The sequence below is a fragment of the Simochromis diagramma genome, unplaced genomic scaffold (assembly GCF_900408965.1).
Source record: "Simochromis diagramma unplaced genomic scaffold, fSimDia1.1 OVJJ01000216.1, whole genome shotgun sequence".
Taxonomy (NCBI): Eukaryota; Metazoa; Chordata; class Actinopteri; order Cichliformes; family Cichlidae; genus Simochromis; species Simochromis diagramma.
Window position 1 is genome coordinate 7,054,460 of NW_024386883.1, and position 71,584 is coordinate 7,126,043.

A 71,584-nucleotide genomic window follows, 5' to 3' on the forward strand; every position below is an offset into this window, starting at 1 on the left:
AGCGGGCCGTCGTTATTACCGTGTTGTTTGGAAAATATGGCACACTTAAAATCAATCCTTTGATTTTTCTGAAAATCGACAGCGCCCCTTATAATCCCGTGTGCCTTATGTATGAATTCTGGTTGTGTTTACTGACCTGGAAACGATTTTATGTGGTACACGGCGCTCAAAAATCTGTCAAATGTTTTAGTACGACTTTGCTAAGCTATGAACCCGCACTGCTTGATGGATTGTCGGAGCATTATGGCTATCGTAGGCAGGAGCCTCGCGGAGTGATACGTACTGTGCTTCAACATAATGTTACCGTATTGTGTGTGTATAACCTCTTTTTAAGTTTTGTGGATATTATACATGGTTATGTTGCCGATATGTCGGCCAATTTCCACTGGAAATGCCTTTTGGTTAAACTGTCAGCAAGGAATTTGCATTTGCACTGTTACATTTTTATATAACTTTAATGATACTAACCCCATGTTTGCCTACTGGTGGTGGTCAGAGGGCCCGGTGGCACCAGTGTCCGGCAGCCTCGCCTCTGTCAGTGCGCCCCAGGGCAGCTGTGGCTACAATGTAGCTTGCCATCACCAGTGTGTGAATGTGTGTGTGAATGGGAGAATGACTGAATGTAGTGTGAAGCGCTTTGGGGTCCTTAGGGACTAGAAAAGCGCTATACAAATGCAGGCCATTTACCATTTAATGCACATAAAAAAGCTGCTGTTTAAGTGAAAATACATTGATGGTTTTTTTTTGCATTAATAAAGTTGTGGAGTTGTAAAGTATTTTGTCTAGTGTCAATTATATCGTCAGTTATATCGTTATTGCAAATTTTCAAATGTATATCGTGATAAATATTTTTGGTCATATCGCCCTGCTCTACTTAGAAGTACCTAACAAGAACACATACAACAACAGTAGCCAAATATCATTCTCAGTTTAACTCTAATTTATTACATTAATAAAAACCTTCCCATTTTTTTCTCTTTAGCTAATATAACTTAATGTTAATAACAGCGACTGAACATTAAGTTAGCCTAAAGTCAGATTACTGATGTCGACATATCAAATTAAACATGTTTAAAAGACTAAAATAATGTGAAACAACTTTTCACTTGTGGAAAGTTTTTCTCTGTTGCCTTTGTTTTGGCATTTCTTTCACTAAAACATCAACAAAAGTGGACACAAGTCTGGCATTTTATGCATGAATAGGTCAGCGATCTTTGTCAAATCTCCTGAGCCAGACAGTAGGAGCAGAGAAGCATCCACTGGCAGCACCACCGTGTATGTATGTTTATGCCTTTTAAAACCAGGCATTTTAAGCAAGAGGAGGATCTGAGTGAGTGAGAAACCAGACGCACTACATCCTCGTATGATGGTATTTTGTCAGTCAGAAGGAAACCGCACTGTAAATCACATGCATTTTATCATCTGTTACACTCTAAATGGGGGCGTTATTTATAAAGCACAAAACAACCTTAGAAGCTAGAGTGAGATCATAACTTCATCACCAAAGTGTTTAGGTAATAAAATAAGATGAGCAGCAAGATTGTTTTTCATAGATTTCTATATATTGGGGCCAGAGCCTTTCGTTTACATACAGTCTATGTTCAGAGTGTTACTGAACAACAGTTGGTAAATCTGAACTCTAACCCATGTTTGAAGAATATTTTGCTTCTGTGGAAGGAACCCTGTTTACGACATTCATCGCAGCTGACATCACAACTGATCTGAACTTTGCCAACGTTGCAGCGTAATTTCTTTTTTAACACAATCCCAGTCTTAAAGTATTTTAAGGCACAAATGGATATCTGGACATTAAGCAGGCATAGTTCTGTATTTGACCACATTACAGCTAAGTATTCATTAAAACCAAACAAAAAGCATGAAATAAAAACTCCTCAGCAACATATCTTGAAGAAGCGCTTATCCAATAATGCACTCTTTCTAGATGCTGACATGCTGTAGGTGTTGCAGGTGGCAAAACTTAATCTAACAGTCTGCGCAGGAAGCCACACAAGTGTTATTAGTTCATTTTTAAGAACAGATTCAAAGTCTTTCCAAAGAACATAGAGTTTCTGTCTGTTAGCTTCAGTCAGGTAAACGTTAACCAAACAGGCTGAGGAAGCAGAGCGTCACAGCAGCTGCTCCCTCAATTTTAAAGGGCCAGGATCACACTTCTTCAAAGAAGGCCATCTGAGACATGTATGCAGAGTTTCTCTGCAAAACAAGAGAAGCGTGAGCAATCATGGAGTAATCAGTAATTCTAAAAATACAAATGCAAACATTTTCAAGTATTTCATATTTGCCACATAAATGCTTTTAGCATTACAAAGTATTTACAACAGTAACTATTTACCAAGTCTGCTGATCCTGTATATCCTTAATTTAACTGAATCATCAGTTTACGGCTGCATATTACATTCTGCTATCTTCAGGGCTAACTCGGTGAAACAGAAATGCCAGAATTCGAAGTGCAACGGTTTGTGTTACATGTTAAGATGCAATTTGAAATCATTTTCTTCTATGTGGTAAAATATTGACATAACAAAAGCAATTCCTTTGAAGATGTTTTCACATCAGTATAGTCAAAGGATTGAATTTAATATGAAAGAAAGCCAGGACGATGGATAACCTTTGAGTACAGTACCAGTCCACTTTAAACCTCATTTGTCATCATTATAACATTTTCTTTAATCTAGACTTTTCTTAAATTCGTGTTAGAGAGATATTGTGGTGCTCTGGTTGTCCTTTGGATAATGAGATCTGAAATTCCAGCAGTGATTCAAGCTCAACAGGACAAACAGTAATTACCAGTGATGCAGTGAGTACACAGGCCAAATAAAAACTGAATTCAACTGAACTGATTGCGGTGGACTGCGTGTTTCTTGTAAACCTAGTTTATGCTGAAAAGTTTTTAAATTAGAACATTTATAAATGTGCTACAAATGAAAACAATCAATGACCTTAGGAGATAATATAAGATAAAAATAAATGATAAACACAATCTGCTTTTTGCATGTTAATGTTAATCTAGAATTTTTGAAATTTTAAGAAATATTACCCAAAAAATTACATTTTGCACTTAAACTGTCCAAAATTTCATTTTGAATGAAAAGGTTATGTTTGGATATCAGATGTTTGTTCACAACCTGATTAACCTCCTAGGACCTGGCATCCACATATGTGGGCATCACGTTTTGGGTTATTTAGACCAAAATACTCAATTTTGCTCTACAAGGGCCTGATATCCACTTATGAGGACATTATACTGCTACTGTTCTATCAAAATTTTTAAACGAATATCCTCATATCTGGCTCTCATTTTTCTTAAAAACAAAAATAAGGTTAAAAAAAAAAAATCTGGTAATTCTTTGTTTTTACATTCATCAGGTCCCAATCAGCACAAATATCAAAGAAATTCAAAATGCATGCTGTGGAAGCGTTTGGGTCTTAGGATCATTAGTGGGCGTGAGCTGCAGTTACTGGTTTGGTTATACTAACACTCTGACACATAACTAAGCATCAATAAAACTAATGACATTACATGAATGGCTCATACGTACGTTGCTGTGAGCTATGTAGACGGGCTCTGGGATGTACCCCCTCGCCTCACTGTGCAGGTTGTAGAGGCTGGCCTGTTGCTGCTGCTGCTCCTCCAGCTTCAGAGACTCGATCTCAGACTTGAGCTCCTTCAGCTGGTCCTGAAGATGTTTGCTCTTCTCCATGTACTCCAGCCTGTATTTATGCATGCCACAGTATCATCAACAAACAGCCAAACTGTCACTCTAAAGTGCCGTTGCAGGGGATTTAAACCCCGGCTTACCTCTCTCTCTCAATCTCCATAGAGAGCCGTTTCATGTCGGAGTCCTTGAAGTCGAGGCGTGCAGGTGGTGACTCACAGGCAAAGTCGGCTGCTTCAGGAGGAGCAGGAGGAGCAGGGGGAGCAGAATAAGCTGCTATGAGCTGGAAGACAAGCACACAGATGTCATTTAAGTATAAATATTCACAAAGGTAAAGCACATTACACTTTTAAAATCTGGGGTCACATGAGGGCAAAAAACCAAAATAATTCACTGAATTATCATTATCAGAACATTCAGTTTTGTGTGTAATACCACTGCTATTTGAAATCCCTCATTTTGAGCAATAACACATAAAAGCATACAGCTTTCTCTATCTAACTTGGTTACTAACAAAGTTCATTTATAGTGAATGATATAAAACACATTAATGTTTTGTGGGGTTTTTCTCGTCAATTATCCACACTAATAAATATAAATCTGCAATACTAATAACACCCACAGATTTCGCACCTCTTCTCTTGCCATTAAAAACATTCTGGGAGACATGAAATCGCTAACTTCAAGAAATAAATGAGGGATGTTATAGAACAATGATAATCCTCCCTAAAAAATAACTTTGAAGATCTCAAATTGATGGTCCATATTAAGCTCATAAAGCAGCTAATCAATGGCCTTTGCAGCGTAATAACACGGAGATCAGAGCTCTTATAATGAAAACAAACTCCTTCAATCTACAAAAGAAATCCAGGCATCACAGAGATCAGAGAAGCAGTAGTGTGATCAACGTACAGGGTAGGTTGTTTTGGTGATCTCCAGCAGCTTCTGCTTGGCTCTCCTCTCAGCATCCTTTGCCTCAGTCAGGTCCTGTTTCAGGTGATCAGCTTCCTTCAACCTGGAATCAAAGATTTAGTCAGTTCAACTAAGAGTAAAGTAAATACATGTTGATTATTATCAGAGCAGTACTTTTTTCTTTTCTTTTTACAACTTATTCTGAAACAAAAGGAACACAAATGAAGCATTATAGGCTTCTTATCAAAGACATGAAGATCATCATGTGTCTCTCGATGACATGACAATTGGGGGGCTTTTATCCTCCTTTCGAAGTGATTTGCAGACCTATTTATGCATAGCACAGTTAGCACATTTATACCTAGTACATTTATATATAGCAGTTTAGGTTTAGGTTGAGTTTAGGTGATTTCAGTAATTAAGTTTAAGTGATCGTGTGCCTTTGAGTTTAACAATGCATGTTTAAACCCAGCCTTAATGTTATAACAGAATCAAGATAATGACAGAGCAACAGACCCAGTTTTTCTAACACATTCATTTTAGAAGTGAACCCCAATGCTGTTGGTGGTTGAATGCTGGGTTTTGAGAGGGAAGAAAACTGGATGGAATCAAAAGCATATCTCGGGTTTCCTACATCTTTTTTTTTTTTACTCATTTTGAAAATAGAATAAGTGGAAAACTATTTTTAAAATTACCACCACATGCCAGCTTCGGCTAAATCTTTGCAGGTTTATGTGAAATATTTTTAGAGGACTTTTATTAATAGTGTTTCATTTATTTAGTTACCAGTTGATAAATGTTATGCACGGACAAAAGTTATAAAGGGATTAAATTTTAACTAATGAAAATATCTCAAATAAAAACTCAAATGATTTCAGACCTCCGCTCAGACTGCTCCACCAGTTTTACAGCCAGCTGCTCCGCCTCCCTCATCTTCTGCTCCATGAGCCTCTTCTCCTCCTTGGTCTTCATGGCTGTGACCTCTAACCTCTGCCTCTCTTGCTCAGCTTCTGCAGCTTTGTGGGCCAACAGCTTCGCTTCCTCCTCAGCAATCTGAGCTTTCTCTGCCAGCAGGTCTGCTGTCTCCTCAGATCGCAGCTGGACAAAATTTATTTAACATTTAATCCAAATTTTTACAAAGTTGCATAAGATAAACTCTGAAAATTCAACAGTTATCTCAGGTAAATGACAATATTCTCACCAGTGCCTCATTAGCCAGTCGTGCCTCATCCTGCAGCTGGAACAGTCTTCTTTCCATTTCTTCTTTTGCCCGTTCCGCTTCCTCCCTCATCTGTTTCTCCCGTGCCAGGATCTGGCGCTCCATCTACATGGCGGCCCATTTAAAGTTTGTTAACCACAATAAAAGATTTATGATGGATCACTGTGAGCATCCTATCTAATGTGATGTTCCAGTGGAGTTGAGACCACAGACCTTCTTGCGGGCCTTTTCCTCTTTGGCTTGAGCTTTCATCTGCTGCACTTCAATTGAGTCCACCTTCCTCCTCCTCATAAACAAATCATGATTCCCAATGCACAACTGCAGGATCTAAGGAGTCAGGTGAAACATAATCAGCACAAACTTACGACATACAACATTTAACCTTTAAGTAGATGACATCACAAACACAGAGGCAAACCAACCAGCTTGTTGACACGCAGCTGAGATGAGTAGAACTTGAAAACATCTTTCTTCTTGTCCAGAGGTTTGATTGTGAACTGGAACAACATGAAAACAAAAAAACAAAACAAAACATGCAGATTAACCGAGAGCACAGTTTACAACAGATCAATATGAAAGAAAATATGACACTGAAAGAAAGCAGTTTCCAATACACAGCTGTAAGGCTGTAATAATATAACAAAAAGGCAGTTCAAAATCAAAACCAAATGTCACACAGGCACGTTTGTTAACATACAACTTAAGATGTACATGAAAAATGTTACAAAAATATAAATAAGAAAAGTTAATTATCTGCATATATTAAATAACAATGCCCCTTAAATAAAATGTTATTTTCTTGCATACCAAAGACTCACATTTGTGCAATCAAGAAAATGCAACGCTTGCATGCAAAAGTATGAAATGGAATAAAATGAGGAAAATGTTATCCCTTTTTCTAGCCAGTGAGTTTCTTTGTAAAAACTGGGAATAATTATAAGGATATATATCTATCTGTCTATATATCTCTATATCTCTCTCATATATATATATATATATATATATATATATATATTAGGGGTGCAACGATATTCGTATCGATATTGAACCGTTCGATACAGTGCTTTCGGTTCGGTACGCATATGTATCGAACAATACAACATTTGTAATTTATTTTATCAACTTTCCTTCTGACGATGCTGTCTGTGTTGAGCGCTCAGTGAATCTGCGTTCGACTACTCCGCCTAGGCTGCACTGTCGACCCTAGGCGGAGCAGTCGAACGCAGATTCACTGAGCGCTCAACACAGACAGCATAGTCAGAAGGAAGAGCGCAGGGCAAGCTAGCGAGACAGAAGTTAAGCTCTCCTTGCAACATGGACCTCATTCAGATCTGGCGTTTGGAATTATTTTGGTTTTCATATGACGTATGACCCTGAAGGTAAGCGAGTCATGGACTAAAGTAAAACAGTATGTTGGATGTGCCATGCAATGCTCAATTACATGGGTGGGAACTAGTGTGTTAGCGCAGTTAGCTCGTTAACGTGTTGGCCGTCTAGCCCCATGCACGGGGTGATCGGCGGTAGCTTGTTAACGGAGATTTGCCGTGTTGTGGCGTTAAGGTCATTTCAACGAGATTAACCTGAAAGCACTAGTGGGAACACAACGAATATGACTGCACATTTACGCCGACATCATCCTAGTGCAAAGACAAAAACAACAAGCATGCTACTAACTTTAGCCGAGTCATTTAGACAGCTGTTAGCACATGATTCTCCTTATGCTGCTGAGAATATAGCCCAGAAGAAGCGGATAGTATAGCTTTTATTTTGGAAAGAGACATTTCTCTGTAATAAACTCTCTTTTCCAAAGATGAGTGATTCCTCAATCAGATACAGGGCTCGCAATATCGCTAGCCCGACGTCCTGGGGCTAGCGATTTTTTCAGTCGGGCTACCAAAATCTATCTCTTCCCTGCCCGTCGGGCTATTGTAGGAAGGAAAAATACATGTCAATGCTTTTGCATTCTTTCAGAAATGTAGCTGGGTAATTATGTCATTGGCATCGGTGAGCCACTGTCAATATGTGACATATTGAAATTGCGTTTGAATTTGCGCTTGTTTTTTTGCTTTCACTTTGCAATCGTGCGAACTGTGTATAGAGAGCGACAGCACTGATCTGTGAGTGATGATAATTTGTGCACCAATTCCTCTGACATCGTCTTATTAATCGTTAGCTTACTATGCAAACATGACAAGTGAAATCTCACGCAGCAAGCTTAAACATGTGAGAGGTTGATCGCGCAGAGAATCGCTGAGCTTATGTGAGTGCCTGTGTAAAAGCAGCAGGATATATATATTTTAGTTCTGCTGAGCCAAATAAGACAGGTCAGGGTGAAGAAGTGACAGCCAAAGAAAAGCTTACCACAAAACGGAGAAGTTATGACAAATCAGACTATAAGGCAAAAAGAAAGTGCAGCTTTATGGTTTCATGGACAAAATAATTTCTGTGGCTTCAATATGACGAGCTAAATAACCAGGGGTGCACATAAGTGGTCCGCAGGTGCGCATTCGCTGTCAAAATAAAAAACACGCACAAGGGTTAAATTTAAAAACTGTACTTTTGAGTTAAAATATATATTTATAATTTTAATAAATGACAAATTAAAAAGGCATGAACATTTTTTTTGTATCGAAAAAATATCGAACCGTGACACCAAAGTATCGAACCGAACCGTGAATTTTGTGTATCGTTGCACCCCTAATAAATATATATATATATAACAACAACAACACCAAAACAGAGCAAGATGCCCTGTGACAGGTTACATTGTTAAGCTGTAACTGAAAAGCTTTTCAGAAGGGTGTCTGGTAGCTGACACACAAAGATAATTTTTGGCCAGGCAGTTCATTGCTGGATAGCCAACTTTATGTTCCTTCCACCATTTGAGGGGGTCAGCATCACAGTCTATGTTCCAAGAAGCTTGCCAGTGATCTTTTCTTTTTAGTCAAATGTGCTACGGCTGCTCATCGAGTATAATTTTAGTGAAACATAAACAACATTGTCTCATCCTGCATCCTTTTTAATGTCTTAAAAACTCAATATATTGTCCAGACTTACACTCAGCTAGTATTTAACGAGTGTTTCCAGGAAATCTGGTATATTTGCACAAACTATGGTTGAAAAGAAAAGGAAAATATTAAAATTAAGTGAATGTCTCTATTAAAAAAAAAAAAAAAAAATCATGATGTGATATTATAGAAATCTGTTCACTACTTTTATTACAAATTATATCAGTAAGGAAGCTGACTAAATATTAACTGATAATTTATGGCAAAGGGGTGGGATTAAATAAGCGTTTACTTCTTCCCACTCCGTTTCAACATGTAAATTAATCAGAACGGTAGCTATATTGAAATGTATTGATTTTATTTTGTATAGTATTTTTTTTCTGTCTTATTTTCTTTTCTAAATGTACCTGTATATTGTTTACATGTTTGAAATAAATTACCAATCAAAGTGTCTGTTAGGACCCAAAACAAATTGCAAGAAGGTTTCTAGTGCAGCAAACCTTGTAACGGAATTCATATAGTAACAGCCAGCAACCCATGGACGTTGCTGGCTGTTACTCACTGTTGATCACGTTCACTGTTACTGAATCTGTACTCACCAACTCTTCCCTAGGCCAGAATGACTCTGGATGACATTAAAATGTTGAAAATACAAATTTGATGGAATAGGACCAAAGATGTGGAATACAATCCAAGCGTGCCCATGAATGCTGCATTTATGTTTTTAATGGATTCTCAGATACACAGACACAGTGATACAAAACAGCCATTTAAAAATACCCACAAGTGTCTCAATTCAGGTGGCAGGAAAGTAATGAGAGGCAAAAAAATTGCAGACAAAATATATCAATCTAAGAGTATTTTAAGCATATTATTTTGGATGTGAGCATTATGCCCAGTTTGTCTGCAGGACAGCCCACTCCTTGCCCTTACCTCCTTTTCACTATAGGAGATATTACGGATGCCGCTCCAAGGAAAGGACTTGTTAGGGGCGAGTTTGCTGCTGGGGCTGTAGATGTGAAGACCCTGGGCATCAACTCCAAGTAGGAGGTTTGTGTCCCTCTTATTTTGCTGCCAATATATGTAGAAACACAAATGTTAACCCAAGAGACAGCAAAGTTAAATGTCAGATTCAAAAATGTGAAATCAAATCATACTAATTCACACTCACAGTAATTTCAAAGTAGCTGACACCATACATCTCAAGATCCTGAGCAATCTTTAGGTATTCCATCTCAGCTTCATCTCTATATGGACGATGTGAAAATAAGAAAGGGGATCACACAATGATACATCGATTACACTTAAACTACATGATCTAGTGCAATCTTTTGCTAAAGGTGTTAATAAGTCTTCACATGCTGGTCTTCAGCAGCCCCTTGGGTCAGCTGTACCTGGCGAGGCCTCTGTGCTCGGCATACCAAGCTGTGATCTTCTCCTCCCACATGTCTGCTGTCATTTGGTACTGCATCACAACCTGGGATAAAGACACAGGATCACAGGGAAAATGTTAATACACTGAATGCACAGATGGTGTCTGACAAACTTGGCCAGAAATGACTGCTAACTAAAGAAAATAATTCTGGGAAGCACCAGTTTTCATAGGTCAAATCTGCACAGAGACCTGTATACTTACTGTTTTTGGCAAAAGCTCATCTTGTGCCAGGAAGCCTGGTTTATGGAAGTTTGGATCATAGTCTCCATACTGAAAGGGAAACAACAGTAAACAAGAAATCAAACATTAATGACACACAGAGGAAAATATTTATTCAGAGTTTGGTTGAATAACATAGGTCATTAGGATCTGTGCAGTAAATAAGTTGCCCTTCATCAAATTTTAGCCCTTTTGTATCTCATGAATGCACTGCTCTTCATCCTGTCCATATAACTAATCTGCATTATATTGATTTTGTTTCATATTTGCACGATGGTCTCCAGCAGCAAATGTACTCCAGGAGTCTAATTATTTTCAGATAAAAGAAGGCTGAGCAACTGCTGGTTTAGTGAGAATTTGACCCTCCAAATTTTCTTACCTTAGCTTGGACGGCATATGATGCCAGCAGAACTGAAGCTTCAGGGGAGCAGAATATCTCTTCATCTAATATCTGTTTTTTTACCTAAACAAGAGTTTGACAACATGTGTGAACATGTACTGAGCTACATAAAAGCTTCTTAGACATGAGGTAAATGCTACACACAGGTTGAGTTAAAAGTCAAAATAAACTAAAGGAAAGAAATTCACCTAAAGGTTTCACCACAAAGTTATCAGAGTACCTGTAAGAAGAAGAGGTGTTGAGTTATTTCTTGAACCAGCTCTTCTTCTACTTTTTCCGGGAAAAATTTAGCAAGGAAATTAAATGTTATGGGAGAGTCCTTAGGAACCTCCTGGTCCAAGACCTTGATGAAAGATGAAAAGAAAAAGTTATTATATTGTGTTTATACAACCATTCAAAAAAAGTTGGGGTATTGGGCAGAATACAGTGATCTGCAGATCCTATAAAGCCATATATGTTTTACAGAAGAACATAGAAAACATCATGTTCCATTCCACGGAAAACAAATTTCTCAACTCATTTTGAATTTCTCTCTTCCAGCATGAAGAAATATTTGCACGCTGAAATACAACGCTGACTGATCTAGCCAATATAAATGTCTTATTTAAGCAACCTGTATAACCTTCCAAATATCCAGGTGACCTCTTTTTCCGGGAAAGCCTTCCATAATTCCATACTTCATAGTAGAGTCCAGGTACTGCCTGGCTGCAGTTCACCAGCTGAAATCATTTGGTACTCCATGGTACAAAAAATACGAAAAAGCTAGAATATTAACTCTGACAAGAACGGGACAACATTCATCTCCCAGAAATCCAGCAGCGGCTCTCTTCCTTTTCCAGATTTTTACAGACCGGTATTAAAAGAATAGTGCATGCTTCACAGTGGTAAACATGACCCTGTCCCAACTTTCCTAAAATGGGACATTTTTGCCGTTCAAAGATTTTATATGCATTTATAGTCTATTGTGAATAACATGTGGCTCTATGAGGTCTGTAAATTATTGCGCCATGTTTTTATTGACATTTTACACTCTTTTTTTTTTTTTTTTTTTTTTTAATTGGGGGTTTATTTGTTTATTTTTGGATCTCAGAGCCAGTCTCCTTAGAAATATCCCTTCACTTACCCGCTTGTCTGGTTTTAGCCAGGCATAGGTATCCTTTACTGTGTACCTAAGTCCAAAAAACCAGGTCTCCCTCAAACCAACAGTTCGACATACCAGGTCAAAGAGGTCTTTACCTTTCCACTTGACCTGAAAAGAAAGGAGTTAGAAAGATATGAGCAAGTGAAAATGCTCAAAGCAAGGGTATTTGCAGCTGGAGCCCTTTAACTGTCCTGTCTCAATATAAAGAAAAATGTAAGAATAATTATTATAAAAATGTTTCAATCCTGGTGTACTGGCAGGGCTCCCTGCAGTGTGTTGTAGTGTAGGTGGGACACATCCCCAAGAATCTAATGTATCCTGTGAAATGTAATCTTTCACAGGACAAAAATGAGCTGTGGTTTAAAAAGATAACATATCAATGTTTGTGGGGGGAAAGCAGCGGTATTATTTCACACAGCAGAGGCCCCACATGAGTATAGCCATTGTTGACTGTCATTTACTTGCTCAATCAATCACAAGATAACGTGTGTCAGGATCTATAACTGCTGCTGATAAACTATCTCCTGGGTAAACCCACACATGAGGTTGCATGACATGCGTCTTAGATTACAGCAGTGCCCTTCACGTTTAAAACCAGTGAAAGGCCTCGTACAATTTTGCCCAATTTAACTTTTGCAAGGTGTGATGCATGGACTTTTCAAGCAATTCTTTACTGTTAATCTGGGGGTTCATTTTAAAGGAGCCAAAGATTATATATAAAAATGTAATCACAGTTAATTATTATACTTCGACATATCATACAGGCTCGCATATATCCATACCTCGCAGCTAAACTCCATTTCAGCATCCATAGTGATAACTTTGACTTTAAAAGTCTTTGGCTGCTTCTTCTTTAATCCCAGGATAGACATTTTGAAGACGTTTCGGTCAAAAAGCTGTGGAAAAAAATTAACACAACAGATTATAGAGCTACAAATTACATTTAACAAGTGATACGATGAACCAACTCATGACTTAAGCAGCACGTTTTTAATGTAATTTACAGTGTTAAGCGCATGGAAGGAACTGCTTCTTGATCATGTTCTCTTTAGCATCCAAACGATAATTTAGTTTTTCCAGCGGCTTTAGAGATACGAAAAAAATTAATCAAAACAACATGCATTAAAAAGTTAGATGGGGCCATTACCGCTTAATAAAGTTTGAAACTTCTGGTGTCCAACAACTCTGAGAAGAGGCAGGGCTTTTGTGTGGGGACAGCAATGCTAGGCTAACATTTACTACAACAAACAGCAGTTAGCTTTCCAGCTATGCCACGAAAACCGAGCAGAAAAAGTTGTAGAAAGAGCGAAACTTTTGAGAAACTCCCATGATGAAATACATCTAATTAAGCGAAATTCAGATGTTAAAGCTGATTCAAATAACACTTGGGAACAACTGTGCTAACTCTCTCGGTTTTAGGTGGGTTAGCTTTCTGTTAAAATCTAGGACGACTTTCCAGAAGATTTTTGTTTTGATTCCCAGACACTCTACAGGTGGGAACACGAATAGCAACTGTGGATAACGCTACTGCGCATGAGCAAGCGCGAGTTCAAAGGCCTCCTTCGGTGGTTGTTGGGAAATACTGGTTCCAGGCGTGGTGTGTGGCCGTGAATGCAGCAGCTAGCAAAGATCACATACTATAAAATAAAATGTATAGGAAAGAAAATAATCTGAAAGAATGTAAACGCCTCTTTATGGCGGAAAAAGAGCAGAGAAAGCTGCCTCTTTCCCTGAAAGACTCTACTGAGGGAATAGCTTGCCCGCTCTTTTATACAGTCATTGGTTGCTTCCTGGTGTTGCTGCACAGGCTCTCGGTGTCCCCGATTCAGTTTGCAGCAGTAGTCCTGTCTTTATTGTTGGAGTGTGAACGGAGAAAGAAGAAAGATCCAGGGAGACGACCGCTGGTAAACTGGCGCCCTGTCTCTGTATCTTTACACGTATACATATATGTATGTATGCAGCAGACTGTGTCTTCTACAACCGTAAAAGAAATCAGACAAGTGAGTGTGCAAGCCGAAAGAGCCCGTGTTATTTATTACATTGCAGAAGTTATAATAATACAATAAACATAATAATGATAATAATGTGCAGCTGTTGTGTTAATTGATTAATGATTCAGTCTGTTCAGACAAACGTATGCTGGTTTTAGTTTCCAAAATTGTTCATTTTTGCTCTTTAATTAGGCTAATGTGAAAGTAGTCAACAGATCTGTTGAGTAGACGAACAAATTAAATTTATGATGACTGACAGAGCAATTAAAATCTCAAAACCAAAAATTAAATTAGCTAGAAAATGAACCAAAGAATGTACGCTGCCTATATATTAAGACTGTATCTGTAATGTGTATGCACACTTGGAGTCTCTGGTTGTTATGATTTTGCTTGACTATGTTTGTTTCTTCTCAGCAGGTGTGTATATAATGTCAGCTGTGGCTAACACATTTGAAAATGTGAAAGCAGTTATTCTATCAGCCCATAAAAACACAACATCAACGGACAAGGTCTCCTTTTACAACTCCTGGGCAGAGAACTATGATCAGGTGAGATAACCTTACCTTTTATATTTTACTAATACTTGCTGATTTTTATTATTAGCCACATCACTGCCTATATGGCTTGTTTTTCTATTCTAGTTCCTTGTAGTTTACATGCTTAAATGTTATCTGTATTGTTATAATTTTAGGCACTAATGTTACATTTGTCACTCTGCTGTTTTGTATGGTATAACCTTTAGTCTACTGTAATTTTTTAGCAATGTTTGACACGTACTAATCTTTTGGATGGATATCTAATGGATAATAGTGAAAATATTGGTACTTTTTTCCAGGTAAATAAAAGAAATTGTTAGCACAGTGCAATTTTATTATAAGAAGAAAATGCATCTGAAAATACAATGTTGTGAAATTTATCGTTACATATGTAATATAAAGTAAAAGAGTACAAATTACAGTTCTATAGGATTTATCTGATGGAACAATGTTATGTATGTGTTTCATACATAATTAATGGGTAACTGTTCATGTTTTTGAGTAGGATGTGGCTGTCCTGGATTACCGTGCACCAACTCTGGCAGCAAACTGCATCTCTTCCCATTTCAGTGGAGATCGTGAAGGTGCCGTCGTATTGGATGTGGCCTGTGGTACAGGACTGGTGGCCACACAGGTAAAATAGAAAAAGAACACATGGCCTCAGGGAGAAACTGTAAATGTGCAGTCTTAATGAAGTGATTTGCAATTTAATATCTGACAAATCCTTTTTTGAAAACATTGTTGATATTTGATCTTTTTCAGTCTAAATAAATGTCTAGAAATTTCTTATAATGTAGTGACCTTTTCTTTCTTGATTCTACAACTTAATAACTATGTGTCTGATAACAACCTAAACATGTTGCACAGTTGAAGAAACTTGGATTTGGAAAGTTTGTGGGGGTAGATGGAAGCAAAGCTATGTTGGAGTTGGCAAGACAGAGCGGGTTGTACCAGGATTCGAAGCAGATCATGCTGGGAGAGGAGCCACTGCCTATCCAGTGGGGTATTTAAAGCTTTATTATTATTTTATCCAAGTCATTAATTACTGTGTAATTTAATTTTCGGTTCTCAGGTAAGATGCTTTTAATTAGTGCTTGTGTGTCTCTATTTTTCAGAGCTATTTTAAAATTATAGCATTTCAAGTGATTGTTTTCACGTTTTTTTATTGTTATGAAATCTAAAATCATAATTTTAAAAAGTAAAAGAATTACTGTTATTGTCATATGATATTATTTATCTTTATATTTTATACAACACTTACCTGTTATTGCTTTCCTATGTCATTGTCATTCTCTGTACTCATATTAGGAAATTGTCCTTATTTCTGCTCAAGATAATTTTTTTATGTTGTTAAATTATAAATTTAATTGGCTCAAGAGTTGGCAGTTCATCCTGTAATCGGAAGGTTGCCGGTTCGAGCCCCGGCTCTGACAGTCTCGGTCGTTGTGTCCTTGGGCAAGACACTTCACCCGTTGCCTACTGGTGGTGGTCAGAGGGCCCGGTGGCACCAGTGTCCGGCAGCCTCGCTTCTGTCAGTGCGCCCCAGGGCAGCTGTGGCTACAATATAGCTTGTCATCACCAGTGTGTAAATGTGTGTGAATGGGTGGATGACTGAATGTAGTGTAAAGCGCTTTGGGGTCCATAGGGACTAAGTAAAGCGCTATACAAATACGGGCCATTTACCATTTATAAGGACATGCTTTCATGTTAAAAGATTATGCCCATCTTTTAAGTCCAAGCCTTATCCTTAAACCACTAATTCCCCTTTTCTACCTTTTGCAGTAGATTTGTTTGATGTGGTTGTGATTGTTGGAGGACTAAGTTTTGGTCATGTCCCTCCTGCTGTGGTCAGAGATCTGTGCAAGTCCACCAAACCAGGTGTGAATATGTTTTTGCTGTTGTTGTTCCAGTGCTGTCTCACCTACAGTTTCCCATCACTTTACTGAAGATGAGCTCTCATCACTTACTGCACTATCATCTCTTTCCACCAGGTGGCTATATTTGCATGACTACCAGAAGTAACCAGGACAATCTGGAGTACAAAGGCTTTCTTGACTCTGAGCTCAGGCAGATGGAGAACGAGGGGCTTTGGACTTGTGTGGAGGTCACAGAGGTGGAAAACTGGGAGAGAGCTGTGTCGGAGCACGAGGATGGCTACATATCTGGCGCTGTATATCTCTACAAGAAACTATAATTATACATGTATCACAAAAGTGTATGGTGGTTTAAAATCACACCAGCAAAGGTGCAAAATAGACTTATTAGAGAAGAAACAAAAACTGGATAAAATTGACGTAAGATTAAAAAGGAAGGCTTGATTTTTGCTTTTGCAGAATTAAGTAGGCTCAAAGATGGAAAGCTGCTTTCAACCAAATGAGTATCTTGCAACTGAGTAACAGACTTTTCCTTATTGAAAGTAAATGAACCATTTTCTAAATAAATGGTTGTATAACTTGTGTCTGTAACTGTGTCTCTTGTGCATTAATATCTGCCATCCACTAATAAGTGAGTTTATGAGGTTACATTTTCTAATTCAGTGATTCAGTTGGCTCAGATGTTAGGTTATCCCCTTTGTGCTTAAAACTTTATTAACTTTATTTGCTATTTGTTTTAAATTTTAAAACTAATCAAGTCGACAAGAAATTGGACAATTATGCTTCTGTACACCACCACGGTGGATTTTATGTTAAGCAACCAAGATGAAGTGTAGATGTTTTACCAATGACCTGACCCTGTTTAACAATATTATATACAGCATCAGATACAGTTTTAGGTGACTGAAAGCCTAGTGGTCAGTCTGCATTTCATATGGACGTCTTGAGGAGTGAATCTCTAAATTTTTGCTTGGGTCACTGGGCTGGATTTCTAAAATTTTATATTTTTGAAGACATACAACCAGTGTTCATATCCTTGTGAGACCCAGCCTATCCATCTGTTCCATTCCATTCATCCAGTAGTGGACACAAATCACAAAAAAAGTTAAACTAAACCTTTTTTTTTTTTCCTCCTTTCCTCCTTCCTTTTTTATCCTCCTCCTCTGGAGGATAAAACATGGATTCTTCAGACCTGATTCTTAGTCTAGAAAGCTAGAAAGACTTAATTTCATTCACCCAAGGACTAACAATATACTTAAATGTTCTTTTCAAATGTTACATTGTATTAGACTAAAGACAAACAAAAGAATGCAATAAAAATGTAAGTGTGAGCCTAGAGTGTATGAATTGGCTATAGAGCAAAAAATTAAAAAAAAAAAAAAGACATGCAGGCATCCATCACACACAGAGAGAAGGGACAGGTAGAAGGTGGGGGGGGGGGAGCCAGAGACGAAGAAAAGGACAACAGGTGGCAGTGTAAGCAAGCTCGAACCATACCGCATATTGTGAAGGACAAAACAGCAATGTGTATGAAATGTTTTTTTTAAAAAAAAAAAAACAACCAACGTTTAAAGTGTCACTCAGTATTCCTGCTGGTCCATTTATGCAGAAAATTTCACATCTTTGTCTCTGATATAGCAGTGCTGCTCTGCGTGCACTATCCATCTGTAGGCTCTGGCTGGATGACTGCTTATCAGTCACCCATTTTGTTATTGGTCATATTTCTCTCTGGGTTTATCGCAGTGCATTATGAGCTGAAGAGATCTTTGGAATAAAAAGCAAATAACATATAAGTCATTTGCTACCTTTTGCCCTAATAGTAAGTCCTAATTTTGCTCTTTCTCTTGAATGTGTGGATGTTTAATTGTTCGACAATGTCAAGGCTCTGAAATTGTCTGCTGGCTGTCAGGTTTTGCATGATGCAAAGTTGATTTAAGGTCAGTTTACATATGTAGATTATCTTGTTTTCAATCACACTTTCCTTCACCTCTGCAGAATTTTGTGATGTGGTTAAGATTTCTTGAGCTCTTAGTTTTAGTCACATTTCTGTTGCTGTCATGAGAAAGCTGTGCAATGTCAACAGACCTGGTAAAATCCAGTTTAGCCACTTTTTTTTGTTTTTTGTTTTAATCATACTGAATTTTCAGCACTTTCATGCAAATGTTGCTTGAGGGAAAATCTGTAATACAAAATATGATCACTCCTAATCATGTTTCCTGCTTTCTGCAGAAAAAGGTTACCAGGTTTGTGACAAAGTGGAGGAGCAGTTGCAATTCTCTCCATTTGTCCCATTTGTGTTTACCTTTTTTTTTTGCACATTGTACACATTATTCTGTTTCCATGTATTTGCTATGATTTGCTATTTGTCAAGTAACATTGCTTCACTCACTATCCCGGGTTTGTTTGTGTAAGCGTTTTGTTGCTGGCAAATCAAACATTCTGCAAATTAAGACAAATACTAAGTTATGTTTCTTTATACTTTATTATGTTACAGATTAAGTCATTTGTTCATACTTACTCTGTTTGTCTTTTCAGTCATCATGAGTGTCAGGTGTGGGGAAACGCCCGCTTGGCATTTCCTCATTTTAAAGTCCTGATCATGTCACACATGACATCATCAGGTCAAACCAAGTGGAGGGGTTTCTTTGTCCAGAGAGATGCTTCCTTTTGTTTGTGTTCATGTTTAAAGGGATTTGTTGAATGCTTTTCCTTTTGTTAATGACTGCCATTTAGTTGTGTAAATGTGCATATTAGAAGTGTGTAGAGGTTTTGTGTTTTTAGATAACCTGAGTAGAGTTTTACATCCCTCAGTTGAGTGAGTGGTACTGGCTGGGCAATTGGAGGGAAATTGATGGCCCTATTTAAAGCCAGTCTCTACCAAATGCAGGAGAGAGGAGAGGTGAGCTGTGTCACCAGAGCCATGTTATGTTGAGTTTTGTTAAATGAATTGATTTGGGGGAAGTTTTGTTAAGTTATACATTAAATTAAGTTCACTGCAAATAAATTGCTCACCTTGGAAACCTAAATTGTCTGCATAGTCTGCTTCCCTACCACCTTCCTTGACGTTCGAGTCTGACTACTTCACAAGGTTACCTTCTGTTACCACCAGATAGATACATTTGCATGGCCTACTGAAATCACCATGACAATCGTCAATGCAAAACCATGTGAGCTGAAGCTGAGGAGTAAGAAGAGCTCTGGGAAGGCAAGAGGATGGGTGCTTATCTGGTGATGTGTAGAGTAGTGCAATGCTTTTGTAGTACAGTGTAGATTATACAAGTGAAGTCATATCAGGTCTTAAAACATGCTTTAAGACATGCTTGCAACAGGTATAACCTTAGAGAAAGCTTTTGTACATGACAGATGCATATTTCTATTTAAGGAACTACATTTTGGGCAGCTCAAAATATCACTAAGTAATTAAAACAACATGCATGATCACATGATACGAGCATGATTCACTGAAACTAAATGTTGAATCCTCAACAAACACACAATGCTTCCTCTTTTAACACTGCACACCTGCCTGTAACTTTACTTTCTGCCAAACCAGTTTGTCCTGTGGCTTTTAATTGCCAGGAACAGGACTGAGAGTCCAGGGGGATTCTAAAAGGCCCTTTTCCACCTCATGCCTCACATTATGTAAAAATTAGCTGGATACTTTTTAGATCAGCTCACAGTCATTTATTGAACAGCAAATGCAAAAGTATCAGTCAACAAAGTGCAATGACATTTCACTGTGCCAAATGGCATGATCATTAAAATAACAAAATAACAAAACTTTGTATTTTCAATAATTGAATTTCTTCATAGAGATATTCACCAAAGAGCTCATTCAATAATGTAATGCTTTCAATTAATGTATAATATATAATGTGTATGTGTCTAATAAAATATGTGTCTACTCAAAGGTAAAACCCTGCTGCCCATTTTAAACGAGAACTTTAAAAGTCTGAGGTAAACACCAAAAAATATATATATATCTGGTAGCAAATTAATGTTTCACATTTACAGTAACAGAGTTTAAATAGGAATTTGTTAGAAGTTAATTTGTCGCATTCTTCACACATTTCTTTGGCATGTTGATAAATGTACTCCTGAACTTTTCTATCTCATCCTTTAAAAAGGAAGCATCATGGAGTATATTTATACCCAAATAAAGTCAGTACACACTCACAAACAAAGAAAAGGCAACTTATAAATAGCAGTATAGTAAACTGTCTTTTGTGCCAACATAAGTACACATATTTAATTATATGTAATTATATTATAAGTATGTCTTTGGTGGGTTTGAGGATAAATCTTCCCCGTCACTCTTAACTGATAAGGTGTCCATTTCTGCTTCTTTCAGCTGAGACTTTGTAGATGGTACATCACTGTGTTTCGATTTTGTCGAGTCTGCCTTTTTCAGTTGTGACTTTGTTGAAGGTGCCCATGATTTCTCTGACTCCTCTTTTGAGCCCTGCTCAGACATATACTGATAGGACGGAGGCCTTGGGTACTGCTGGGGCTTTGAAGTCACTCCCTCATAGCCATGAGGCCTGGGGTAGTCCACTCCAACAGGCAGTGACTTTGCTGATGGCGCCCTGCTGCGATGAGAACCCCCCAGGTTGGACCCGTTGTAGGAGCGAACCACCTGGTAACGCACAGACGTCCTCTTCTCTGTGTCATGGGCTTTTATGGGGCGTGCGGAGCTGATGAATAAACCGCCTCCCAGAACAAGCAAAACAGATGCTCCCCAGCCAATGTAAAGACAGGCACCAATCTCCCTCTTCTGAGCATCACTGTAGGCACTGTAGAAGTTCTTCACTAAAGCCCCAGCCACCCAAGATGTAGGAATCAAACAGAACAGACCTGCAGCCATCAACATTGCTCCTGCCACAACAGCCACCTTGCCCTTTGCCCCATTTCCAGTTTCATCCAAGAAGCGGGTGCACTTTCCTCCAACAAAGGCCATAATAAGTCCTGCTGCACCTACAGTGATTGAAATGACAGTGAGAGCTCTGGCAGCCTGCATGTCACCACTGAGGGCAAGGAGGGACTCGTAAGGTTTACACTGCATCTGACCTGTGCTTTGGACCACGCAGGCCATCCAAATACCCTCCCAGAAAATCTGGGAGGTGACGATGGAGGTGCCCACAAAGGACGAGACCCTCCACATTGGCAGTAAGCAGATGACGATGACCCCTGCCCAACCGAGGAGGCAGAGGCCACTAGCAAACATCTGCATCCCCATCGAGGCCATAATGTAGGTCTGGAGAAAAAAAAATCTTTTTTGTAAAATCCTTGCAGAGTTTTAAAAGGTGACTTGCTGCGTTTCTTGATTTCTGCTGAGTCTCTTTTGCATTTGCTTGTCTTTTCCTCTGGTTGCTCTTCTCTTGTATCTTTCTCTGAGTGTTTCTTTGTCAGTCCTTCTCAACATGTGCGTACTGTGCGTACTTTTTCTTGCTACTGTTGCAGTGTTGTAAACTATGTATGTCAGGAGAGCCTAGTCTGTTGCAGTTGTTGTCCTGCCTACAGTATTTTGCTACTGGGATCGAGGCGTGTCTTACTTAAGCCTCACTTCATTTGTTTACAGCATATGTCCCTCCCCTTTTATACCATGTCTTTCTGCCTCTTCCTTCTTTACTTTTTACTTAAGCACCTGAGAGCATTCGTTCTTTTTTTGTCACCTGAGCAGACGCCTATGTGGTACTGGACAGGTGTAGACAGTGCCACACCTACTCTGTAGAAAAAATAAAGGACTGGAAGTTGACAGAGAGAGAGAAAGAGAGAGAGAGAAAGAAAATGAATAGGCAATGACATCACCCTCGCTCGTTATCTTTGCCTCATGAGAACATTTTGTAAACAACAGCTATGAAGTAGGCAGAAGAGACCGGTATAAACCAACGCCTACCAATGGTCTGTTCTGATGTTAATCTGTCACATACAATACCTCTGTGAAAATGCTGCATTTGATTAACAGGTGATTTAATTTGATTAAGAACTTAATACATGTGTTAGGTCAGAGGCCTCTTCACGCAGCTAATGTATTTGAATAATGTGCGCATGCAGAGTATGTGAAACAGAAGGAGGGTGGAATGTTTCCTGGGAGAGGACAGGACAGAAGTTTCACTTGAATAGCACACAGTGCAGAAAAACCTGTTCGAAATATGCAAAACCCCCGTACCACACAAGAGAACACACACTTATGTAAACTTGTGTGGCAGAAAATGAAACCTTTTTATCAAGCTCGAAATCATTTTTAATCTCTGACTTATAAAGGTTAAACTTTACAGGGGCTATGTCTGTGAAGGTTCTCAGTCATCCAGGTCATCATAGTCAAAGGAGCTTGCAAAGAAAAGCGTCTGGACTTCTTTAAGTTTTTACAGGGGCTATAAATTATTTTCGGAATTAATTTTATGGTTAAGCCTGATACAACACAGTGCATTTAATTTGAAATCTTTTTAAGGTTTACCTATTTGAACAGAGATATTTTGTGTAGATAAGCTCATGTATTGTAATTTGTACCACTGTGAATGACTTTTTCCCCCTTGTTTCCTCAGAAACAGAAACTATGCACGGTTTTAATGATTAAGCTGATTCAGGAAAACACATTTGAACATTCTTTGAGTCTAACTGTCCTGGCCTTGCCAGTCCCCTAGACATCATAGAGGACGCGGGTAAGAGCTTGATGATGGCCAAGCTAATGTACATTATGGACAACACCTTTCACCCCCTGCATACAACTGTGGAGTCCCTGTGCAGCTCCTTCAGCAGTAGATTGTTACTACCGTGGTGTAAGATGAAGAGCTATCACAGGTGCTTCAACAGAGAGCACAATACCCACACAGGATAAGTACTGTTTAAGTGTATTACATGTGTATTACTATCGGTCCCACTGCACATTATGTACATATAAAAAATTGGGGTATATGTTACTGTATATACTACATATCTACATAGTATAGTAGTTTTTGCAAATTTGCAAATTAAAAAAAAAAAAATTCTAGTATATTTTTAATTCACTTTTTCTTTCTGTCCCTTGTGCTACTGTAACAAGGAAATTTCCTTCGTGTGGGACTAAATAAAGTCTCTTCCTATGTATAATTAGCTCAACTTTATATCTACTGTCTGAGACAATAAGGATTTTAAAGGAACTGAAACACTGGTTTAATGTGCGTTCACTAAAAATGCTACACATTATTATTTTTTTAAATTGTTTTTTAACATCAGATACAAAGAGCCAAGTTTTCAGTGCTGTATTCAAGAATATTTTTTATCCTGATTTTGGTGTTTAATTCAGAAATCCACAAAACTAAATAAAGAAATGAACACATACTAAATAGCATTACATAAATGCTAGCATCCAGTGTCTGTTTTTCAGGCTCTTTGATGAGAAGGAAATGTCCCAAAACCGGTTTGTAAAGATTCTTTCAAGGACACTCGCAAAACCAGATCTTCTGTTTGAATTTCTTTACTGTTTGTCACTAGTGTGACTCATCTTATGATGAAAAAAACAAAAAAAACACAAGCAATGTCACATGCACATTTAATACAATTGTATTGACATACAGTCATCCATAATACATATATATATATATATAGATATATATATATCCATCAGTATTCCACTAGTTTAACAGAGAAAGCAGTCAAAAAATGAGGTCTAGAGTTACAAGGGTGTTAATACGGATTTACAATGGTTTTAATTAAACAAGCATCAGATTTCAGACATAACCCTGAAAGAAAGTATCCCATATTGATATAAAAAAGAACAGAAAATAAAAATGTAAAAAAATCTCTGGTGGTAGAAAACATAAAAACAACAGATATATTCAAAAACAGGCTGAAAATACTGCATGTGTGTATATTTTGAAGAAAAAAAGCTTAAGTTACACATTCTCACTCTAAACATTTCGACTTATTTTAATCACAGACATTGTAATTCTAAAAGGTGGACTCTTTAAGATATCCAGCAGAATGCTCGCTATCTAAACATATTCCTTATGACTATCAATAGAGCGAGCCTTGGAGTACCTAACGTCATAATCAGTGGCATTGTTGGGGGGACAGGAGCTACAGAGCAGGCCCCCTCCCAGGATCAGAACCCCTGCAGTTCCCCAGCCGATGTACAGAGATGCTCCCAGCTCTCTCTTCTGTGCAGCAATCAGGGTAGGGTTGTAGAAATCACGAATGACGGTGTTAGCGGTCCAGCAGACTGGAATAAGCACCAAGATGCCGGCAATGATGAAGACAATTCCAGCAGCTACTGCCACTCTGCTCTTTTGCACTTCGTCTTCGACAAAATTTGTGCACTTGCCTCCAACCACCGCAAGCAGAATCCCAAAAACTCCAGCGATGATGGCGATGACAGTGAGTGCTCTGGCAGCCTGCAGGTCTTGAGCTAATTCTAGCATAGAATCATAGACCTTGCACTGCATCTGGCCTGTACTCTGGGTCACACAGCTCATCCACAGACCCTCCCAGATGACCTGAGAAGTGACGATGTTGGCACCAATGAAAGCGGTGACTCGCCATTGTGGGAGTCCACAGGTGATGATCGACCCAAGAAAGCCGATGACTCCCAAAAATAAACCAACAAGCTGTCTACAACCAGCAACCATGTTGATCCTGTCAAAGAAAAAAGATTGAGCGTCCTTGAGAGCTTTGTGTGTGAAACAAAAGTTCAGCAGGTAGTTGTTTCAGCTGATCACTCAGAGAAGAAGCTGACTGTGAGTTCCTTGCTCAGTGGTTAAAATTTTAAAGGAGGTAACAGAGGAGGTGTTTTTCTAGTGCTGTATGCAAGGTCAAACAGGTTTGTGAAGAAATGTCACCCAACCAGCTTTTTTCAACACTTGTAGAAAAGATAGCAGTTTCATGTGCATAACAAAGGCCAATATAATGGGAAAAAAACACCAAAAAACACCAAAATGAGTTACACAGAAATACAGACTGCCACCAATGTCATCAATTTTTTATGTTCTGTGAAACAATAAAATGAATATGAGATATGAGAACACTATTTACTTGGGTGATACTAAATACCAAACAGGGATTTACCAAATGAACAATGCTAGAAAAATGACACACATGACTTTCAGAGTGAGCTCATTGTCAACCGATACCTGTAGCTCATAGGTTAATAGATGTCAATAGATGTAGGTGTTTCTACACTGAAACTGTCTGTTCTTGTGACTGAGTGAGATGAAAAATTGCATTTATCGAGCTCAGCTGTGTTTTAAAGAGTGCTTTAAAGTGTATCTATGAATCACACACACTTACAGCCGAATCCCTTAGGGTTGCCATACAAGGTCCTGACCTCCTTAGGTTGGAGGACCCAAAACACCCTCAAAAAACAAATGTCATACAGTACCAAATCTACATTTGTGGAAAGAAAATTAGAAGCTTTTGATTTCCCTTTATGGAATTGTATGAAAAAAAGACTTGCTAATTAGTAAGGAAAAATAGATGGTTTGAATGCCATTTCATTCTTTTCTTTTTTTTCTTAATACATTTATAATATAATATTTTGTCATGAAATCAATATCCTTAGTATCCTTATTTTCCTATTATATTGTTTTATGTACTTTAATAATGAAGGCTTGTGGAGCAAGGCCACTTTTGACTCACAAAGTGCTCACCCAGACTAAAAAACAGGAAGTTTTAGTGCACAGGCATATTAATAGAAAAAGACACAGAAAAGAGAAACTTTCCATATAAGCAATGTTTGAAACAGTGTGTGGCGTGTGTCACGTCTGAAGTACAGAAATAATACCATATAAGACAAATGTTGAGCTAAAAATGTTAGAGCTCTTGCAACTGGCGTTTGAGCTGTGCAGGGGTCTCTCTCTTCCGGAAGATGATTGAATAAAAAGAAATATAAATGTTTTAACACACTATGAGTCAGTTTTGTCTGTTCTATCATGGGGACAAAAGAATCGGGGTTAATATTTGGTGTTTCCGCTCGGTTCGTCATGCAACAGAGAGAACAAATGTGGCCGAAGGTTGGATCTGATATGAGGCGAACAGGAGACCGGTCTAAAAAGATTTAAAGGTAGGCACAAACCTGTTCAATAAGCAAATTTGTGCAAATGGGCTGAATTCTAAATTATCTGGTCGCTGAGTAGATGATCTTAACTATCAAATTGGCTCAGTAGTGGTAAAACTGAATTCTTGAGAATAAAGTAGAATTTTGAAGTAATGAGAAGCTTTGAAGTAAGGATAATGAAACTTTGAGAAAAAGACAGTACTGAGATAAAAGTAACATGAGATGTTATGAGGAAATAGGAGAGAAAAGAGACCAATGTGTGATTAAAGAATAAGAGAATATAAGAGTTATTGGTCAGTTTATGGTTCAACAAGCGTTAGTCATGGAGTTGAAGAACTTCCCCCTTTGTAAAGACGTTTACTAAGATTTTACTCAGGTGGCGCTGCTGAGATTTGTGGCCTCAGGATCAGAAGATCATTTTGAGATACACTTATTTGTGAGTAAAAAGAGTAATTTCGGACGAGGAAGCCCGACAGAAAACACCTGGTTCTGTCAGGATGTTTAAGTGACACAGAATTTCAGAAAATCGACTCAGAAATGGTTTTGTGGCTCTTGGTAAACTGATTTTGAAGGAAAATCAGTGTTTATTGTGCTGAAGTAACAGATCCAGTGCGGTCTGAAGGGAAGAATCAGCTGTACAATTCTGAGTGTGCAGCGTTGTTGATATTAACAGATCCCAACTATGAACATGTGGATGAACATCACAATGGACATTTACAGAATGCAGAAAATGACAGCAGATGTGAACTACAAGAGGGACCTGTTTGTATCACGATGGAAGAAATGGAAAAAACGCAGGCCAGTTTTTGCTTTTGCCTTAGATTTTGACTTTGTTAACTACTAGAAGACTAGAGGAAATATTAGTTACATTAATGGAAACAAAAACACACTCCCTACATTTATTTATTTATTTATTTTTCTTTCCTTTTTCTTTTTCCTTATGTATTTTTTATTTATTCATTTGTTGTTTCCTGTTTTGCTTCTTTTTCTTTTCTTCTTCTTCTTTCATTCTTATTGTATGGATATTTCAGTTGTTTAAATATAGAAAAAAAAAGAAAAAAATATATGTACTGACAGATAGCTGAAGTTGATGGTATTATATAGTGATTCCAAAAATGTCAATAAAAAAATAAAAAATAACAGATCCGGCGTGTTCTGAGGAAAAGAAATAAATCGGTGAATGGTTGATATACTTACATGAATTTTGGTGGATCTGCTGAGGTCCAGAAGAATAATCAATGCGGACTGTGTTGGTTTGGATGTTGATAAATGATCCAGGAAGAATTGCCCTGGGTCTGTGTGTGTGTGTGTTGTTGCTGAGTAACAACATGCACAGTTAAAAATTGGGCGCTGTTCCTTCCTCTTTTTAGTTTCAAAACACGAAGGGTTTTGGTTTCACTTTAAGGTTGGATTAAGAATTACTGTGTGAGGAACGGTTTCCCTTTTGACTAGGGAAATAATATGCTTACTTTTGGGTCTATGAAAATTGAATTACAGTGGGAAGGGGATCTTCTGAAGGCGCAGGTTGTTTGCTACTGTGAGACAGTGGAGAGAACTTACGAAGTTACCTTCTTTCACCAAGTAAGAGTGGAAGATCTCGTAACATTCTGGTGGGGATGCCGAGGTAAAAAGAGTGAGCTCGGACGAGGAAGTCCGAGAAAAGGACACCTTGAGTTGAGCAATGTGTTTAACTGACTCAGGATTTCAGAGAATCGAGTCAGTTGTGGTCTTGAGTTTTAATGGTAAATTAAATTTGAAGGAATTGATTTTAAAGGAAAATCAATGTTTACCATGTTGAAGTAATTCTGAAGATATTACTAGATGTGCTGTGACACAAGTGAAGAATCAGTTGTGTACATGAGGATACACAATTGTGTTGATATTGATGGATCGGCTGCGGTCCATCTGATAAGTTAATGCTGGGTGCACTGAGACAAGAAACTGTTTTTAAATCATCACTGGCAGCAGTGATGTACATGTGCTGAAGATTACTGGACCCGGTGAGGTCCATTTGATGAAGTTCTTGGGCAGATAAATGACAGAAACAGTTTTCAAGTGTGCAGAGAATTTTAAAAAAAACCGAACTTGCAGGTTCTCCGTAGTCGGCGCACTGTGTGGACTTATATCAGAGTTATAAGTCCAAAGGTTACACACACAGTTCTTGGGTGTGAGTTACTTCCTCTTTTAATTTTAAACTGTGACACAGGTGTTCATTGAACTAGAACTTCAGCAGTGAATGAGACAGGATTTAGATTAGGTCTAGTTCTGGTAAAGTAAAAGATTATGTTCAAAGTTTTATGCCCTGGAGGCCAAGAGTTGTATATAGAGAAGAACATAACTTAGAAAAGGACATTTAAGGTCACATTTTGTCTAAGATGGGGAGAATTGTCCCATATGTGTTTATTTCTCTTCTCTTTTAAGAGGACATACGCACTTAACCCTTGTGTGGTGTTCATATTTTTGTTACTCAGCCAGTGTTCATGGGTCTGGTGGACCCGCTAGAGTTTTGGCTTTCCAAATTAACACTATCAAACAATTTTATGTTAAATTACTCAACAGATGTTTACTTCATCCCAATTACAAGCCATATGAACAGTAAACATGGTTATTTTTTTCCCTTTACCTTTGTTAGATCACATTTATGAATTAATGTGCTTCTCGTTTTTTTGTTTTTTTTTTATAAAATGTTATAAAAAATAAATCAGTCGTAATCAAGTGGAGTGAGTGGAAAGACAACACATTTACACGTCAAGCAATATGTTTCACAACTAAATGGGATCAGCTGCTCATCAATGGTGACATTAGGCCCAGGGTAAAAAACAGGTGGAGGTGGTCCACACACTTATCCCACACTGTCCTGATGGCAGCTAGCTTGTCTCTCTGCCGTCGAGCTGGTCTGTCATCTCGGTTATCAAAACGGATAATCCTGGAAATTTTGTGGAAGTTTTCCAGAGACATTGATGCATGGAAAGGTTCTTGCCGGTTTCTGCATCCCACAGGGATTCTGTGGATTCCCCTTTGGACCTCAAAACTCCTGCAAGGATAAGAACCTCAAAGGCCTACTTTGGGGTTCTTAGATGAATTTGGTCCATCTCCTTCCACCTCTCTCCTTCTAGATTACTGCAATCCAGAATAATTTTCTGGATGGAATCTGGGATGAAAAGCTCAAATGAAGACTTGATGTCCTGCACATGAGTACCTGTCAGCCGTGTTGGCCCTGGCTTATCACAGTAACAGCTCTGCAGGGTGGCTCATTTCTTGGGCAAGAAGACCATTCAATTTCACCATTTACTGACATCCATATTTCTTCACTTGCTGTCTGGTGGGCTTGTTCTGGTCCTGGAGCTGTCTGCTGATGGGGTGCTCGTCTTCGTTTTGTTACTAAATGGTGATCAACCTCATCCTCTTCTTCAAAGTCACTGTCAGACTCTGAATTTTCAGAAATGTGAAATATTCTGAAACCTCTTTGTCAACATCATCATCCGAAGCCCCTCTCTCTTCCAAAATCAATCGGATGGCCCTGGCAGCAGATAATCTTTTGCCATCTTGATCAGTTGTGATAAAGAACCACACTGGTAAAGTCTTATTTATAGTATTATGCCCCTAATTTGCAGGTGGGACAGTGTATGAGAAAATAAAATTTGGATCAAGAAAGAGGGTAAAATGTGTGGGAATGTAAGAGCAGACGGTGTTGATAGTTGAATTTTCTACAATGTTGCAACTTTGTGCGAGAGCAGGAGGGGAAGAAAACACTATCAGCAGCACCAGAAAGGAGGAAGACAGAGTACACAGGACCTACACTTTCAACACTTTTATTAGACCTGGGTCCAGTGGACCCGAACACCTTGTATGTAATGTAAATGCGTGGGGGGAGGTACAGTATGAGGTCATTGAAAATTAGTTCGGATTTATGTTCTTCACAGAAAATAAGCCAAAGCCAATGAATTTCAGGTTGAAAAAATAATTAAGTGTTTAATTTTTCTTTTGAGAAAAACTGAAAACGGGTCTCACAGACCCGAACACCATACAAGGGTTAACTGGGTGCGGTCTACTTCCTCTTTCTGATTCTAAAAAGCATGTTTGATAAAATACTCTTAGGAAAGCGTATTTTGAGTGATTCTAAGTGTGTGAATGTTGTGAGTACTGGATTTGAGTGATTCTGTGTGATTTGTACAAAATAATAAATAAGTAATAATAACACTACGTAGGTTCATAGCAGAGTGCGGGAAAAAGAGGAAGTCTGAGAGAAGAGAGTGTGTGTGTGTGCGTCAAACAGCAAGTCTGAATATAGCTTGTGAGCTGGTGAGAGACGTTGCAACATGAAAGCAGAGGAATTAGAGACTGAATGTCTTAAGAAAAAGTAATAAAATGATATTAATTACATGTTTTAGTGTGTCAATACAGGTGGACTCTTCTCAACCTAAACACATGGGTACAGCGGCAAAAGGATAGATTAACAGAATTGAGAAACAGGCCAGGCTTTGGCTTAAAATTTTTACAGCTTGATCTCTCAAACCATTCTGAATTGAGCTGTTAGGAGAAGATCTCTGTCTGTTTTTATGCTTATATCTTATATCTTACCCTGGGTGTGTTTAATAAAATTAAAAGTGTTGCGCACACACATAAAGAGCATTGAGATTAAGTAAATAAAGATTAAGTAAAGTTAATATAAAGACTAGAGCCCAGAACATGATATGGTGAAACAACTTTGAATGATTAAAGGAACATTAGATGAACACAGTAGATTAGCAGGTTGTGTAGCAGAGAGAGGCTTTTTGTTTTCTATCCTTTACAGGAGAAAATTTCAGGACCACAGCGACCACAGGGGTCGCGAGAATCCTGGAAGCCCGAGAACGAATGGAACCAACCAGAGAAAGGAGAAGAACAGAGCACAAAGACACCTAGTTGTTTACATTGCAAAGAAGATCAAAAGCTTGTTAGACACAGGTTATAATGGGAGAATAAAAGTAATGAGAGGGACTTTAGGAATAGTTGCAGGATTTTTATGTTATGTAAATTGCCCAAACACAGTGTTCAGGCTGGATATGCGCTACCCGTTAAAGGGGGCGAAGAAACCAGGCCTAAGTTTTAAAGATGAAACGGGTTAACTCTATAGAGGATGTTTCCAAAGGTTGACAAAATAATCTAGGACCTTTTACCAGAAAAGCTAATTGTATCTTTTGGAGGTTACAGTGTGCACTGAGGGAAGTCAGGAGTGGTTTTAAACTAGTTGAAAGGGGGGTGTAGGAAGTAGATTTAGGGCAGCTCACAGCCCGGCGTAAATGCAAGGTGCTGTCACACAGCTTGATTTATTTGTTTGATTTATTTTTATGACAAAAATAATAAGGAAACATTGAAAACATACAACCCGTTGAGGGGACAGATAGGGTTGGGCAATTGAAAGGTTTTGTTTTGTTTAGCATAATTTCTTTTGTTATATTTTAGCTTTTAACATGGAACACGCCTCTCTGGAGCTTCTCTCCTGATGCTACCCCGCCAAAAACCCATCTCCATAGAGACTGTGTCAGCTCCCAAACAGACAAATACAAACTAAAAGCGAGCAAACAAACAAACAAACCATCACAGCTCTTCACAACTTAAACATAAACCATCACAAAGAAAGATCAATACATACATCTGAACTAAAGAGTAAAACAGTGAAATGTGGATTATTAAATATTAGGTTTCTCTCCTCAAAGTCTCTGTTATCTCACCGCAACCAGTCGCAGCAGATGGCCGCCCCTCCCTGAGCCTGGTTCTGCCGGAGGTTTCTTCCTGTTAAAAGGGAGTTTTTCCTTCCCACTGTCGCCAAAGTGCTTGCTCACAGGGGGTCATATGATTGTTGGGTTTTTCTCTATACCTATTAAGCGCCTTGAGGCCACTTTTGTTGTGATTTGGCGCTATATAAATAAAATTGAATTGGATTGAATTGAAGTAAACTTAATGGGATAAATTACAAAGGAGCTGAAAGGTCAAATAAAATGCAACTTAAGAAAACAACAGCAAATAGAAAAAAAACGATGCAATAGAATAGAAAACACAACTTAACCGAATAGAATACCATAGAAATGGTAAAAAACAATCTCACAAAACACAATAGCTGTTAGTCATCATATTGGAAGAGTAGAGAAACCATTTGATGTGAATGAACTTGCTGCTTGTGGAATCGAAACGTCTGACCCCACAAATGATCCCTTGCACCACATATGCAGGTTACATAACAAAAGAATTCCTAAAATGTAAATATAGTCTTCAAAGATGTTGCTTGTGAGCCATCTGTAAATATAAAATGAATATCCAAACACTTCTAAGCTACAAATGGAAATGGTTTATGTAGAGTGTGCAGTGTCTGAGAGAAACTTATGTTCTCTAATTTAAAGTTTAAGAAAATAATGAAGAATAGAAATAAATTCTGGACTCATCACAGAAAGTACAAATATGCAGTGAATATGTCAGTTTCTTAAGATAGAATATACCTTTTAAAGTTGTACCTCTTTAAATTTCTGCTCTGCATGAATATATTCTTTAAAACAAACACAATTACCTGCATACATTTTTGTTACATCTGCTAATTATCTCATGCAACTAGTACCCCAGGCATTCTCTTGCTTAACCCCTGCAAAACATAAAGGCAGACTATGGACTACACAGTTAAATGTGCTAAACATTTTAGAGGAGTTGTAGCCAAAACTTTCAGTTGAGTGCAATTAACTGTTGACATATATGATGAAAATAGAGCTTCAAAGGATGAAATCACCAAGACTGAATGTTGTGGGCCGGAGAAAGCATCCAAGATGAAACGTCTTTAAGAAACACTTTTCTTTCCTAGCTCCTTATATGGACTCAACAGTTAACTTAGAGCTCTCTACTCTCTACGACATATCAGCGTCTCTCAGGGAAGCAGAGTGTGCCTTTATCAGGACAAGCTACACAATAACAGAGCGCTGAACCACGTGGATGCTAACATGACTGATTAACACTTTCAAAACAAGAAGTCAGTTTTTGGCTATCAAGCACATTACAGACACATGTCCAACTACTTCAGAAAGCTAAATTGCAAAAGACAAGCTCTCATTTGTCAAAAACTGCCTCATAAATTGCAACGAAACATTGGGAGACTGGACAAGGTAGTGTCTAGTATATGGTAATGTATTTATATAACATAATTACAGCAAAAATGTATGTCATTGGGTTTTTAGAGTAAAACACTGGTTGTAGCTGAGCTGAGGTAGTCTAGAAAGCTGGTGTCCAAATGAGGACAGTGAGCAAAAGAGAGACCTGCTGCAGAAAGACCTGCAGAGTGAGTGTTCATAGGCAAGCTCACTGGGCCCAAGTATAGCTCATGCAACAAATCAGCTCCTGTAGAATAAAGCATGACATAAAAAACAAAAATGGAGATACCTAGTTCCTATGGGTCATTGCAATGTAGCCTACAGGAAAAAATTATGTTATTATGAAACTAAAAAACATGCCTGGAAAGTGTTAGGAATGAATACTTGCATTTTACTCATCATGAGAAAGAGACTACATTGTGTTTGTCATGCGTTCCATTATTTCAGGGCTATTGTCTCACTTGGCTTCCTGCAAAATTAAGCCCAAGTAACACCATAGCGACATCATCTAACGTGTGAGCTCAGTGGTCTTTCTCTCTCTGTATAATGCATGTGAAAAATGACAGCATACAGATTGTTTTTCTAAAGCAAGAGTCGGTGATGAGAGACACAATATTCTGTGTGAAAACCAGTTTCACTGCAGTTGTATATAGCGTGAGAAATACAACCACATAAACCGACCAAGACCAAAACTTTTTTGTCAGGCTCAAAACAATGTTTTTATAATTTGGGCTTGTTTAAAAAAATATTTCTTTTTATTTGGCTTTTTATTGTGCTTTTCTTTCACGGGACTCGGGTTTCTCCTCTCCTCGTCCATGTCTTTTTCTCCAGTCTCTCTCTCTTTCAGTTCAGGTTCTGTTTGATTTTTGAAGGTTGGTTAATCAGCTCGTGTTGCTGTGTTTTGGTGTTTAGTTTGTGTCTGCACCCTTAGTCTCAAGCCCACGTGTCCTTGTCTAAATCTCGGTGTTCATGCTGCTTGTAGTTTTATTTTGATAACCTTTGTCTCATATGGATGGTGTTCAATTTTTATTCCTGACGTATTCCCTTGTGTTTCCACTTCCCTAATCACCCTTCAGGGAATTTATTGTCTCTTTTTTCTCTGTCCTTTGACAGAACGTCTGTTCTCCTGCACTTATGTCTGCAAGTTCCTAATAGTTCAGGTTTCTAGTGTTTTCCCAAGTTTAGGTTTTCTGTTTAGTTGCTTATTTCAGTTTTGTGTTCTTATTATTGCACTTTTTTTTGACAACCAGCCTGAATAAACGGCTGGTCTTCAATTAACTCCTTCCTGCCTGCAAACGTCAGCATTTGGGTTCTCTCTTTGCCCCACATGACTGGACTTATAGACAAAGGTATTTCCTCATACCTTTTGCACCGAGTTAGGAGTACACTGGAGGTTGTTGCACAGAACTTCCATATACCCTGAAAGAACATCTGAGACACAGTGACATTGGATTCAAAGGGATCCACTTCATACAATAATTCAGTGGCTCTCCACTGTGGGAGAGCACAGATGAGGATGTTCCCAACAAAGTTGATGGTGGCCAAGGCCAAGCCTAGAAGCTGCATCAGACCAGGAGTCATGATGAAACTCTGTCGATCAATTCAAAGTGGAAAGCTTTTGTTCTCTTGAGTACTGTAATTTAATTATGAGGAAAGTGCTAAGCAGGAAGTGATCTATATATGTGCGGGCGTTTTTTTTGTTCTTAAAGGAGAAGCTCACACACACACACACACACACACACACACACACACACACACACACACACACACACACACACACACACACACACACAGAGAGATCCAGACAAGACACGGAACTAAACAGACGCAGACTCATGAGCAGACAAAATAACACCATGGACAGACAGAAGAAGTAATCACAATTACTTTCATATTTACATATGTCAGGCTATACTCTTCAAATAAGTACCCAACTTTGCTTCGCTGTGAGCTATCTGCATTTTGATAACTGATAATTAGCATTTCATGGGGAAATAATTATTAATGTTCCCTATAGGTTTTTCTTAATATTTGCACACTTAACCCAAACTGTTTTTGCCTCTGATATCCCTGCCAGCTGGATCAAAATCTCATTTCTTTGTGCATACTCAAATACCCTGAATGGCTTTATAAAGGGTGCTAGTGCCTTTAAATGATCTGCCAACTCTTTCTCCATATGTTTGTCAAAGTCTTGATTGGCAAGTCCAGATCTTTTACATCCCTTTCAGTCCCGAGGGTCTGAGGAATATTTTCAGTTGGAGCTGGAATCCCCCCCCCCACCCCCGGCATGCAATTTTGTGCATCCCTGACCAACTGACACGGATTGCCTGTTTTATTTAAGAATCTGATTTCACAGTTCACTATTAGACATTGTCAGACCACAGGTCTGTGTGTCTTGAAGAAAAAGAACTTACTCCATAGTTAGCTCTTAACTTAGGAAAGCGACTTTCAGTGTTGTTGAAATAGTAAAACTAAAGTCAGTTGTTTATTTATAGAATCATCCATTTTTAAGGCAGTCAGTCAAAATAAAATTGGAACCAACCATCTAGAATGAAATATTCAGCAGCAGTCCACAGATCATTGGAGAGTATTTACACAGACCTCCTGCACGCTGTATGAAAAGTGGAGTAACTAGATGTGGGTTGAACAATTCCTTCTTTTGCTTTCTGTGTCTGCTCTTTTTAAGTCCTAGTACCAAAACGCTCAGGACCACCACAGGTGTGAAGGACTTATGGCACAGAAAAGTGCAATAGCCACTATGCAATAGACTATAACATGAGGCTACACCTTTTTTTCCCGTGTGTTTCCACTTCCCTAATCACCCTTCAGTTAATTTTTTTGTCTGTTTTCCTCTGACCTTTGACAGAACATCTGTTCTCCTGCCCCTGTGTCTGCAAGTTCCTAATAGTCCAGGTTTCTGGTGCTTTACCAAGTTTAGGTTTCCTGTTTAGTTGCTCGTTTCAGTTTTGTTTCCCTATTTTTGTAAATGGCCTGCATTTGTATAGCGCTTTACTCAGTCCCTAAGGACCCCAAAGCGCTTTACACTACATTTAGTCATTCACCCATTCACACACACATTCACACACTGGCGATGGCAAGCTACATTGTAGCCACAGCTGCCCTGGGGTGCACTGACAGAGGCGAGGCTGCCGGACACTGGCGCCACCGGGCCCTCTGACCACCACCAGCAGGCAAACATGGGGTTAGTATCTTGCCCAAGGACATTTGGCATGCAACCAGGAGGCAGCCTGGGATCGAACCACCGACCTTCTGATTAGTGGCTGACCTGCTCTGCCACCTTTGTACTACTACTACTAATAATAAATAATAGATTGGATATATAGTGCTTTTCGAGTTCCTCAGAGCGCTTTACAATTCCACTATTCATTTACACACGGGTGGAGGCAAGCTACAGTTTTAGCCACAGCTGCCCTGGGGCAGACTGACAGAAGCGAGGCTGTCATATTGCGCTATCAGCCCCTCTGGCCATCACCAGTAGGCTGTAGGTGAAGTGTCTTGCCCAGGGACACAACAACCAAGACCGTCTGAGCCAGGGCTTGAACCGGCAACCTTCCAATTACAAGACGAACTTGTAAACTCTTTCGGCTCCAAACCGGCTCTTCAGGTTGTTTTGTTGCTTTAATATTATTAAAAATAATATAAAATTATGCACAAAAGGAATTACTAATGTAAAAAAAAAAGTGGTTTTATTTATATATGTTTATATATAAATATGTGCTGTGGCCACTAGAGACAAAACACGTACAAACTCCAAAACACATTTCTAGTTTTAACTGAACTTCAAAACAGAGCTACTAGATCACTTAAATTACACAATTGAAAGCATATTGTATTGTTTGTGTATTTATACACAAGCACTCGTATATATTCAAATAATTAAAAAAAAAATATGTTCATTTACCTGTTACTACCACACACCAAATCCGGTCGTTGGTACTTCCTGGCTTGTGCAGCCACTGGTAACAAAAGCTCAACACCGTGCCTAGCATCCTGGAGCACTTCTGTTGTGTTTTGTATGTGCTTTGTCTCTATGGGCCACCGTAAATATACTTTTATTTATTCACTCCACTTTTATTTATTCATAAAATGTAATAAACAAATCATATAGTACAAAAACCAAATATTCACATTTCAACTTTTTACTATTTAAATTTTCAGCTTTTTCCTGTTAAACGAATTTAAAGTGAAACAACACAAAACACTGCAAACCACAACACAATTAAATATAAATTAAAATATGAAAACAAAAAGAAGATGCACATTCTCTGTCATATGGGCCTGCATGAATAAACTTTCTGAATCTTTTATCATCTGCAACTGAATATAGTTGCGGATGATTACTATACCTTTCTAATGTGATGTTGTTGTCCCTGGCTCTCTTTCTCTCTCTCTCCCTCCGGCTCTGTTCCTATATAAAGAGCCAGCACGCGTCGTCCATGTCAAAGATCCGGCTCTAAGAGCTATTTCGTTCATGACCGACACATCACTAAGATCTTGAAACCTTGACCCAAACTGGTTGCAGATAGCAGCACCTCCCTGAGCCTGGTTCTGCTGTAAGTTTCTTCCTGCTAAAAGGGAGTTTTCCTTCCCACAGTTGATTGTTAGAAAATAAGTCATCATAAGGTGATTGCTGTCATTTAGCTGTACATAAAATTCAAGCAAATTCAAGCAAATTCTGCAGTAGAATATTCTGAATGGAAATGAATAACATAATTATCAATACTGAACCAGTTTAATAAAGAAAAAGTAGTCAATGATCAGACCCAGACAACTGGCCATACAGACATGTTTTATAGCAGTTTTGAATCTTTTTATTTTTCAAAGATCACACAAAAACAGAAAACAGTGTCCACATTTTTATATATCAAGAGGATAAATAATTTTAATCAGATTTTAGATATCCTTATTCTACTCATTTAAAGGACAAACTAAAGTTAAAAATGTCATAAAACATTTGTCTTTTTTCCAACAGACTGCTAAGTTTATGTTTTACAAATATAGATAAGTAAGGCCTTATTTACAAAGAGTGAGTGTTACACACTGAAGGATGACAGGGTTCATTCAGGTGCACACGAAGGTTTATTGCGCTGAAAAACAGCAAAACAATTCAGTCTTACTGGTGGCTTCCATTGTAATTAGCCTGCGTTACTTTTGTAGCATTACGTGTAATGGCCCTGTATTAATCAGCCCTTAACACACAGATAAAATGACCAGTAAACAATAGACAACATAACATGTACTGGCTGGTCTATTTCCTACAACTTTAACTGAAACCAGCTAACAGTTTCCTTTCACATTACTGATGGAACCACACGGTTACAGAGATTAATGCAGGAGGCTAACATGACTTAGCAAGCGCACAAACGTTACTAGCATTACCCACAGATAACGTGAAACAACTCCCTTATATCGCGAGACACAGTGACGTTGGATTCAAAGGGATAAGCTTCACGCCAGAACTCTTTCACTCTCCACTGTGGGAGAGCACAGATGATGATGTTCCCCACAAAGCTGGGCCAAGCCTAGAAGCTGTCGTACACCAGCAGTCATGATGAAATTCTGTCAGTCAATTCAAAGTGGAAAGCTGGTGTGTTCCTGAGAACTGCAGCAAGTTAATTGTGAGGAAAGTGCTAAGCAGGATGTGGTCTATAAGTGTGTGTGTGGTTTTTATTCTCAAAAGAGAAGCTGACTGACTTACACACACCCAGACACTGTGCAACATGATTACCAGCACTTTATTGTGAAATTTCACTTTTAATTTTATGTGTGTATACATTAATTTCAACATTATAGATTTAGTGGTGATATATTTTGGACAGCAAAGCTAAAAAAAAACATTTAAAAAGAAGCAAATACTGCAGAAAAAATAAGTTGAAAATGTATAGATTCATATGATTTCAGAGTTGTTTGTGCAGATTTAGTGGTAGGCTAAGAGCAGGAATGTGGGATTGAACCAGTACAAGGTTGAGAAACAATAGTTAATTCCATATGCCCACGCTGCCTCGGGCGTACACAGTGTGCATGTGTGTGCGCGTGTCCATCTGTAGGTGAAATTGCAACCAATTGAGGAGAAGAAGACTATCAAGAGGTTTGGACCAACCTGTCCACCAATAAGGAGGGCCAAAATCGAAACCACTGTCCTTCTCGATGGTCTTTGACCAATAGGACAGATGCACCTTCTCTTTTATAAATATCTATACTGCTATGTTAAGGTCATCGCTCTTCTGGAAGCTGGCTACAGCTAACTGCGGCAGACTGTGGTTTTCTAACCAGAAAGAGATCCATGTACATCAATTACTTTTGAACTGCTTCAAGCAATAAATGAGTGGAAATTTGGATTGAGACTGAAACCCTCTTTTACCTCATATAAAAAAAAAACATGCTACGCTACTATGTAAACTGAGGAAGAATAACCTGGACCAGAAGCTGCTGTTGGCCTTCTACCGCTCCTCAGTGGAGAGCGTGCTCTCCTACTGCTTGGGTTTTTGGTATGTAGGGGTCAGGACTGAGAACAGGAAGGCTGCACAGAGGGTAATTAACACAAAAAGTAGTCAGATATAAAGGTATATGCAATTTCTCTCTAAAATGTAATCCATTACATCATGGGTATTTGCCACTCAGAAATTTAGCCCAAGTCACATTATAATGACAGCTTCGAATCTCTGATAATATTCATCCATTGAAGGTATTTTGGAACCAACATTTAACATTAAAGACAAGATAAATCTGAACCAGACGGCTCTTAAAACATTATTTGTAAGATACTCAGCATTGCCAGGAGTCTTGTGTTTTTATATTGTTAATATCAATGCTTCTGAAAAAATACTGTGTTTAAATTAAAGGGGAATCTATGATTAAGAACTCATATACGTGTGAGATCAGTAGTCTCTGTGTGTGTGTTTAATGCATGGGAATAATTATTGCATACAGAATGTATTTCTGAAGCATTGTCATGGTGGTGGGTCGTTGACCCAGCGTTTTGTGTTTTATATGATTATTGTCTTCTGTTCTAGTTTATTCTGATGTTGGTATTCTGTGTCCTCCCCTTGTGCCCTGTTCGTGTTGTGGATTTCCTGTTTTATTTTGAAGGTCTGTGTTTGTTGTCACTGTGTTCAGCTTGTATCCTCAGGTCGTCTTGTGTATTAGAATCAGCTGTGCTCCCACCTGTATGTCATTTCCTGGTCTCCTTGCTTGTGTGTGTGTATATATAGTGGGTGTCGGTCTGTGCTCGTCGTCGGCTCGTCTGCGTTCCATGGTGTTCTGTTCCTTAGTCTGCGTCTCTCTGCACCCCACCCTATTTCGTATGATCTCAGTTTTGGTATTTAGTTTTCCCAGTTTAGGTTTCTTCAGTTATTTGTCATCCCTCATTGCCTGTTTTGCCACTCCGCCATTTTGTAAATAAACGTCACTCGTACCATCAGTCACTGCCTGCATTTTGGGTCCTTTTTCCTCCAACACCACGTGGCTTGCCTCGGCAGCCGTGACAAGCATTGAGAGAAAGATGAGAAAAACAATATCCTGTGTGAAAATCAGTATCACTGCAGAAGGATGTAGGACAAGAAATAGAACCACACAAAGCCAGCAACACATTGAGCACCAAATCAAACTTTTAGTCGGGCTCAAAACAATTTCATTTCTGGTTTTATCTTATGCCTGTTTACTGGCACACACAGCGTGTTCTCATAATCTCTCATCATTCATCTCATAATAAAACAAAGCATTTATTCCAAACACTTCCTGGGCATGTTTAAAGTTTTATATTCACATCGATTATTTCCTGTAAATCATTTACAAACCGAGAGCAGGTTGATCAATTTTGTGCCAGACAAAGTATAAGAAGGATATGGAAAGACACTTTTTTTCCCTACCATTGTTGTGCAGCACATTGTTATTATTGTTATTATTTTTTTTTTTGTTTTACTGCTTTATTCAACACACTTTATTTATTGAATGTTATATCAACAGTTTGACTTGACAGGACAACAAAAAACATCCCAAGCCCCCGTCCCTGAGAGAAGTCAGGAGGGACATACATGAATAGTTAATAATTATAATAAATAATCAGGTCCTCGGTATATTTCTGCTTTCTTCCAAATACCCTCATTTGCCACCTGTTGAGCTGTTGACATTGTTCACATACAAACCCTGAAAATTGTATCATATCTCTGTGAGCCCACTCAAACATTTCATTGAATAAGAGTAGACAATGACACGTCTTTTCACCTTATAAGGATTAATCTTTTAGCTATTCACTGTATCAAAGGCAATGGCATCCAGCCTTTATTTTGTGTCCGTGACATTGTTCATCTGACACATGTTGTCCTTTATGTGATGATTTAAAAAATCTGTTTTTATTTGGCTTCTTAAACAAAAAACAGCCAACATAAAGACATCTTTAAAAAACGAAACAATACTTAAAATGCCCCAAACCCCAAAACATGATCTCATGCTCTTATGAACAGGCATTTTAATGTGACAATTTTACTGTTACAATACAATCATACCTAATCTATATCTATATCTATATCTATATATATATAAACAAATACTGCAGAAAAATAATCTGAACGTAACTGCAAAGGAAAATCATAATCATCAACATTGAAGCAGTTTAACAAAGAAAAAGTCAAAAATCAGATCGAGATTTAAGCCACAGAATCATGTTTATAGAAGTTTGAATGCACATGCTTTTGATTTTTACAAAGATCACAGAAAAACAGGAAAACTGTGTCCACAATTTTATAGTAAATGGCATAGACAATAAACATGAAAAGAAAAAGTGTCTATAATGGTATAAAATACAACAAAATATATCAAGAATTAAGTTACAACATCAAATTGCCAATATTTCTGCCTATTTTAATTCAATTTTAGACTTTCTTATTCTATTCATTCAACTTTTGTTTCCTTTTTTTAACAGACTGCTGGATTTCTAAGCTTAGGTTAATATGAGTAACTAAATTACTGACTAATTGCTCTTTGTAAATACGGCTTTTTACAAAGAGCAAGGGTTGGTGTACTTAACGTTTTAGTCAGTTCCATCTTGGCAGATAAAGGAGCTGCAGAGGAGGCCTCCTCCCAGGAACAGAAGTGCTGTGGTGATCCAGCCAATATAAAGCGAGGCTCCAAGCTCACTCTTCAAAGAGACATGAGGAAGAAAGTTGTTGTAATTATCCTGTATGGTGGTGGTGGTGGCGTTGGTGGTCCAGCAGACTGGTATTAGCACAAAGATGCCTGCAATGAGACAAACAACTCCAGAAGCCATAGCCATTTTACTCCTTTTCCTTTCGTCTGGCACAAAGTTCATGAATTTGCTTCCAGCAGCACCAAGCAGGATCCCAATGACACCACTGATAATGGCAATGACAATGAGCGCTCTAGCAACCTCCAGGTCTTGACTTATAGGCAAAAGTGTTTCCTCATACTTTTTGCACGCCAAAATCTGTGCACTGAAAGTACCACAGACTTTCCACAAACCTTCAGTGAACACCAGGGAATCAAAAATGCTCGATTGCTCTAAGATTTTTGTGACTCTCCACTGTGGAAGAGCACAGATGACAATGGTCCCCACAAAGCTGACGATGGCCAAGGTCAAGCCTAGAAGGTGTCTTACACCAGCCGTCATAATGAAACGTTCTCTTTATCTCTTTATAGATAAAAGATGGTGTCTCCTCGAGAGCTGTAGTCATTTATCTGTGAGAGATGATCTGAGCAGGAAGTGGGTTTTATGTGGGTTATTTATGCTCGGGGAAGAAGTTGACTGTGGCTTCCTCTCACTGGTGTAAATTTTTAATTTAAATACTGGCAGCAGGGCTCCATGCACTTTATTATAAAATGTATAATTATTTTGCCATTTGTTTGGCATGTGGTGACTTTTAGAGAAACGCAGGCAGAGATTATCATCATCTATCAGTGTTAAATGATCAATATTACTGCTGAATGTGTTTAAGACTGAGTTCATTTTCAATACTTTTTTTTCTGTTTAATGTTCAGCATCATACTCTATAAATGTTTGCGGTGACTGAGGACCAGGTATATCTGGACAAATCAGTTGTTCATGAGCTCAAAAACAAAGGCCTACTCTTCACCATGATGGACCGGTGCAGCGTCCGCATCACTGCAGCTGCAGCACCAATCCGTCTGTCGATCTCCGGCTCCCTTCTCCCATCACTCGTGAACAAGACTCCGAGATACTTGAACTCCTCCACTTGGGGCAGGAACTCATCCCTGACCCGGAGTGGGCACTCCACCCTTTTCCGGCTGAGAACCATGGCCTCAGATTTGGAGGTGCTGATCCTCATTCCCACTGCTTTACACTCGGCTGCGAATCGTTCCAGTGCGAGCTGAAGGCCATCACCCGATGAAGCCGACAGAACCACATCATCCGCGAAAAGTAGAGATGAGATTCTGAGGCCACCAAAGTGAAAGCCCTCCGCCACTTGGCTGCGCCTAGAAATCCTGTCCATAAATATTATGAACAGAATAGGTGACAAAGGGCAGCCCTGGCGGAGCCCATCACCCACCGGGAACGAGTCCATCTCATTGCCGGCAATGCGAACCAAGCTCTTACAACAGTTGTATAGGGATTGAATGGCCCGGAGCAATGGGCCAGACACCCCATACTCCCGCAGCACCTCCCACAGGACTCATCCCCAGACTCTGCTTCCTCCTCGGAAGACGTGTCAGTGGGATTAAGGAGGTCCTCGAAGCATTCCTTCCACCGCCTGACAATTTTTTCAGGGGAGGTCAACAGCGCTCCGCCAGCACTATACACAGTGCAGGTAGAGCACCGCTTTCCCCTCCTGAGATGCCTGACGGTTTGCCAGAATCTCTTCGAGGCAGTCCAAAAGTCTTTTTCCATGGCCTCTCTGAACTCCTCCCACACCCGAGTTTTTGCTTCAGTCACTGCCCGAGCCTCATTCCGCTTGACCTGTCGATACCTGTCATCTATGGAGTGCCAGGACTGCCATAATGCATTAATTAAATACACCATTAAATAATTAATTAAATGTGTCAATAATTAATTAAAATTGGAATTAATTAATTAAATAAATAGTTATGACACATGTAATTAATTAATTATTGACACATTTAATTAATTATTTATGTATTTCACATTTTAATTAATTATTGACACATTTAATTAATTAATTATTGACACATTTAATTAATTATTTATGTATTTCACATTTTAATTAATTATTGACACATTTAATTAATTATTGACACATTTAATTAATTATTTAATGATATATTTATTTATTTCATTTTGGCAGTCCTGGCGCCTGGCTCTCATCATGAAATAATTTTATCTGTCAGCCTCACCCATCAAACTCAGGGGGCGGGGTTAACGCTGCCCATGCAGCTTCTCTAACATTTAATTGGTTGCCGTGCAAAGTAAGTCAAAACAGGTCGATCCTAGATAATCGATTGCTTGTGTAGACTTGGGGCAGCCAGGTATCCCAGAATGCAGATCAAATCACAGGCAGCAATGGTGGTGGTGTAGTTTTAAAATACCCCGTTTTTCTGTCACCAGCTACACTTTTAACAGTGTTTTAGCCGCAAATGTCGCGACGTATGTCTGGTCAGGTTGTCAACATAGAACATGTTTGCAAAAGTGCTCAGATGTTTTCAGAGATTTCACTAGCTCTGCTAACAATTAGCATGCAGAGTGCACCCAGGGGGTTACGTTAACCGGTTTGTTTACATATTCCACTCTCCGTGTTCCACATGTTGCATTCGCAGATTCTCATTTTCACCGAACGATCGTCTCTTTCCGCCTGGTCTTGTGTCTCTGTGCTTCTGTAACATAAAGAACGAGCTGACATTTTTCTCACGAAACCAGCGATCAGCTCAACAGACCCTCAGTTTACCTGCATGCATCCTCCTCCGCATCTGTCAGCTGTTTAACACCTGCTGCTAATTCAAGAAACATGCCTACGTTACCTGGTGATAGTCACAGTTTAACTGGGCAGCCGGTACTCGATATAAAGCAATGTCTGCGCATTTTTCTGCACAAGATAAGTAAATATAGTGTTTTCCCCGAGCGCAGAGCTGCTGGAGCTTGTTTCCTTACAGAGCACTTTATAGGCGAAGCAGCTTCATCAGCGGCTGATGTCCAATCACCGGCACACAGCTTTGAAACCTCAGCTGAGTTTTAGCTCTCAGTGGTTAAATGCTCGACTTCATTCACTCAGGTTCTGTCTGTCGGGTCACGTTTACTTCGCTGTTTTATTTACAACTGAGCAAATCGGTTTGGCTGAGGTTAAAGTTACGTTTCATAACTGCATAGTTTCACAGACGTTTAATGGTTCACTGGCACATGTGTTAGACTGAACTATCATATAAATATCATCTGTTTTTTAATAGTTATTCAACTGTATTCTAAGCACCAGCTGTCTGTTAGAATGTGATTTTTTTTCTCTCTCTGTTGGCAGAGGTATAAAAAAAGCACAGGAAAATCTGACGTGCATGGCAAACTTCACCGACGATATTTAGGGAGGAATAAACACACATCAAACATAAATGAACCATTTGCCTGTCTCCATAATTGAGAGCATTTTCTCTTCTTATGTCAACACTCTCTTTTTTTTTTTTTTTTTTTTTTGCTTTTTCGGTCATGTTATGTTTACCTGTCAAAGGCTTGTTACAAACTATGAAACACATGGTGCAGACTTCTGGATGTTAGAAGAAAACTAATACTGCTCATGAAGGAGACTAAAGGCAGGAAGGTGTCCTTTAAAACTAAACATGTTAATAGGACCTCCCTATTTATATCATAGTTTATGATATAGCACATGTATTTCAGTAATAGCCTGCTGATTTCAGGTGAACAGTCGCTCACGTAGGCGTTATCTGTGATACTCCTTAACTATAATTTATCCAAGTTAACTTCAGTTAACCATTCAGACAGTTGTTTTGCAATGAAAAATATAAACACCCATGCTGCTGTTAACCAGCTGTTAACATTATAGCTGCTTATGCAGTAACCATGGTAACCACGGACTGAGCGGCTGGATCGACGGAGGTCAGACAACAATTTTACATGTATGATCTTAAAACAGGACACAGCCACTATACGTGCTGGCCTCATATCAAATGTGAAGGCAGACTGAGTCTATGTTTGACGTTTGTTTATATCTAATCTTCCTTCTCAAACATTTAAACAGCAGCGAATCTGCAGCTGAGGGAATACAAACTCAAATTGTCGGAACAGGTTTGCTCGTTTCTTGGATTCATTTGGTGATTTATTAAATGTATAACTGTTATTCTAATCTGCTGCCGAGTCTCTTACACTTTTCTTTATGCTGTATATTTTCACGTCTCTGGAATAGTTGGCAGTTAGATAGTCAGCTGGGAAACTTTGTGTTAACTCATGGAGCTGAGGATATCGTGGATATGCTGACCTCGCTCCGTGGTGTACAGGGCCGTTTACCCTCATGATTAATATTCGCAATAAAAATATTATCCGAACATCATGAAGTCTGTATGTGTTTCATAGTGTCGAACAACCTTTGTACAGTTAAAGCCAGCAGTTACTACATGACAGAAACACCAACGTTATCTCTTTTATGCGTTTATACACAGGTCACCCTGATTACTGAACAAAAACCCAAAGATCAGATGTTAAACAGATTTATTTGCTCTCTCTCCTCCTTAAACATGTTTTTAATGTTAGTTATAATTCAGAATTGGCGACTGAAACACGTAGGACACATAAGAACATCAGGAAATAAAACACCGATAAATATAACCTCAGTAAAAGAAGTCAGCGGGGGTTACTACAGCTGTGTACCGGGGCCTGCGCTTTGTCGGTGGGATTGCTTGCGAGGCGAGCGGGTCTATCCCACGCTTTGCCGTGAGACTGGGCAGACATCTCCGAAATCATCGAAGCACTTTTGCAAAGAGGCTGTATCTTGACAAACCGACCAGACACATGAAGATTAAACCACTACATTCTCGGCTAAAAAAATATTAAAACAGTATTTGGTGACACACAAACAGGGTTTTTCAAAGTTCAGTTCTGTTAGCTTCCACATGCCGGTTGTTGTGTGCTAGAAACAATGGCCACCAGGCCAAAGCAATGGTTTTGACTCGATCAGCGTTAACCCCGCCCCCTGAGTTTGATGGGTGAGGCTGACAGATAAAATTATTTCATGATGAGAGCCAGGCGCCAGGACTGCCAAAATGAAATAAATAAATATATCATTAAATAATTAATTAAATGTGTCAATAATTAATTAAATGTGTCAATAATTAATTAAAATGTGAAATACATAAATAATTAATTAAATGTGTCAATAATTAATTAATTAAATGTGTCAATAATTAATTAAAATGTGAAATACATAAATAATTAATTAAATGTGTCAATAATTAATTAATTACATGTGTCATAACTATTTATTTAATTAATTAATTCCAATTTTAATTAATTATTGACACATTTAATTAATTATTTAATGGTGTATTTAATTAATGCATTATGGCAGTCCTGGCACTCCATAGTCAGCTGCCTCTGGAGTCCCACAGGCTAACCAAGCCCGATAGAACTCCTTCTTCAGCCTGGTGGCTCCCTTCACCTTTGGTGTCCACCATTTGGTTCGGGGATTACCACCATGGCAGGCACCAACCACCTTGCAGGCGGCAGCTCAATGCAGCAGCTTTGGCAATGGAGATGCTGAACATGGTCCATTCGGACTCAATGTCCCCAGTCTCCCTCGGAATGCTGTTGAAGCTCTGCCGGAAGAGCTTGCGGACTGGGGCCTCTGCTAGACGTTCCCAGCACACCCTCATTACGTGTTTAGGTGTAATGAGTGGGGGATAGGACAGGGAGAGAGAATGAAAGAAAGAGAGGGAGAGAAAGAAAACCAAAGGGGAGAAGAGACGGGGGGGGAAGAAAGAAAAAAACAAACAAACAAAAAAAACAAAACACCTGGGTCACCTGTATGGAGAAAAAAAAACAGAAGAGAAAGCAAACAACAAAGAGCAACATAATAAAAAAAACGGCACCATCACAATAAACTAGCTAGCAGTAGATATCAGTAGATACTAAATAATAAACCATATTGTGCAGCACGCAAGATAGACAGCGCACAATGTGCTTTGAGGCAGCAGCCAAGAAAGCTGTAGTCCGCGTCTGTGAATACCCGTGTGTACACCTGTGCGCATACCTGTGTGGATCAGCATGCTTGCATTCCAAAGGTTTCTCCATGTAACGATCTGCTAGGGAGTGTGGGGAGCCACAGCCCCGTCCTCCAGGGTATGAAGCAGGTATGGAGGAGATCAAAACTCCAGACATCCAGAGGCCCCCAGAACACAAGAGACCAAGGAAGACCAACAGAGGGGCAGCCGCGCCACTGTCCCAGTAAGAGCTGAGGAGAGTCCCAGATGAGGGCTCACTCAGCAGCCGCGGAGCTGAAGCCAGGGGGAGTTGCAGTGACGCGCCCGTGAGCTCCGCCGGCAGCCAGCTGTGCCTGAGTGACCGAGCCCCAGGCCGAGAGGCCGAGGGCACCCCACCTCCGAAGTGGCCCGAGCGAGCCCCAGGCTCCAGGCCCCGATAAGCGGCCGCCAAGGAGTGAGCCGGTGTGTACCCGGGCGCCCACCCCCAGACACAAAGAACCACCAACGCACCGACACCTGAGGGAGTCCGCCACTGGCAGGGGAAATGGTGGTGGGTGGAGATAGGCCTCCAAACCTTGGAGGGCCTGAGATGTCCCCAGAGAGGTGGCGTCTGATACCCAACCTGACATATAGACACAGACATACAGGCACACACAGACACAAACATCCATTCCCACCCTCATGCTCTCGTATGCACTTACTCCACACTCAACCAACGTGGAGACAGACATAAAGAGACGCTGTACACACGATCACACTCCCCAAGCGTACTCTACGAACCGGGTCTAGGTACCCTTGCCCCTGGAGGGGGGAACTGCACCCAGACCCAGGTGGTCTTACCCTTTTCCCTGCGGTGGGGAGAGGCAGACCGCCCCGACTCCGCAGCAGCAGGGAGGCCCCACACTCCAGACCGCAGTCGGACGGCCAACTCCTAGCCCCCCCACTCCAGCAGGCCGCAGAGAACGGGGGTGAGAGAAGACTCCAAACCTCCCTCCACCCACTCATTGTAGTGTTGATGCATGTGTGTTCTAAGGTGCAATTAAAACCCAGGAGGGCATGGAGCTACCTGCCAGAGAGCAGCAGGTAAGCGCATAGTCCCTCCTGCTAGCCCTCAATGTCTACGTGTATTCAAAATTGAGACGTGGGCAACGACGCCAGGGGTGAGGTGTACACCCTGATGGTAATTTGGACTCCGTGTATCGTGCCCACCCCCAAGATCCTATATGTATGTGTAATGAGCGTGTGAGTAATGTGAATGTCTGAGTTGTGGGATACCCAGGGACTCTAAGAAGGCTGGGTACTCTGAACTGCCACTCGCCGCATAAGCGCAGATGACAGTCAGGACCCTTCCCCAACCCTAAGGCGCAAGGAAAAAACCTTCTCATCCAACGGGAAAAACTCCAACGTACCGGCAGGAAGCCGAGGGGATATTAGAATACCCAGCCCGCCGCCTCTCACCAGGGGCAACTCCAGACTGAGACAGAGTCCAGCCCCTCTCCAGGAGACTGGTTCCAGAGCCCAAGCCATGCGTACACTAACTCAGGCTCCTTCCCACCAGAGAGGTGACATTCCATGTCCCAATTGCCAGTCTTGGCAGCCGGGGATCAGTCCGCCAGGGCCTCCACTCCTCCACACAATGCACCCGACCCCTATGGCGCCTCCTGTGGGTGGTGAGCCTGCGGGAGGATGGGCCCATATCCCCTTTTTGGGCTGTGTCCGCCGGGCCCCATGGACTAAGGCCCGGCCACCAGACACTCACCTTCGGGCACCCTCCCCCGGCCTGGCTCCAGGACGGGCCCCCGGTAACCCTATCCCAGGCAGGGTAAACTGTTCCCTCGATGTTTTCTAAATTAATAAAGTCACAGTGATACACTGTAAAAATACAAATAATACAAATACAAAGTACAATAATTGCAATGAAATAATATATTTAAAATATTCATAAGCAAGCCTGCCATTTTGACAAAAAAGCATCATCCAGCAGTTTTTATCTAACATCATGCTAGGTGTATAGACTCAGAGTAGCTTACCAAAGCACTTAAACATCTGTGAAATGTTTTCAGACTTTTCTATCACTGTTCAGACAAAACAATCAAAAAACATTGATCATAGAAAGTTCACTTTGAAAGGCAAAAAATTTTTTTTTAACTTAAATGTGCTTAATTCTCATGCAACCAGGGTCTCTTCTTTGCAGGATGAGTAATGTGGCCCACTCTTCAAAAATGTGTGGTCGCATGACCCATTTCTTCTATGTTTCCCTAGAAACAAGGGGTGGTACCACTTACCTTCTGGCACAAATCACTCCACTTTGCCATACCTCTTGAGTTCCCATTTACCTTCTATAAGGTAATCTTAAGTCTTTTAATTTGTCAACTTGTTGCCAATTTATGTTATGTTGTTCAATTAAGGTCAGTGTGCAAACAATACATACAGACACTGAACCACGCAGACACATTTCTTTTTTTCTTTTTTTTAAAATTTGTTTGGTTTACTCTCTTTTTCTGTTTATTACTTGGAACTCTCAAAGTTACATATACCGGTCGCTTGGTGCCATCTACTGGTTGTGAGATGCATAAAAGACACATTTAGGCTCAAACCTAACACCAATAATATAAAAAGACTGGATGCACATAATTAGCGTGAGCTTTACTTTGGTACATTTTAAATTATGTCTATTTTACACCGCTGCAATGCAGTAAATTTGGTGGAACTGCAATTTTAAAGAAAAAAGACTTCAAAAACAGATAACCGATGATTGCAGGAAACATTTTTAGGGTTTGAGTTAAATGCAGAAGTTTCTTATCTGTGTTGGAAACTTTAAAAAAAGAAAAACAGAAAAATAATTTGACTTAATAATTTGTTCCTTAAAACAGCATTTTCTACAGAATTACACTACCTTAGTGGCAGCAGTGGGGTCACACTAAGCCTGTGTGAGCACAAAAAGGTGGGAAACATGCACTTAATTGCATTAATGTATTTTATATACTACAAATGTTTTTGTACAATAAATAAAAGACCAAAGTTCTTCTACCCCAGGTCTAAAACATACATAAGAAATACACTATACATATAGTTATATTTAATTGTCATTAATTAATCAAACAGTCAACGTAATTTTTTCACCCAACAAAACACATGTTAAAGCACCACAGCGGTAGCCCGATATCAGACAGAACTGTCACATGATATTAAACACAAGATGTCAATTTAGCTCTGTACAGTTATAATGTGGCAGTTCGTTTAAAGTTGAGATTCAAACTGCTCTTAATATTTTTGGCCACCAGATGTCACCAAAGATACTGAAGAAGTCACTTGAATGAGTGACGAAATATTTCTCCGACTGAAAACGCTGCATCCAGCTTAACAGAATCAAACTTTGAGGGCAAAGAGAACTGTGTTAAAAAGCTTTGAGTAATTCAGTACAAGAGTCAGTTCTTCAGAGAAATTAATTTGCCCATCACTACTTAACTTGAGTTCTTCTAAAGCAGGAAGAGTCCTCCTGTGGGCAGACCATCAGAACAGCGCAAGCCCAGCAACCCCAAGAAAGAAAAGAAAACCCAACCCTGACAGACTAAGTGTGTACTACCATTTATGATTTTGTCTTTGGGGTTAACTTTGGTGTTACCCTGAATTTTCTTTACTAGAAAAGTGGTTCACTCAGCTCCAGTCGCCACATCCCCGTAGCCATTTCCACTCTGTCTCACAATCTCTGCTGTCAAATAAACACTTGTGTAAATAGTTTCCTCTGCATCTTGGTGTCTGTATTTGGGTCCTTTCCTAGGGTGACCCTTTGGTTCATGACAAATGATTGTTGTAGATCAACTTGTTGAAAAGTTTTAAACAAAAAGCGTGTTTTACGGAGATTGTCCAAAAGTTCCCTACATAGATGGTGATTTTGATTCCTAAGCAAATAGTGCAGCCATCCTCAAACCCCATAGAAAATGTAACCCAAGTGCACAAATGTAACTTTCTGAGTGTATTGGTGCACCTGGGCAGGTCTGTGCAGATGTTTGAAGATGCGGGTGCTCAAAGTTACATAGAACCAGGTTGAATAACAACAACCTACATTCATCAAGAATTTAATATGGAATGGCATCATACTACATCACTGTCATCAGGACAGTTGTATTTAGGTTGCAACACACCTAAATACAGTTAGTAGGTCATTAGCAAGACTCTATAAAACTTCACTGCATGCTGAGGTGGCAATTCAGCCATTTGATTCATGTTACAGCAGCTCATGAGTGAATGAACATGCTGGAATAAAAGTACTTTTAGAAGTGCATTTTTTTTTTCAAACAGTAACATTTACTTAAATTTACTTGAGTAGGGTTCGGGGTTGCCACTTCAGCATGCAGTCAAGTTCTATACTCTATACTTGCTAATGACCTACTAATTTTGTTCAAGTGTGTTGCAACGGGAACACATGGAAACATTTCAGGATGCCGGCCCTCGAGGACTGGAGTTCGAGACCCCTGTTCTACAGTCATTGACTAGCATTCTCTGTGCCGTTAAGGTTGAGCATTGGTTAATGAGAGTCATGTAACTGATGCAAGCCAGATCCTTTTAATTAGAAAAGTTGTGATTAATAGTGAAATGTTATTATTGAGGGGCACGGCCAGGACTCCACACACATACACATTAAAAAGGGTGCAGGTGCTCAAGCCCCTTCTGCACGCCACCCCACCTCCACTGTATGCACTTGCACCTGGCTTTGTTTTTCATCAGATTTCACTTTGCTGCATGATCGTCACGCAATCAACTGTGGCCCAGTTGATTTTGTAACATTTAATACACTACCTTAATATATGCTTTAATATACTTTAATATATACCTCTTCACCTCACTGTACAATACCTTGTGCAATACTTTTTGTAAATAGTCAACAGTGCAATAGACCTCAATATTTGAAATGTGCAATTCACTTGTATTTTTATTTTTATTCCTATTTATTCTATTTATCCCCTGTGTATATTTTATTTATATTTGTCTCTGTATTTATATATATGTGTGTGTATGTGTGTGTGTATATATATATATATATATATATATATATATATATATATAAAATATTCTGTAACTCTGTAACTTCTGTCGGTGCTGTGCTTTTTTGGAAATCGAATTTCCCAGAGGAACCCACCCGAGGGATTAATAAAGTTCTATCTTATCTTATCTCTTATCTTACTAACTGTGCTGACTAGTTATGACTTGGTTATCTTTCTGAAGAAAAGCTCAAACTGTATAAAAAGGAATCTGATTTTTGGGATCAGGGGCTTTTGCATGCAATGCGTGCAAATGTGTGTGAATAAGAACCACATGTGGTCCTCTTTGCTCCAGTTTCACTGTGGCAACATGTATACTTTGCAGAAACAACCGTACAAACCAGTGACCACAAGTACAACATGAAAACAAACCTTTTACCACATGCTCAGAACAAGTGTTAATCTTTTTAATTTCTTTGACTTTCTTCTTCCATGTTTGTATTGTATATTAATTATATATTAATTATTGTGCTTTTATTGTAACCTTTACGTTTATGTTTGACTAAGAGTTTACTTCTTTTGTTTGCCCCCTGAATTCCCCTCTGTGTCCCTCTACGTCAGTGTGGTTTTGGTGCCTCTGTCTGTTTGCTTCCTTTAGTTTAAATGTTAGACCCATATGTGGGTTTCATTTTTAGTGTTTTAGTGTCTTGTGGGTTTCTATGGCCTGATTCTTTGTCAGGTTGGCAATGTTTTCTCATGCTGGTGTGAAACATTGTGGAAAAAAAGTTAAGGAAGAAATGAGTAATTTTGAAAAGCCGTCATTTTGTGATGGAAGTTTTATATTAATGTTACTGTCAGACATCACTGAGGTGATAATTCAGTCACCTATTGGCAAAATTATTTGCTTATTCCCTTCAAGAATTTGGCATATTGCCATAAAAATGTATTCTAAAAATACTGTACTACATATATTAAAAAGAAGTGTAGTTTATACAATATGTGTGGTTGCCTGCATGTGTTTTCCAGAATCCATTCTGTGGTCAAACTTTATTACATTGTGCCCTAAGTTCTTGGAAATAATAGATTTATATATCAACTTCCTTGTATGAATGCTGGCAAAGTCCGAGTCTCAAGACAGGCCAAAATGTTTTCATCAGAGTCTGAGGCAAATTTTCAATTGGAGCTTGGAATTTGCCCCTCGGCATGCAATATTGTGTGTCCCTGACCAATTGACACAGATTACCTGTTTTATTTAAGAATTTAAATTGATAATTCAGTCAAACATTGTCAGACCACAGGTCTGCTTGTCTTGAACAAGACGAACTTACTTCTTAGCTAGCTCTTAACTTGGGCTAGTAACTTGATTCTGTTCACCTGGACGAAGTGTTTTCAGTGGGAGAAATGCTTCATCACTTATCTGCAGCTTCTCTCTTCCCGTTTTCCCTCCAGAACCCCATTCCCTTACAGAGATTGTTTGCTCATAACTCTTAAGCTGGGGAGGAAATGGTTTCTCACTAACTCAGAAGATCATCATTTATCCTGGAAAAATAGTTTGTTGCTCTATAAAAAAGTCTAAAAAGCTAAAGGAGGGAGGAAAGAGGAAGGAGAAGACTAATAAAAGATGGGGCCTGTGTGTGCGGCTCGCCGTCAGCTGTTACGGGTTTTGATTCCACTAACCTTGCTTATATCTGTTTTTCTCAACAATATCTCTACTCTTTTTATGTATGATTTCCAATCGCTATTAACCATCTGAGCCACTGTTGATGAGCAGTATCATACGGCCCCAGGAGGCGAGGATTACCCAGTCCCACCTTAACCGTACCACTGTTTCTCCGCCATTATCCACCTAGCCTTCCCCTCAGGAAGAATTCCTACGTAAGACGAGGGAAACGGGGTGGAATACTGGTAAAACTCAGAAACTGCGTTGCTACTTACACGGCAGTATTCCCGTTGGTTAATCTTCATGCTCTTCTAAAGAACTTTGCCTCGGACAGCAAGTTGTTTATCTCCTGGCGTTCCCTGTAATTGGCACCTCGTTGGATTGTACCGGTGACTCCACTTCAAGATATCCAGCGTCCATAGTATCCTTCCCCCAGTCTTCGCAGGGGTGGAGTGGATTACCAGAATCTTCGCCCTCTACGTCGATCATCCGAGCCGAATACAACGTTAGCTAAACTGGCCCTGGTTAACGCCAAGTCATTAGCTAACAAAACCTTCATCCTGAATGACTTTTTCAGCACTCGTAATTTGGACTTTCTCCTGGTGACTGAAACATGCCTCAACTTGTGTGAGTTTAGCCCATTTTCTGAACTTGTTCCCCCAGACTGCTACTACCTCAATTCACCCTGAATCACGGGCCGGGGCGGAGAATTAGCCACTGTTTATAAAAACAGCTTCAACTGTTGTCAGTTAACAGCAGACGCCTACAGCAGCTTTGAACTGCAGTTATTTGAAATTTGTTTGTCTACTCCGGTGCAATGTGTGCTCCGAAATATAATAAGAACTCCATACAAGAGTTTTCTGAATTCTTGACAAGAATTTACCAAGTTCTGAAAGTGTTTTAATTGTGGGGGATTTTAACATTTACGTCTGCTGCTCAAACACTCCGCTGGCCAATGATATTTAAAATCTGATATACTGATTTATTCTTGTTCAATCAGTTAACGGCCCAACACATGAACATGGTCATACTTTTGATTTGGTACCATCTTGTGGCTTGTCACATCTTGACATTGAAATCTGTGACATAAATTTTTCTGACCACATGCCTGTAGTATTTGAGTTTCCTCTCTTAGGTCAGCCCATCAAATCAGATGTGCCTAAATGCAGATCTCGTATGATCAACTCAAATACTGCAGATCGCTTCGCTTGTTTGTGTAAAAATTTAAATCATGCATTACCTGCAAATAGGCCCACCCATTTAACTACTGACAACCTACTCTTTCTCTTTAACTCAACTTGTTTGGAAGTACTTGATTCTATTGATTGATTGAAAATATCTTATTATTTAATCACTAAAGAAAATAAGAACAACCCTCGATTTTCTCTTCAGCACTGTAGCCTGACCATAAGTCCTTTAACCTGTTGATCAATATGTCAACAAACCCGTATCTAGGAAGTTGGCTTTGGCTCTTTGATTAAAAAGTCTTAATCTCTGATTCTGTGAGTTTTCACTAGTAGATAATGCAGGGTTCAGGAGCCAGTCTGGGTGAGGGGGATTTGCCCATGCTGTATGACCAGAATCACGGAGACATGCACCCATGTCGCTGCTCTTCTGTTTAAAGTAGAAGCAACAGTGCGGATCTGTGGCACAAGGACTGTTAGAGATGTACCTGCATACTGGGTTTTGCTGGGTAATATGACCAAGATACAGCCAGAGGTTGGCCATAAGATAGACTTCTCCTCTTCAGATGCACAAAAAATGGCTCTTGATCAAAACATAAAGAGACCAAACATTCTTTGGACAGATGAAACCTACATGAATCTCTACCAGAATGATGGCAAGAAAAAAGTATGGAGTAGGCATGTAACAGCTCATGATCCAAAGCGTATCACATCATTTGTAAAAGATGGCAAAGGGAATGTGATGGCTTGGGTGTGCATGGCTGCCAGTGTCACTGAGACACTACTGTATATTGATGATGTGACACAGGACAGAAGCAGCCGAATGAATTCTGAGGTGTTCAGAGACATACTGTCTGTTCAAATCCAGCTAAATGCAGTCAATATCATGACCTGGGTCTGAGGAGGCAGGACTTACGTATTTTTATACTTACCTCAGGCTGGCGATCCTCGGGGGTTCCCTGCACCGCAGGGAACCCCCGAGTATTACTCTTATTTTGTGGATTCATTGCTTTCTTGATCCTCTTGCTTTAGTTTACTGGTGAAGAGGGAAGACAAGGCAATCCAGGGATGAAGAGTGGCAGAGTAGAGGCAGGCAGGTAACAGCTGAGTATTTATTTACAGGTTGCAGCGATTTCAAGTGTCACAGGCTTTCAGAGGAGGAGAGCTAGGAGAAGAATGAGAAAACAATGTCAAGGTATTGGAAAAAGATAAGTAAATAAGCAAACATTTACTGAGCCTGATTACAACCACTGGGGGAATAACAATCTGACAGAGAATTGAGGTCCTTGATTCCAGGGAAGTCATGAACATGGGAAATATCTGATAGCTGAATCTGAGAATCACCCCAGCCGCAGCCAAGGCTGGGTACCATGCTGGCCTTGTTCTCCACCTGACAGAAAAAGTGAACGCAAGAGAGGTGGCAAAGAGACCCGGACTCCTGTATAGACAAATGGTTGTCTATAGCAGTTATGTTTACACAATAGGACCTTGTGTATCCCTGTGTTCATAAATGTCTTGGTAAGTGAGGAGTGTTGTTGCTCCATTTATCTTTTTTTTCTATTTTAAGATGACGATTTTCAGAGTGAAAATTGTAGCTTCAGACTTGAATGTTAGATTTCCACTTTTCTCTATGCACATACCCCAACCCAGGTAAGTATTTGTACAAAGTAGCGCATTTAATGTCATTGTGGTACCCTGAAGATGTTAAGGGTTAAAATAAATGGCAGAGTTTTTATTGTATTAGTTTTGTTGTGAGCTTGGTGTTGCCTACATTTGTTTTTTGTTGTTTGTGGTGAGGTGGGAGTGGGATACCTTTGTGTCATTGTACACCCTCAGCTTGGCTAAAACCTGATTAACCCAATAATCTTGGAAACTCAGTGGTAATGCAGAGTAGTGTAAAGGTAAGAGGATTGGACAAGAACACAAAATTGCCTCGTGTGTTTCAGCACAATAGACAAGTGCACCTAGATGAATATTGTCTTCTTTTAGTATGTAACATCATGTCCATGTGTGTAAATAAAGTTATGATGTCAACTGATCTGGGATCTGCATTCAGTTTTTCACAGATTAACACACCATTGATGCTCATCACACTAGTTCACACACCCATCCTGCTTTATGGCGTAGTATGTCAGTTAGCTGTGAGTCAGGGGCGGAGCGTGGGGGTGGCTTACTGGGCTTAAGCCCGGGTTGTTTTGTCAGAAGCCCGGGGTATTTTGGAGTGTAATTTTTTCATAGTTAGATGCCTGACTGACAACTGTATAAAACAAAAAGTACACACAATATTCGAAGCACATAGTGCACACTGTGGGAATTTACGACTGTGCGTGAATCCCCCCTGATATTGGTATGATCCGAGCTCAGGCACTAAGCGACTGAGCGAGGGGGCGGGGCAGCTGCTGCCTGTGTGCGCTGTTGGAGAAACGGAGCCAGCCATACTAAGGAGAGCTTAAGTTCGACCAGGTACCAAAGCAAATCATTCATACTGTACAAATAATGTAAATATGACGGTGTATCATGAAAGATTGATGTCAAACTGATCACTTAACCAATATTACGTTACTTGCTCTTCAAGTGAATCAACAAATGGCGAAATGAAAAGCCGAACAAATGCTATTTTTTTTAGAGAGTCTTAGCTTACGTGTGTTTATTTCATATTTTCAGTTCTTACCCTCCCCGACTAAATCGGTTTCAGTTATGTACTGAAATATAAGAATGGACATTAGAGGCTTCTTTCAAAGAAGAAACTCAGGTAAATGTTATTTTATATATTATGCTTTGCATGTTGTTCAGTATATTTCTATGCAAAACAAGAGGGATTTGAGTACACAGCAGGATATTCACATTTGTAACCAGATATTTACATACACTTTAGGGAGAAAACATAAAACATTTTTACTGTACAACATCAATTTAGAGTAAACTTTTGTTTTAGAAAAATATTGAAATATCTTTTGAATTAGTTAAATGTCAGAATAAAGAGAGAGAGAGCTTTCTGTTTTTTATCACTTTCATCAAATTTAGGAGTACATATACACTAAGTTTATTGTTAATTAATAAGAAACTCCAAACGATTCCATTCTGAGCTGAAGAAGCTTCTGATAGGTTAGTAGAGCCCATGTGAGTAAATTGGTGGCACAGCTGTGGATGCATATAAGGCAAAACACAGAGCCTGTTTCTTTAAAATGGGAAAATCAAGAGATGTCAACCAAAACACCAGGAAAAGAACTGTGGAGCTCCATAAGTGTGGCTGAATTTTGAATACAATTTGGTGCCATTTACAATTAAGAAATACAGATAGTTTCTCACTTTACTCTTAAAGTTAACAAATATGTTTTTTATATTTATCAATCTAAAAAAATAAACATTTAGTCTGATTTAATGTTACAATTAAAAAAGTGTTTGTGTTTTGATCTGAAGAGTTTGTAAATATCTGGTTTCAACTGTATATTTGATGATTGTCAGCACAAAGAGGGAGAGAGAGGAACAGAGAGGGAGATGGAGAATGAGGACAGAACAGAGATGAACAAGAGCAGGTGAGACAGACATGTTAGTCAAATGGTTATTTACCAAAAGTATCACCGTATCATAGGTACTCATGTATCTCGTACCTAGTGTTTCTTTTTAGGTTTGCTATTTTTCAAATTCTACATTTATTAAGCTTGTTTGCACAACAAGGCTGAATAATTATATAAACTTTTCTCAATCTAAATAGTGGACTTTGGTAGAATTAAAAAATAAGTGTAGTGCAGGTCTATGATGATTTTTAGTGCTATCATCTAGTTCTGATTCTGGTTCTGTCTTGGTTAAATCCTAAGTAGTCCTGATTTTGAACTGTTGTAGTCCTGTTTTAATTCCGGATCAGTTCTGGGTCTGGTTGAATTGGGGTTTAGTCCCTGTGTCTTGATACAGCCCCGACTTTGTTCTGCCTTGCTGCTTAATTAAAAAACTAGTTTAAGGTGTCCTGCATGTGTGATATATATTTTTCCCTATATGAAGTCATTCTTTTTTGAACAAAACTCAAAGCAGAGCCTATCAATCTTTCAGTCATTTCTACCCCCCCACCCCCCCAAAAAAAGAAAAAATACCACATGCATACTACCCTTTAGGGCTAAGCCCCAGGTGTTTCAAATGTCTGGCTCCGCCTCTGCTGTGAGTAAACTACAAATAACGATGGCATCTGGATATTTCATAACATGAAGCTTCTGCTTAAGTTTAATAAGAAAGATCTGTAATCACCCATTGCTTGCTTGCATTTTCCCTTCCCCTTCACAGGCTAACAATCTCAATACTAACATCAGTAATCTTCTGAAGGGTCTTCTTTAATTATGTAAAAAAAAAAAAAAATTATGTATTCTCCCTTCCATATATGTCCAATCCATCCCCTCCCCATCTTCTGCGCATCTACGAACGGCTCGTTGTTTAGCGTTGGTCTGCATGTAAGACTGAGGTTTGTATATGATCAAGAATGGATAAAGGTAAATGGCCTGTATTTATATAGCGTTTTACTAGTCCCTAAGGACCCCAAAGCGCTTTACATATCCAGTCATCCACCCATTCACACACACATTCACACACTGGTGATGGCAAGCTACATTGTAGCCACAGCCACCCTGGGGCGCACTGACAGAGGTTCTGGTTAAGATGTCGTTGTCAACTGGATTTAAATTTGACCAGAAATTACTCATTTTGTTAAAGCTGCTTCATTGTCTGTTTAGCGTATGATAATTTTCTTTTGGCATGAGGTATCTTTTACCTGCTTTACTACATTTTTGGGAGAAAAATATGCACAGGTGGATATATTTTTCAGTAGCTGTATAAGAGTGCAACAACATTTTAGGTGCGGCTGGCAGTGCGGCTAGCTTTATTGTGACTCACTCCACAAGCGAGGGCTCACTTGACCACAGTGTGGAAAACAAGAGGGTGTACTCTGCACCACGAGTGGGGGGAGTAGTGACTCACACCAGACCTACACAGTTTCTACAAACTGCCGAGCAGTTAAACCACAGCAACGTTGAGATGGTGAAACGGAAAAATACTCATTATGCTACAAGTAGAAGATACGGCTTTCTTTTTTCTTTTTAACCATATTAACCAGTCACCTATTCCATGTGAATATAAAATGTTAGCTCAAAATGACAGCTGAGGAGCTGCTAACCATCTGACTGAGATCAGGCACAGGATGCCAGACAGAACATAACCCATAACAACCCATCAAAACTTGCCTGAAAAAAAAAACAATAAGCCATGGAAGCACAATAACAATGTGCTACCATGTATAAGTATTGTAATTTTCATATAATTATTTCTTTATTGAAAAAATGCCAATAAGCATCAAAATAGAAAATATTTTTGATACACACACACTGACATGCTATTGTAACACGTCCCTAGTGAGACAGCAACCAACAGATTATATCTGGTCCTGGAAAAAACAGGTAAATGATAACATAGACGACGAGACAGAGCTGGTAGCACACTAAACCGTGTCACTAGGACGGAAGTGGCCCCTTGTGGCGCAACTTAAGGTCGCACAATTTGTTGGATCTTCAACAAAAATCACAAAATTAAGGCCCTTGATGAACAAAATTGCACACGAAAACATATAACGTGACTATACAATACGGTGTGTCACACTATAATCAGTATCTCACTTATAGTGCCTGGAATGTGACATTTCAAAATGCAGACTAACCATTGTACATCCAAAGTAAAAATGATACTTAAAGATGTTACATGTTCTGAATGTGATTTAAAAAAACAAAACAAAAAAACACCCACATAACACAGTGTTTACTTCCAGACAATGAAAAATACACCTGTAGTATACAAAGACCATCAGTTCTTCTTTATATATGAATTTAGCAGAGTGAAAGGAACACTACAAGTGGGTTGAACTATTTTTAGCATGACCTAGAAATAAGCGCAGTCCAAAATAGAAGAAGAGATTTTTTAGGCCCTTATTATTTGAGGCCAAACCATTCAACAATTCAACTAAACTAAAACAAGCCACTGATATCCAAATGGAGCCAGGTCATAATCTACTCAGCATACCACACGATCCAGCTGATCACATTGTGTGACCCACTCAGCAGCACAGAACTACCCAAGCGAAAAGTACGTTTACTTTGAAGGATTTTGCACTTTCTTTGACAGCAGTTATTCTTTTAGTGAAATAAATAAGCTCTGATTATGGAAAACAACACCTGATATGACGGGCACTCTTTGTATGTATTTCTACTGTCATATTGCAAAATAGGAAGTTAGAACAAGTTATTTTTCCATTTTATTAATTCCTCATATTTACTTACACTAACAATGTGAACATTGTTTCTCAATCACCATCATCCCTAACTTATTCCAGTGCTGAAATACTGCAGGTGTGGTGACACATTCCATTATGGGAATGGCCACCACTTAAGCTCTCTTGAAGAGCGATTCCAGCTGTGCAGCTTCCAGCTGGACTTTTTCCATTAATTTAGCACTTTTGCAAGTTTACATGGTTGACTATGATGTCATCATTTAACAGTTCTCCAGGTCACAAAATAGGCTTGAATGATCCCCTCCACGATCGTGTGTGTGTGTGTGTGTGTGTGTGTGTGTGTGTGTGTGTGTGTTTCTTCTGTTCAGTTTTATTGCTTTCTCAGCTATAGCCTTCATGGACGATACAGTCAGAGGTCTGTTTCTTCACTTTGTCGGTGAAGCCTTTATTGTTTTATGTGTGTCTTGAGATTTGTAGCCATGGTACACATCTCTCCTGACTTTATTTGCTAAACTGTTTTGCTTATTTTCAAGCACCATTAGTGTAACAGTGGTGGCTTGTCGACCAAGCATGAAATGGAACAGATGGTTACCGAGGTAACACTAGTTCTATGAATGAAGGTCAATGACCCTGTTGGTGTGGTCACTCAGCAGGCTGGTGTGGTCAAGGTGAAAAAAACTGAAAATGATCCCATGGTGGCACAGCTGTATATATGCTATATTAACAGGAGAGTGGTTAATTTGGTATTTTATTTCTCCTAAACAGCTCACACTAGGACAGGCTGACACAGTGGCCTTTCGTGCTTCATTTGAAAAACCACAGTAACCTCTGGAGTCATCTGTTATTTCCACACAGAAAAAAAGCATAGCAAACAGCTTCAAAATACAGTGGGGTGAAAAAGTGTTTGCTCCCTTCCTGATTTCCTTTTTGTATATGTTTGGCATGCTTAATATTTCAGATCATCTAAAAAAAAAAAAAATATATATATATATATATATATATATATCTGTGGCTATATATATATATATATATATATATATATATATATATCCAAATACGTGGCTCTGTGTGCAAAAGTTATTTGGCCCTCAAACTTAATAACTGGTTGGGCCTCCCTTAGCAGCAACAGCTGCAATCTGCAAGTGTTTGTGATAACAGGCAATGAGTCTTTTACAGTGCTGTGGAAGAATTTTGACCCACATCTTTGCAGAGTTATTGTGTTTCAGCCACACTGGAGAGAGTACCAGCTAATTGTAACTGACATCCAAATATGTTTTTAAACATGTGACACATAAAAAAAACTTTCAAACGAAGCTTTTTATTTAAAAAAAGAAAAGAAAAGATCTGCCTATTGCTATGTGGGTAACTAATATCACAGGTCTGTCAGTGTCTGACAGCTTCTGTCACCTACATTTTCTCCCCATTAGGTTACAGCTGAACAATTAGTTTTAAAAAAACAAATGTTCAATTAGGATTCCAGCATCATGTAACAAAAGTCCAAGTTGAGCAAAAGACAACTATAGACATTATAAAAAAATTATTAATTTGATATATTTTGTCTGTGATAATGCAAGAACAGCCTGAGCTCATTAAAATGACAATTCTCTGTTTTCTTATAATATAAATTTGATGGTCAGGACTGACACGTTTTCATTTATTCCTCAGTCCTCCGGATTTAAAAAGAGTCTGCTCTTTATTGACCTGTTGCCACGGTGATCCTGATTTCTCTACACACGCACTTGCTTAAACCAGAGCTGTTGAATGAAAGAGTCATGTCATTTCCGTTCACTTTTTTTTCTCACAATAGTTCTAAAAGTTATCAATATACACTAGCCTCGCTATAGAGATATATCCACAGATAAGTTTGAGATGCATTTTTAAATGGTAAGAAGGTAAAAAAAAAATTGCCACTGACACAACTCTGACTTATCCAAAGGCTCTGGCTTAAACATAGGCAGATTGATTGAACTTCCTCTGGTCTGCTGCTGTGGAACCAAAAATGCACCCGTGCTCTTACAGTAAACCAAAAAAGATAAACACTTCTGCCTATTTTAACCAAATTTCAGACTTTGTTTTTGTACACATGCAGCAGAGGGCGCTTTTTTTAAATAGAAATTGAAAAAAAACTAACCTGATTGCTTCTGTATGCAATGCATGAAAATAACATGTGCATGCAGAACGTATTTAGGGTGGAAGTGGAGTGATATGAGCCACAGTATCTTATGGTTCTTATTGCTCCAGTTTAATTGTGGCAGCACACATACTTTACAGAAACACTTGTTTAAAATATCCACACAAACCAACCATCGCAAGTGCACCACGAGATCAAGCCTTTTAAACAGGCTTAGAACAATCTTTAATCTGTTTTGGCCTTTTCTCGTCGATTGGGTTGTTTTGAAGATGATTCTATGTGTGTCCATACCCTGAGTCGTTGTCAGGTTGTCATAGTTGTACCCACTATTAAAAAAAAAAAAACATTTCAAAGAAGAAATTAGTCATGTTGAAAAGCCGCATTTACTGATGTAAGTTTTTGTCTGTGTACTTTTGGCTTCTTTTTTTAATGGATAGTGTAGCACAGATGATGATGCTCCCCAGAAAGCTGACAATGACCAAGGCTGTCTTACACCAGCAGTCATAATGAAACTCTGTTCTACAGAATAGATGTGCATTTTCCAGATGGTTATATTCCATACTGAGTGCTCTTGGTTGGTATAGCAGAAAAACAAGGCAGAATGAAGAAGATTATTGCTCCGGATTTAAAACATATTGATATTATACATTGCTACTACCAAGGGTCTGTTTTGTTGTTATATTGTTAATCTGATTGTTCTGAATAAATGCTGTATTTGATTAAAGAGGAATCTGATTTGTCTCAGATCTTTATACATGTGTGAGTTGAGTGGTCTCTGTATGTGTGTGTTGCATGTGACTGATGTGTGCATACAGAATCTATCTGAGAAGCCGGTGGAAAATGAGGAGAAACACAATTTCCCATGTAAGAACCAGTTTCACTGAAATGTGGCTTTTGTGTTAACTTCTGCCTGTGTCTCTGCGTGACCTGCCCAACCAATTCCTCTTTCAATTCACTTCCTGTCCTATTTTGAATTTTCAAGACTCAAGATTCATTTGCTATTTGAGCACGGGACCAACAGTCCATGCACATTTGAATTCTTGTGCAGAGCTCTCCAGGTCAAGTTACATTTTTTACAAAGTAAAAAGAAAGCAACTTAAAAAAAACAACAACAAAATAGAAATAAAGCAAAGAATGGAGCAATCATAATATGTACTATATACAAAAACACTGTACAGAGAGGGTGGCAATATACTTCCTAGTATGGCACACATAATATTGCACATTTTCACAAATCTGTTTCAGTGAGTATATTGCACATCAATCAGTGATTAATTCCATTGTACATTCATACATTCAAAATGAGTTGAGGTAGTGCTGTTATTTTAAGATTTCAGTGGTTTTTGGTTTTGCCATCAGTCTGACAGTTGCGAGGAAGAAGCTGTTGAAAAACCTTGTTGTGTCCACTCTGTTGTGTCTCAGATTATATGTTTGTATATTTGTGTCTGAGCAGAGGGTGAGCTGGATGGTGTGGGTCCCTAATAATTCTCTCTGCTCTTTTTCGGCAGTGTTGTGTTTACAGAGAGCCCATGGAAGGAAGTTTTGTTCCTATGATCCTCTCCACAGACGTTATGACTTTTTGCAGAGCCTTCCTCTCTGCTTGTGTGGTGTTCCCATACCAGACAGTAATGCCTGTGCTGAGGATGCTGTGTATGAGTCCTCTGTAGCCCTGGGTGAGACGGTGGTGGTTCAAGCAGCCGGCTGAAACAAAGGGGGTGTCCAAATTCATAGGCTGCATCCTCCTGAGGCCGCATTTGTAGGCTGATTACATCACAGTGACGCGACAAAGGCTGTCTAAATTCGAAGACTCCTCCAAATGCAGCTGACAAATGCGTCCTCCTTTTCCCCAGATTTGAAGGATGGGTCGGGTGAATCCTTCGTGACCCACCATATCCCAGAATTCATAGCAAGGCTCAGCCAATTCCAGTTTCCAACAATGGCGGCATCTACTTAGTTTTAATATTACTTTTATTACTCTTTCTGGGTCACAAAATAAACTTTTAAGATATTTTCAGGCCAGAATGTAAACTTCAAATATCTGCTCGGTTTATCAAGATATCACATATTTACAAAAGTGCTCCAACGTTTTCTGAGACATCCGTTACCCACCAGCTCCATAGCTAGCAGTGAACTCCCGGCACATCGTTTCCAAACCCCCCGTGGTCTTTCGCTACTCAGGTTAAACATGATATATACGTCACTGAGATAACTTACAAATGTTATTGTTTGGCTTTTCTCAGTGTTTTATTTGTTCCTGAGTAAATCGGTTTGGCTGAGATTAAAGTTATAGTTTTAACATAGCTGAAAAAAACGTCAAACAGAAAACTGATTAAACAGAAGTGTGAGATGGTCGAAAATTTACCCCACTGTCCTGTTTTATTTTACATAGTAAGTAGCAGAAGGCTGATTTATTAAACTCCACGGAGACAGCTGGTAATGCAAAACTGAAGGCTAGACCATCCAATTTCAAAGCTGCTCACTTCTGGTCTACCCAGCCTTCGGAAGACCCGGCCCACATACACCGTGAAAGCCGAGTCCTCGGGAGGATGCAGCCTATGAATTTGGACACCCTCAAAGCCTTTCCTGGGCTTTTTTCACTGTTGCTATGGTGTTGAGAGCAGTGTTGGTCAAGTTACTTGAAGAAAGTAATTAGTAACTTATTACTAATTACTTCTCCAAAAAAGTAATCCCGTTACTCTACTGATTACTTATTTTCAAAATTAATTAGTTACTTAGTTATCTTTTAAAAAGACGATACATAATCGGAATATGTTATAAAGCAACAGACCTTTCAGCCCAATTTTATTTTTTCTACATAATCCAACATATAAAGTTGAATCAAATGGAAACGTGTCATTATCCTGGGCCATGTTGGCCCTGTATTCTTAGTTTTCATGTATTTTTGTATTTTGTTTCTTATTTAGGCCATGCTTCCTGGGTTGCCCTGTTACGTTGTTCCTTGTGTTTTCCCCTTGTGACTCTTACCCCCTGTGTGCCCCTCTGTGTATTTGTGAGCCCTCGTCTCTCCTTGTGTTTTATTCCATGTTTTCCCCAGCCTGTTATGTCTGTGTTCCCCCCCGTGCTCTCTCTCCTCCTGTCTGAACCTCTGTACTTCCTGTTTTACTTTGCCCGTCTCCCGTCAGTGTTGTGTTCACTCCTGCCGTGTCTTGTTATGATTATCAGTGTCACCTGTGTTCCCCGTGTGCTCCCACTTCCCTCGTTAACCCTCTGTGTATTTGTCTGCGTCTCCCTCAGTTCTGTGTCGCGTTCTCCCTCATGACTGTGTGCCCCTCCGTGTGTTTCCTCGTAAGTCCGTTCCTTAGTACTTCCCAGTTTAGTTTCATGTTACTTTGTATCGCTGTTATCTTTTGTCAGCAATAAAACTGTATTTTGAGTTCAGTCCTGTTTTCCCGTGAGTTTTCGTTTGGGTCCTATTTCCTGCCTGCCACACAGCCAGATCATGACAAAACGTCTCTTTTTACAAATAGTTTTATTAGTTTTAATCTTTTAATTTTATGTACATGTGGAACTGTCTTTGACTTGAAGAAATTCTTTAACATTTAAACCTATTTCCTGCATATTCCACCATATAAATTAAAATTTTTTTTTATGTGTGTTTACACTTAATCTTTCAAATAGATGCGAGTAAAACACAGCAAAAAATAAAAAATAAAATCAACAATTGAGCCCTGTTGCTCTTAAATCTATTTTCACCTGTTTAGCACGAGTGGGGTCAGTGGAGGTTTGCCCGCTGCCGGTTTGCCTGGTGCCGCAGTGGTCATGTCAGCGGGGGAATCCGGGGATTTCTCTGTGAATTTCACATTCCTGTGGCTGCTTGTTAGGTGCTTGCTGAGATTTTAAGTAAAATTTTATGCTGTAGAAAGAAGTTTTCTTCCCACGCGGCGTGTACAATGGATGCAAATTTTTGTCACTTTTTACAGAATCAAATTCTGTAAATCAAGTAATGTCAGTACTTCCATGCTTTAAACGCTGCATGATCATACTCTCTTCCAAACTCCATATTATCCATTGTTGATCTGCACACATAACTGGACTGGCCATCGGCCCACCGAGCATTTGCCCGGTGGGCCGATGGTGATTTTTCATTTTTATGGGCTGATGATTTTTTTTTTTTTTTTTTTGTAACAGTATAAAAAGTAAAATGTGGTGGATTGGCCAGATGGTGGCAGATGTATAAAAATAACTCGGTTCTTTGGTGGTGGCAATGGCGGCGCTTCCACAGAGGCCAGCAGGTGGATGAGGGAGAGGGGAGGCAAGGAGGAGGAGAGACCCGAGGCGGCTGCCGGTCCGAGTGTCAGGTGAACTGAACTTCAGGTAAGAGGTTATGACCTGCAGTCTGTCTGGGTCAAATATAAACCAAGTTTAGGTGGAGTTTATTTTCGTTGTGCTGACTTTTTACAGTCAGTTACGTCAGTTACAATAACTCATACTGCGTATTAGCTAGCATGATGGAGTTTCTATACTGCTGGGTGGGTGCTATGTTACTGATAGTGAACTTTATTTTATTCATAAGGTTAGTTAATAGAGTTGCCAACCGTCCCGTAAAAAACTGAATCGTCCCGTATAAAACGGAATCGTCCCGTATTCAGAGAAAATATTACGCGTTTCGTATTGAGCTGAGAAGGAACGCAGTTTGTCCCGTACTTCAGCTACGATGGAAAAAGACTCAAAGCTGGATTTATACTGTGTCTTTACGCTGTCAGCTGTCTCTTCTCTCATTCTCTCCCCCTCCCTCTCCTGTTGCTACTTGAATTATGAAACTGATCAATGATCAGCTGATCGGTATTTCTGAAGCAAGTCCCGTCTCTCAGGTTTGTTTATCTCCTCCTTTATGCCAGAAAGAGGAAACCAGAGGATGTCGCGTTAAACAACAGCAGCATGTTTAAGCTTGATCAGCTGTTGTTAGAATTTATTTAATATTACTTTCTAAGATCAGCTGATGTTTGCTGGAGCCACAGCTGTAAAAGCTGCTGGTCATGATGTCGGTTTGGATATGTGGTGAGAGGGAAACATGAAGATGAAACCAGGAGATGTCCTTATTGAATCATCAGAGCTGAACAGGTGATGGAGAAACAAGTTTACCTTTTAGGTGACATGAATGAGTTGAAGGGAAGTTATGAACTGTTTCCGAGAGACAAATAACACCAGGATCCTTTTCTAAGTAGCTGACAGCTGGTAACTGTGCAGGGACGGGTCTAGCAAAGTTTGTGCCAGAGGGGCCAGGTAGGGCATTACCTGGGAGAGGGGGCACAAAGAAATACTTTTCTTTCCTATTCTTATTTAAAATGTCTAGCTTTTATTAAATAATTATCCAAATCTTAAAACCAAAGTTTTTATCTGATGTATAGAAATCATACATATACCAACAAGACAGTATACTTCACTGTCACAACAGCGTTTGTTTTCATTCAAAGGTTTTATGGCTTTTCCTATAATACCTGGTGGGCCGGTCTGTAGTCAAAATGCCCGAGCCTATTTTTTGTCCCAGTCCAGCCCTGTCTACATATGCCTGTTGCTGCCATGGGCGTCGCATATACTTACGTCATTGTCATCAGACACTCTCACAAACAAAATCAGTAATTAGTTACGCAGCATGCTTACGGGAAAGTAACAGTAATCTAATTACATCTTTTGCAATAGTAATCTCTTACATTTCTTGTTACTTGAAAAAAGTAATCAGATTACAGTAACGCATTGCTGCCCATATCTGGTTGAGAGTCCAGCTCAGGTTTGATGATACCTGCAGTCCCACCCAGGATGGTGGTGTCATCAGCGTATTTGATGACAATGGAGTTTTCCTGGGTGGAGACACAGTCATAGGTGTACAGGGTGAAGAGTTTGGAGCTGAGACAGCAGCCCTGTGGAGATCCAGTGCTGACGGTGAGCTCAGCAGACACGTGTCCTCTCATTCTCACTACTTGTGGTCTGTCTTTCAAAAAGTCCAGAATCCAATTACAGGTTGGAGTCAGGATGTCGAGGTCTGTCAGCTTTAAATATTTAAATATACGTGGGATTACTGCCTGGGATAGTGACAAGTTTAAGATATCAGTGTACACACCAGCTAGTTGTTCCCCATAGGCCTTCAGTACTCTGGGGGATCTCCATCGGGTCCCACAGCCTTGTGGGTTTTCTCCTTTTTGAGAGCTTTCAGGACCTGTGTGTGTGTGTCACTTGGAAGACAGTGTCTGTGGGGTCACAAGGGGGCTTTCAGGGTGTGTCTGTGTTCAGCTTGTCAAACCTGGCATAGAAGGTATTGAGGCTGTCTGGAAGGGTGGTGTCTCGGGGGTCTGTAGTTGTTGTGGTTCCCCTGTAGTTTGTGACAGCTTAAATTCCCTGCCACATGCTGCGTCTGTTGTTGTTGAGGTAGTAGCCTTCAAGTTGTTTTGAGTGGTTTGCTACTCTGATGGACTTCTGCAGTTTGTAGCGGGCTCTCTCATACTCCACCTGATCTCCTACATTGAAAGCCTTCCTCCCTTCTCAGATTTTCAGTTTAATGTCTCCATTAAACCAGGGTTTTTGGTTGGGGAACCTACGCACAGCCCTGGGAGGGGCACAAATAGACGTACACCAGTTTATGTAGCTGCGCACAGTCTCTGTGTATTAGTGGATGGTTAGTTTATCAAGTGGTTTTTGTGTTTAGTGTTGCAGT

The 71,584-nt window shown here is 39.4% G+C and overlaps 5 protein-coding genes across 8 annotated transcripts; 1 reads left to right on the forward strand and 4 right to left on the reverse strand.

Annotated features, from left to right (window-relative positions):
* Nucleotides 1-917: 917 nt before the first annotated feature.
* nf2b (neurofibromin 2b (merlin)) lies at nucleotides 918-13,537 on the reverse strand. Its single transcript, XM_040031957.1, has 17 exons — nucleotides 13,156-13,537; nucleotides 12,791-12,904; nucleotides 11,991-12,116; nucleotides 11,088-11,210; nucleotides 10,847-10,930; nucleotides 10,450-10,518; nucleotides 10,208-10,290; nucleotides 9,985-10,060; nucleotides 9,747-9,884; nucleotides 6,228-6,302; nucleotides 6,019-6,132; nucleotides 5,788-5,910; nucleotides 5,467-5,684; nucleotides 4,587-4,689; nucleotides 3,818-3,957; nucleotides 3,558-3,729; nucleotides 918-2,211 (listed from the first exon to the last, which is right to left on the reverse strand). The coding sequence occupies exons 2-17, from the start codon at nucleotides 12,878-12,880 to the stop codon at nucleotides 2,164-2,166; spliced, it is 1,782 nt and encodes a 593-aa protein (XP_039887891.1). The 5' UTR covers nucleotides 12,881-12,904; nucleotides 13,156-13,537; the 3' UTR covers nucleotides 918-2,163.
* An 83-nt stretch (nucleotides 13,538-13,620) lies between these two features.
* On the forward strand, nucleotides 13,621-17,000 carry mettl27 (methyltransferase like 27). 4 transcript variants are annotated; one of them, XM_040031959.1, is made up of 6 exons: nucleotides 13,621-14,008; nucleotides 14,414-14,547; nucleotides 15,041-15,169; nucleotides 15,403-15,538; nucleotides 16,318-16,413; nucleotides 16,527-17,000. In XM_040031959.1, the coding sequence occupies exons 1-6, from the start codon at nucleotides 13,960-13,962 to the stop codon at nucleotides 16,727-16,729; spliced, it is 747 nt and encodes a 248-aa protein (XP_039887893.1). In that variant the 5' UTR covers nucleotides 13,621-13,959; the 3' UTR covers nucleotides 16,730-17,000. The 4 variants fall into 4 exon arrangements, with proteins under 4 accessions (XP_039887893.1, XP_039887894.1, XP_039887895.1 ...); XM_040031960.1 differs by having other exon boundaries at nucleotides 13,623-14,008; nucleotides 14,417-14,547; XM_040031961.1 differs by having other exon boundaries at nucleotides 13,624-13,912.
* A 2,699-nt stretch (nucleotides 17,001-19,699) lies between these two features.
* Nucleotides 19,700-22,631, reverse strand: LOC120733653 (claudin-4-like). Its single transcript, XM_040031958.1, has 2 exons — nucleotides 21,477-22,631; nucleotides 19,700-21,383 (listed from the first exon to the last, which is right to left on the reverse strand). Exons 1-2 carry the CDS (start codon nucleotides 21,652-21,654, stop codon nucleotides 20,677-20,679), a joined length of 885 nt encoding a protein of 294 aa, XP_039887892.1. The 5' UTR covers nucleotides 21,655-22,631; the 3' UTR covers nucleotides 19,700-20,676.
* A 1,292-nt stretch (nucleotides 22,632-23,923) lies between these two features.
* LOC120733656 (claudin-4-like) lies at nucleotides 23,924-25,156 on the reverse strand. The gene has a single exon (XM_040031964.1). It carries the CDS (start codon nucleotides 25,013-25,015, stop codon nucleotides 24,383-24,385), a length of 633 nt encoding a protein of 210 aa, XP_039887898.1. The 5' UTR covers nucleotides 25,016-25,156; the 3' UTR covers nucleotides 23,924-24,382.
* Nucleotides 25,157-42,430: 17,274 nt separating this feature from the next.
* Nucleotides 42,431-43,583, reverse strand: LOC120733786 (claudin-9-like). The gene has a single exon (XM_040032198.1). It carries the CDS (start codon nucleotides 43,195-43,197, stop codon nucleotides 42,601-42,603), a length of 597 nt encoding a protein of 198 aa, XP_039888132.1. The 5' UTR covers nucleotides 43,198-43,583; the 3' UTR covers nucleotides 42,431-42,600.
* Nucleotides 43,584-71,584: the final 28,001 nt, after the last annotated feature.

Coding starts and splice junctions, on each gene's coding strand:
- LOC120733656 (XM_040031964.1), bottom strand. CDS start 25,015: ATGGTTGCTGGTTGTAGACAGCTTGTTGGTTTATTTTTGGGAGTCATC.
- mettl27 (XM_040031959.1), top strand. CDS start 13,960: ATGTATGCAGCAGACTGTGTCTTCTACAACCGTAAAAGAAATCAGACA. Junction 14,009..14,413: donor CCGTAAAAGAAATCAGACAA/GTGAGTGTGCAA, acceptor GTTTCTTCTCAG/CAGGTGTGTATATAATGTCA. Junction 14,548..15,040: donor GGGCAGAGAACTATGATCAG/GTGAGATAACCT, acceptor GTTTTTGAGTAG/GATGTGGCTGTCCTGGATTA.
- nf2b (XM_040031957.1), bottom strand. CDS start 12,880: ATGTCTATCCTGGGATTAAAGAAGAAGCAGCCAAAGACTTTTAAAGTC. Junction 6,133..6,227: donor AGCTGCGTGTCAACAAGCTG/GTTGGTTTGCCT, acceptor CTGACTCCTTAG/ATCCTGCAGTTGTGCATTGG. Junction 5,685..5,787: donor GACTGGCTAATGAGGCACTG/GTGAGAATATTG, acceptor AATTTTGTCCAG/CTGCGATCTGAGGAGACAGC.
- LOC120733786 (XM_040032198.1), bottom strand. CDS start 43,197: ATGACGGCTGGTGTAAGACACCTTCTAGGCTTGACCTTGGCCATCGTC.
- LOC120733653 (XM_040031958.1), bottom strand. CDS start 21,654: ATGGCCTCGATGGGGATGCAGATGTTTGCTAGTGGCCTCTGCCTCCTC. Junction 21,384..21,476: donor CTGCGTGGTCCAAAGCACAG/GTCAGATGCAGT, acceptor CAATCACTGTAG/GTGCAGCAGGACTTATTATG.